Source organism: Aquarana catesbeiana, linkage group LG09, assembly GCF_042186555.1.
Source record: "Aquarana catesbeiana isolate 2022-GZ linkage group LG09, ASM4218655v1, whole genome shotgun sequence".
In the NCBI taxonomy this organism is placed as follows: Eukaryota; Metazoa; Chordata; class Amphibia; order Anura; family Ranidae; genus Aquarana; species Aquarana catesbeiana.
In genome coordinates this window covers 90,621,850-90,693,938 of record NC_133332.1, presented here as the reverse complement: position 1 = coordinate 90,693,938, position 72,089 = coordinate 90,621,850, and the positions used below count along the sequence as shown (strand labels likewise).

General features: G+C 41.8%; 1 protein-coding gene across 2 annotated transcripts; it reads right to left on the bottom strand.

Moving 5' to 3' along the window:
• Positions 1-34,141: 34,141 nt before the first annotated feature.
• On the bottom strand, positions 34,142-64,906 carry LOC141107906 (suppressor APC domain-containing protein 2-like). Of its 2 annotated transcripts, XM_073598967.1 has the most exons (7): positions 64,532-64,906; positions 63,708-64,030; positions 56,831-56,952; positions 42,284-42,418; positions 40,171-40,269; positions 37,167-37,250; positions 34,142-34,752 (listed from the first exon to the last, which is right to left on the bottom strand). In XM_073598967.1, the coding sequence occupies exons 1-7, from the start codon at positions 64,573-64,575 to the stop codon at positions 34,648-34,650; spliced, it is 912 nt and encodes a 303-aa protein (XP_073455068.1). In that variant the 5' UTR covers positions 64,576-64,906; the 3' UTR covers positions 34,142-34,647. The 2 variants fall into 2 exon arrangements, with proteins under 2 accessions (XP_073455068.1, XP_073455067.1); XM_073598966.1 differs by having other exon boundaries at positions 63,708-64,906.
• Between the last annotated feature and the right edge of the window lie 7,183 nt (positions 64,907-72,089).

Genomic DNA, 72,089 nt, shown 5'->3' with positions numbered 1-72,089 from the left:
CGGACTTTATGGCAGACTTTGTCCTGCGTACTTTTTCGACGGACTTTACGACGGACTTTCCGAATGAACGGACTTGCCTACACACAATCAACCAAAGTCCGACGGATTCGTACGTGATGACGTACGACCGGACTAAAACAAGGAAGTTCATAGCCAGTAGCCAATAGCTGCCCTAGCGTCGGTTTTTGTCCGTCGGACTAGCATACAGACGAGCGGACTTTTCGACCGGACTCGAGTCCGTCAGACAGATTTGAAACAAGTCCCTCAAACTTTTGAGAAAACAAAGTCCGCTGGAGCCCACACACGATCGAATTGTCCGACGGACTCCGGTACACCAGGACCAAGTATGCCGTAAAGTCCGATCGCGTGTACGCGGCATTAGCCTTGAGACTGAAAATACTTTTCAAGGGTGCCCTGACTGGAAAAAGCACTAGCCTTGCAGGAAATGTCATCCTTGAATGTGTGCACTGTAATCTGTTTTGTACTGACTGGAAAAAGGTTAAGAAACACTGGACTACAGAGCGATGGGGGTGTTCTGTTACCCCACACTTCCTGTCCTTTGGTGACAACACTGCTCCTATATCGATATCAGGCTCCTGCACACTCTCATTACAGTTGTCTGCTCTTAACTCCCATACAGGCAAACAGTTACTGACCTGTACTGAGAATCAATGATCTACGAGAGCGCTCACCAGCACCCTTGCAGTTTATTGAGAACTACAAACTGTCTTCCGTGGTGGAGACAGTACTTGTAGTTCATTCATTCACAGAACTCTGTGATTGAATGACACAGCTGTTTTTAAATTGTGACAGCGGGTGTGGGGTGAGGATCCTCTGCTCACTGTCACTATGAGGGATCGGGAGGGTGCTGCTGTAGTAACATGTTACACCATGAACTTGCCTCATGTCATCTTGTAACAAGCAGCATTAAAAGGCAAAGTTTACACTGGTGGCAGTAAAAATAGGCAATTAATCTGTGGTTTACTTACCCCGGATTACCCAACCACAAGTTAACATAGCTAACAGCCATATTAGCAGTGGCGGCTGGTGCTCAAAATTTTTAGGGGGACGCAAACAAGCATCAATTCCAGCCTCACTGTGCCCATCCATTGCAGCCACTGTGGCCATCAATTGTAGCGCCACTGTGCCCATCAGTTGCAGCCACTGTGCCCATCAATTGTAGCGCAACTGTGCCCATCAATTGCAGCCTCACTGTGCCCATCAATTGCAGCCACTGTGGCCATCAATTGTAGCGCCACTGTGCTCATCAATTGTAGCGCAACTGTGCCATCAATTCCAGCCTCATTGTGGCCATCAATTGCAGCCACTGTGCCCATCAATTGCAGCCACTGTGCCCATCAATTGTAGCCACTGTGCACATCAGTTGCAGCCTCACTGTGCACATCAATTGTAGCCTCACTGTGCACATCAATTGTAGCCTCACTGTGCACATCACTTGCAGCCTCACTGTGCCCATCAATCGCAGCCACTGTGCACATCAACTTTTCAGTGTGAAGCATCAAAAACTCCAGGGACAACACATACAGTAACAACAGTAACAGAGTTGATATTCCAAAAAGGCTGTTAAGTTTGCAAGGACATGTTCCCAGAATGAGAACTATGCCATCATCCATTTATTTGTGCACACAAAATTACTTTTTTTTCTAGCTAATGTCACTGAGTCCCAACCTACTGGTCTGGCCAAGATTCAAAGAGAAGGTGCTGCTCAGGCAGTGTGTTCCATACACAGAAACCGGAAGCGACACTGCGGCTCCGTGGAAAGCACCGCCCATGTCCTACAGCAGTGCCAATCACAAACCCCACAACAAGGAGAATAATTTTAGAGGGGAGTGTTCGGACGCATTGCTCTGTGCCACAAGGACTCGCTAAGGCTAGATTCACACCTATGCATTTTTTGTGCATTTTGCAGATTTGCCCTACAGTCCATTCAACATGGTTTACTATGGAACATATTCTGTTGTGCAAATCTGCAAAATGCAAAAAGCACTAAAAATGCATAGGTGTGAATCAAGCCTAAAGCAAGCAAATGAAGCGTCTCACCTGCATTCATTTGATTGCATAGACGTCACGCTGCCCATAGACAGCTGTGTAGAGCACCCATACACACAATTAAAGGACCTTTTTTTGACTAGCTTTGGGGGGGCAGCGCCTGTGCGCCCCCTATGGATGGGCCGCCACTGCATATTAGTACCCACTAATGCAAATGAGGTGCTACGAAAATGATATCTTGTGTCACTTTCAACTGGCAGTACCACTGCCAAACGTGACCTATTCACATAAATGGGGCAGCACCACAACCACAAGCCAAACACTTGGTACAATATGATTTTCCCATTCAAAATCCCTGTTCAGAGGAAGATCGCCTCCTGAATTCCTGACAGCTACTGTGTATCACAAGTCAAAGGAAAGAAAATTGCTTGATTCCCCCATCAACACAATTAGTGATGATGGAGGAATTCCTCCCGCTGTGGAGGTTTCCCTGCCGGCAGAATACAATGACCACTACTGGGGGCTATAAGCCGCCGTCAGTGATCAAATGTAAGAAACATGACAGGCTGGTTGCACTGAAGTTGATTGAAAGAGCGAGTTCAGTTCAACCAGCCTGCCCATAGATGGATCGAAATACACCCGGTTCCTGCTGAACTGGCCAAATTTCAATTCATCTACGTCCAGCTTTAGCCTTTGTTACCCAGTGGCTGCTGCGTGTTGCAGATGATTGTCACATTTGATATCTGCCTGTGAGATTCTTCCTGATAATCACCTTCTATCATTGACACCTGAGTAACTTCTACCCCAGCTCTGAGCACATGAAGATCAGCAAACAGAATAAGGATGAGTTCCGGCGTGTTCGCACAGCCCTCGTGCAGAGCCCGCCAGGAAGTCGGCATGCCGCTGCGCTAATCACAGGCAGTGAGGCATTGTCCCGATGCACGGCTGCAGAGATCGGGAAATGTCTCACTGCCTGTGATTAGCGCAGTGCCGACTTCCTGGCGGGTTCTGCACGTGGGCTGTGCGAACACGCCGGAGCTCATCCTTAAAACAGAAGTGTGAGGCCCCGCATCCTATTCGCATAGCAGGAGAATGTGACCGGCTCCCTATGGAGCCGGTTAACATAACTCCATTGCGGCTGCGGAGCGCACTGCACAGAAACGCTGTGGGTCTTTGGCTCCATTTCAGGGCCGAATTAAGGCACAGATTCAGCCCTGATTTGTTCCTAAGGCTCGATGCACATCTATGCATGTTGCTTTCGAACGTTTCTGCAGTGCTTTTTGCGGTGATTGCTGCGTTTTTGGACACACGTTTTTACAGCGATTTTGCCGCAATTTGCGTTTTTTTTTTACACTGTATATAGCTGGTTGCTAAGGAGGGGGCCGGGCATCCTTAACAACCAATGAGTCATCAGTCGTCAGCGGGCTTCCCGGTCAATGTAAAAAAAAAAAAACATTGCTAAAAAAAAAAAGAGAGAAAAAACAGCATGGGGTCCCCCCCCCAGTCCATGCCAGGCCCTTGGGTCTAGTATGGATTCAGGGGAGGGGACCCCCACACACAAAATTTTTTTTTTAAATGGCGTGGGGGTCCCCCCAAAATCCATACCAGACCCTTATCCGAGCATGCAGCCCCGCAGGTCAGGAAAGGGAGGGGACAAGCGAGCACCCCCCTCCTGAACCATACCAGGCCGCATGCCCTCAACATGGGGGGCATGGGTGCCATGTTGATGGGGACAAGGGCCTCTTCCCGACAACCCTTGCCCGGTGGTTGTCGGGGTCTGCGGGCAGGGGGCTTATCGGAATCTGGAAGCCCCCTTTAACAAGGGGCCCCCAAATCCCGGCCCCCCCTATGTGAATGAGTATGGGGTACATTGTACCCCTACCCATTCACTAAAAAAAAGTAGTGTAGTGTTAAAAATACAGTAGACAGTTTTTGACAAGTCTTTTATTAAAAATCTTCTTCTTCTCCGCTTCTTCCTCCGGTCTTCCTCCATCTTCTCCCACATCTTCATCTTCCGGTCTTCCCCTTCTCCCCCTGCTTCTTCTTCCGCTCTTCTTCTGTCTTCTTTGTCCGGTGTTCTTCTTCCTCTGCCGCCGCTCCAGCCAACAACCCTCCTCCGATTCTGTGGCCTGCTGATCTGTCGGCACTGATGTCCTGCATTTCTTAAATAACGATGGGGGCGTGGCAAATGGATTACGTCATCTGGAGGCCACGCCCCCTTGTGATGTCACGGACCCGTCATGCCCCTGGCTGTGACGTCACAAGGGGGCGTGGCCTCCGGATGACGTAAACCGATTGCAATGCCCCATCGTTATTTAGAAGATGCAGGACATCGGCGCCAACAGATCAGTAAGACGCAGTCTCTGAGGAGGGTCGGCGGCGGGAGCGGCGGAAGAGGAAGAAGAACACCGGACAAAGAAGACAGAAGAATAGCAGAAGAAGAAGCAGGGGGAGAAGGAGAAGACCGGAGGATGAAGATGTGAGAGAAGATGGAGGAAGATCGGAGGAAGAAGCGGAGAAGAAGAAGAAGATTTTTAATAAAAGACTTGTCAAAAACTGTCTTCTGTATTTTTAACACTACACTTCATTATTTTTAGTGAATGGGTAGGGGTACAATGTACCCCATACTCATTCACATAGGGGGGGCGGGATCTGGGGGCCCCCTTGTTAAAGAGGGCTTCCAGATTCCCATATGCCCCCCGCCCACTGCCCACTGGGCAAGGGTTGTCGGGAAGAGGCCCTTGTCCCCATCAACATGGGGGCAAGGTGCTTTGGGGTGGGGGGCGCAGAGCCGGCATTTTTTTTTTTTACATTGAGCAGGAAGCCAGCTGACAGCTGATGACTCAGCGGTTGTTAAGGATGCGGCAGCCGGCTTACCGGCCCCCTCCTTAGCAACCGGCTATATACAGTGTAAAAAAAAAATGCAAAATGCTGCACAATCGCCGTAAAAACGAGGTACTTGCGTTTTGGATGTAGGTCCATTAAATTCTATTACGTGCAAAACGCTGCATTTTGCGGGAAAAAAGTGCCCGACCCTTTCCAAAAACACAGAGGCACAAAAATGCATTGATGTGAACATGTTCCATAGGAACCCATGTTAAAAATTTTCCCTGCATTTCTGCAAAATGCATCAAAAAACACATTAGTGTGAATCGAGCCTGAAACGGGGAACAGGGACGCACATCGCTCCTGTGCGATCCACAGCGTGTTCCAGTGTGAACCCGGCCTGAGTGTCTATATTATAATCTGTGATTCCAAAATGGCTAATATGGGCGTATTCCAGGGACCAGAGCATTAGTAAGATAACTTGTGGACATATTTGAGACCCCAGTGTTGTGAAGCATGTATATTGGATGGTTTTGTGCAGTAGATCAATCTTTAGTTATTACTGTGTTACTCGTAGCTTCTGACTGTCCCTGATTTGGAACAAAGCCCTCCTTTTTTTTCTGCCTTGTCATATGTCAACATGCATTTCCTTTGTGTGTTAACATGTGTTATTGACACATATTGATGTGCCTTTTCAATGCATATTTTAATTTAGAATTTGGAAAGGATAGAGGTAACAGTGATTGACCAAGGCTTCTTATTATCTGTTGCCAATGCATCAAAAATGTTGTCTGCATTTTGATGTGTTGCCATTGACTAAAAAATGCTAAAATGCTGAAAAAAACAGACAGGTATTTTTTTTAAAATACATTGCACTGCGTCACTAAATTGGAACATGCTGTCATTTTATTCTGGGCAACTTGGACACATTTTAGCGTGTTGTAAAGTACATAAACCCCAACAACCTAAATAAGCCCTCAATGATTGGTCAGTGACAACAGATAACATTGACCAGTTGTATCGTCTTATGCATTGCTGTCTCCGAAAATAATATAGGAAAAGAAACATTCAATGAATACATTTATGTGTTTGAAATATAAAATGTTTTTGTCTGTGTATTTATGTGCGTTATCAGGCATATCTATGCATAAATGTTTTAGTTTTAGCCTCCAGTGGAATACTAGTTACTAAGAGGAGGAGATAGTTGTAGACTTGGAAAACGCTCATTTTCAGGTGTTTCCATTGAAGTCAATGGGGCCAAAAACATACCATTCCACTTCAAAAGTATCTGATTTACATTTTTGTTCTCCAGACATCAAGCTACAGACCCCTTAATGCTCGTATGTGAACAGACACAATTCATAAGCCTGGGATTTTGGTGCTTTGAACTTCAAGCACAAAATGCTCAGAAGTGAATCAGGGCTAAATAACTCTTTAGCCTGGGTTCACACCTATGCGAATTAGATGTGCATTTCCCCGCATCTAATTCGCATAGCAGGAGAATGTGACTGGTTCCCTATGGAGCCGGTTCACATATCTCCAGGGCGGCTACGGAGCGCACTGCACAAAAACGCTGTGCGTCTTTGGCTCCGTTTCAGGGCCGAATTCAGGCATAGAATCGGCCCTGATTCATCCCTGAAACGGGGAACAGGGGCGCACAGCGCTCCTGTGCGATCCGCAAGCGCTTTATAGTGTGAACCCGGCCTCAATAATTTATCTGCAATAAATTCAGATTGAAAACACACGTGAATCAGGGCTAACGAACTCAATAAGTGATCTAAGCTAAGCAACATATCTAATATGACTGAATAATATAGTACTGCACAATTGCTTAGCAAAACTGGGGTCCTGGATTCCATTATCACTAGGAACACTGTAGCCATTGCCCTGCATTTCAGGTAAAGTACATTTGCTTTGTCACCCCATAACTGTATATAAATGTTTAAAAAAAATAATTTTAACCATTTTGCCCCATTTGTGTAGTCAAACGATTCAGACAATTGTGGTCAATTCCACATGGAGGAAGCGGATTGGATCCTGCAGGACGAAGACAGCTTGGACCCAGAGGTGAGCTGCCACCACCTTCACCTTAATTACTCATTGACTGGTTCATTTTTCAGAAAGTTTCTCCCCATCATCTGTAAATAATGGTGTGACTTCCCTGTAGATGAATTACAGTACAGCTATTATTGGGCTATAAGGGTAAAAACAGATCAAAAGTTCTATGGGGTTTATATATGAAAAAATATCTTGTTGTCCATTGCAGCCAATCAGCTTCCAGCTGTCAAGTCTACAGGTTATGGTTTGTAAACAGGGAACAAAATTGTACTGGTTGCAATGGGCAAGCAGTGATGTGTTGTCTGCCTAAAGGTGCTCCATATCATATGTTTACTGCAACGTCCCAAGTGAAAGGCAGAGGTTTTTATACGTTCTGAATTTTAGTGTTGAGTCATCAAAAAATATAACCCAAATGAGAAGCCTCAAATGGAAGTTGCTCTACTGATGCATCAATACAGTATATGCCATGTTCTGCTGCCAGCTACAGGCATTATAACCTGCTCTTATCAGGGTCTGGTGACAGACATCTATTGGTTCCAGTTACTTTAAGGTATTGATAGAGTATGGAAGGGTTAGAACCGTTTCTTTGCTGTATGTGTCACAATTTGGTTGATTTGGGGCCAATTTTAATTTTTGGTGCAGTAATGAACCACCTTTTAAAGGACAGCTGAAGGTTTGTAGTTCTACAAAAAGGTAGAGTTTAAATAAGGTCGTCGGCGGGAGTGGCGGCAGAGGAAGAACACAGGACAAAGAAAACTGAAGAGAAGAAGCAGGGGGAGAAGGAGAAGACCGGAGGATGAAGATGTGGGAGAAGATGGAGGAAGACTGGAGGAAGAAGCGGAGAAGAAGAAGAAGATTTTTAATAAGACTTGTCAAAAACTGTCTACTGTATTTTTAAAACTACACTACTTTTTTTTTTGTGAATTGGTAGGGGTACAATGTACCCCATACTCATTTACATAGGGGGGCCGGGATCTGGGGGCCCCCTTGGTAAAGAGGGCTTCCAGATTCCAATATGCCCCCCAGCCCGCAGATCCCGACAACCACCGGGCAAGGGTTGTCGGGAAGAGGCCCTTTTCCCCATCAACATGGGGACAAGGTGCTTTGGGGTGGGGGGCGCAGAGTCTGCATTTTTTTTTTACATTGAGCGGGAAGCCTGCTGACAGCTGATGACTCAATGGTGGTTAAGGACGCGCGGACGGCTTCCCGGCCCCCTCCTTAGCAATCAGCTATATACAATGTAAAAAAAAAAAAATCGCTGTAAAAACGAGGTACTTGCGTTTTGGAAGCGGGTCCATTGAATTCTATTACATGCAAAATGCTGCATTTCGGGAAAAAAGTGTTTCCAAAAACACAGAGGCACAAAAATGCATTGATGTGAACATGTTCCATAGGAACCCATGTTAAAAATTTTCCCTGCATTTCTGCAAAATGCATAAAAAAAACACATTAGTGTGAATCGAGCCTGAAACGGGGAACAGGGACTCACAGCGCTCCTGTGCGATCCGCAGAGTGTTCCAGTGTGAACCCGGCCTGAGTGTCTATATTATAATCCGTGATTCCAAAATGGCTGATATGGGCGTATTCCAGGGACCAGAGCATTAGTAAGATAACTTGTGGACATATTTGAGACCCCAGTGTTGTGAAGCATGTATATTGGATGGTTTTGTGCAGTAGATCAATCTTTAGTCATTACTGTGTTACTTGTAGCTTCTGACTGTCCCTGATTTGGAACAAAGTCCTCCTTTCACTCTTTCCTTCTCAGTTGTCCGTCATTTTGGTCTGATCAATATACTTGTATATAAAATGTATTTTTTTCTTTCAAAAAATGTTTCCCAATGCTAAACCTTTTATCCAATTTCTAAATTGCTGCATTTGTAAATTCCAAAAGCCAATATAAAGGAATAGTAGTGGTAAAAAGGCACTTGTGGGTTTAACTAATCCATTATTTTGGTACAATTCTCATTTAAGGGGCGGCGGTGTTCTATGCCCACATACTTTTGCTAATAGGTGTCCCTCATTCCCGTCTCAGAAAGTTGGTATGTGTGGTGTTACTGGAGAGGAAGGATATGTGACTATGTTTATAGTGCCCCTTTTGGCACAGTTGCATCTTGTCCTTGCCAGGGCTCCTTATCCTGTATTGTAGGGCCCAATGTTCCTGAACAGAGCACATCTCTATAGTGTTACATACAGTTCAGAATCAGCACTGCTTCCATGAGTTGGCAATGGCAGCAGTAAATGGAATCCTCCCTTTTGACAATAACTGTGTGACCACAGGTTTACTAAGGTTGAGTTTACACTTGCGGTTGGGGGTGGTAAAAATGCAGTTGAGACATATTTTTACCTCCCCTTTCCTAAGCTGCAAAGGCAGCCATACGAGGGCATGCACAGAATACAGCCACAATGCTTTGCATAAGGCTGGTTTCACACCGGTGCAAATTGAATGTGGGTTTGCCCACATTCAGTTTTCATGCCAGGAGACTGTGACCGTCTCTCAATGGAGCCGGTTCTCACAGCTCCAGGATGGCTGTGGAGCCAGTTGCACAGGAGTCTTGTGCGTCTTTTGGTCTTTTTTGATTCAATTCAGCCAAAAATGCGGACCAAAGTCAGACCTGAAATGGTTAACATGGACACACCGAATCCATGCTGTGAGCCGCTCCACATGGCAGTGTGAACCCAGCCTCAGATGAAGCTGTGTCGTAACCTCTCCACAATCACATGGTTGTAGCATGGTGGTGTGGGATTTTAGGGATTAAAAAAAGCGATGATGAGGCAACATATCCCCTCCTAATTGCTTGTCAAACACCCTGTAAAAAGTGATTCACCATCAATCACTCTTCAGAGGGCAACACTTGTGTAAATGAGCCCTGAAAGTGCTATGAGATGGGGGATCAAATTCATGAACCTACCTACCAGATGAATCTGTCATAGAGTTTGAGGGCCCATTTAGATCTATGGTGCATTTTTTTTTTTTTGCCTTGTCATATGTCAACATGCGTTTCCTTTGTGTGTTAACATGTGTTATTGACACATATTGATGTGCCTTTTCAATGGATATTTTAATTTAGAATTTGGAAAGGATAGAGGTAACAGTGATTGACCAAGGCTTCTTATTATCTGTTGCCAATGCATTTTGATGTGTTGCCATTGACTAAAAAATGCTAAAATGCAGAAAAAACAGACATGTTGTATTTTTTTAAAAATACATTGCACTGCGTCACTAAATTGGAACATGCTGTCATTTTATTCTGGGCAACTTGGACACATTTTAGCGTGTTGTAAAGTACGGTACATAAACCCCAACAACCTAAATAAGCCCTCAATGATTGGTCAGTGACAACAGATAACATTGACCAGTTGTATCGTCTTATGCATTGCTGTCTCTGAAAATAATATAGGAAAAGAAACACTCAATGAATACATTTATGTGTTTGAAATATAAAATGTTTTTGTCTGTGTATTTATGTGCGTTATCAGGCATATCTATGCATAAATGTTTTAGTTTTAGCCTCCAGTGAAATACTAGTTACTAAGAGGAGGAGATAGTTGTAGACTTGGAAAACGCTCATTTTCAGGTGTTTCCATTGAAGTCAATGGGGCCAAAAACATACCATTCCACTTCAAAAGTATCTGATTTACATTTTTGTTCTCCAGACATCAAGCTACAGACCCCTTAATGCTCGTATGTGAACAGACACAATTCACAAGCCTGGGATTTTGGTGCTTTGAACTTCAAGCTACAAAATGCTCAGATGTAAATCAGGGTTAAAGAACTCTTTAATCATTTATCTGCAATAAATTCAGATTGAAAACACACGTGAATCAGGGCTAACAAACTCAATAAGTGATCTAAGCTAAGCAACATATCTGAATAATATAGTACTGCACACTTGCTTAGCAAAACTGGGGTTCTGGATTCCATTATCACTAGGAACACTGTAGCCATTGCCCTGCATTTCAGGTAAAGTACATTTGCTTTGTCACCCCAAAACTGTGTATAAATGTCTAAAAAAATATATTTTTAACCATTTTGCCCCATTTGTGTAGTCAAACGATTCAGACAATTGTGGTCAATTCCACATGGAGGAAGCGGATTGGATCCTGCAGGACGAAGACAGCTTGGACCCAGAGGTGAGCTGCCACCACCTTCACCTTAATTACTTATGGACTGATTCATTTTGCAGAAAGTTTCTCCCCATCATCTGTAAATAATGGTGTGACTTCCCTGTAGATGAATTACAGTACAGCTATTATTGGGCTATAAGGGTAAAAACAGATCAAAAGTTCTATGGGGCTTATATATGAAAAAATCTCTTGCTGTCCATTGCAGCCAATCAGCTTCCAGCTGTCAAGTCTACAGGTTATGGTTTGTAACCAGGGAACAAAATTGTACTGGTTGCAATGGGCAAGCAGTGATGTGTTGTCTGCCTAAAGGTGCTCCATATCATATGTTTACTGCAACGTCCCAAGTGAAAGGCAGAGGTTTTTATACGTTCTGAATTTTAGTGTTGAGTCATCAAAAAATCTAACCCAAATGAGAAGCCTCAAATGGAAGCTGCTCTACTGATGCATCAATACAGTATATGCCATGTTGTGCTGCCAGCTACAGGCATTATAACCTGCTCTTATCAGGGTCTGGTGACAGACATCTATTGGTTCCAGTTACTTTAAGGTATTGATAGAGTATGGAAGGGTTAGAACCGTTTCTTTGCTGTATGTGTCACAATTTGGTTGATTTGGGGCCAATTTTAATTTTTGGTGCAGTAATGAACCACCTTTAAAGGACAGCTGAAGGTTTGTAGTTCTACAAAAAAAAAAAAGTTTGAAGAAGGTAGAGTTTAAATAAGTTTTACATGATGGTTATGGAGTATTGTGTATAAGGTCCTTTTTAATATTTTGTAAAATATAAAATTAAAATATCCTGGATGGTCATTATTATTGCTACTACACCTATACCTTTTTATTCCAATCACTGGTCTCTTATAATGTGCTGACAGCAGTTCTTCTTCTGATTGTGCTTGCTTTAGGGAAACTTTTTGTTAAAGCAGTATTAAACCTAGAAACAAAATTTTATAGATTGTACCTTTTTATGAATCCCTATAAATGGTAAGTGCATTAGTTTTATTCTTTTAGGCGTTTTTTTTTTTTCACCTGCTGATTCAGCCAGTAACAAACCTCCCCTTTTTTTTTTTTTTTTTTTTTTTTTTTTTTTTTTTTTTTTGTGGCTCCACTATATCCACAAGCAATGGAGCCACCCTTGGACATCAGCACTGTTAATCTGTAGAAAGGAAAGTGTTCAAGGGTAACTCCACTTTTGTAGGGGGGGATTGCAAAAAAAAATAATTTAGCGTATACAACTGCAACATGTCATATTGTAATTGAATGTTATTAAAAATTAACTTTCCTTTTCAATCTGCAGCTAATGTAATTTTCTGAATATGGTTACCTGGAGGTGTTCTGTACACAGAAGGCCCCCCAGAAACATCATTTCCTGCTTGTGTGATTGGCTCACTGATTTCCCCAGAAGTCTGACCTAAGAAAATACAAGTCAGATTTCCGTCACCCCATGCAACAAAAAATGTCATTCTTGGTGAGAACTCCCAATAAGAAATCACGTCTAAAGGGATGCAGACCCTGCAGGTGCCACAGCTGATTGATAATCATGAAACCACTCCCATTAGGCTCACTTTCCCACATGGGCACAGACAAATAAAAAGTTTGTTAAAATCCCACCAATTCCCAACAAAAGTGGAGTTAGACTTTAAGCTGGCAAAGGATAGATTGAAATTTGGCCAGTTCAGCAGGGACCGGGCAAATTTCAATCCATCTATGGCTGGTCCTGCTGAAAAGACTTCTGGTCAGATTATTGTACAAATTTTTGTCAGTTTTTTTTTGTTGGATGCTAGTCTCAAATCGAAAGTGAAGAGCGTTTCTCAAATCGAAAGTGAAGAGGGTACTCCCCATCAGAAGTGACGTAATGTGTTGAATTGTTTTGTATGTGTTCTTTCATTTCTGAGCATGACTAGTCTTGCTCTTCAGATTTTTTTTTTTTTTTGTCAGAAAACCGTACTAATGAAAAGCAAATCGACGTTGTGGTCACATCAGACACAAATTTTTAAGCCTGCACATCCAGTTTTTGTCTGCCGAAAATTCGTAATTGGCTGTCAAAAGCAGCATACTAACGATCTGAAAATCGGCAGATCGTTCATCGGATGAAATTTATCTTCAGATTTTTTTGACCGTGTGTACGGGCCTTAAGTACAAAGTGAAATCTGATGAATATCTAAAATGAGGCTATACCGTCCAAGTGAGTTTAAGCCCTGGTTCACACTGAGCTGCAGGAATGAAGTCGTGTGAGTTCAGCTGAACTCGCACGATTTCACTGCCGCATGTCCGTCCCGATTTGGGCTGTAATTTCAGACATCTGTGTGGGTTTCTGCACAGATGTCAATGGAAATCGCACCCCGAAATCGGAAAAAGTAGTACAAAAACTACTTTTTGAAATTGGTGCAGCGTCGCACTGATTAGGACGGTGCAATTGCTGCCGATTTGACATGTCAAAACGCACCAACGTGAACCAGGGCTAAAGGAATGTATTTTGCAATTTTCCCAAGCAATCATCCGCTCCACATCAGACTGCAACCAATTCACATGCCCATTCCACTAGTTGGTGGGTATTCGGTCTGCGCCAATGTCTAGCTATAATGTAGGCAGAAGTGAGGAAATGACACAGAAGACCCTTTTTAGCGTGATTGTATGACCCAGGATAACGATTTGAGGGGTATTCAGGATCTTCTCCCCCACATGTTTATGATGTATGTATGCCCAGTATTTTGTCCCAAAAGGTGAGGATCAAGGGGCATGTGCCCCATGTGTGAGTCATGGTACCTGGGGCAGAAAGGCACCTCCAGCAGGCAGGAGTGTTGCTAGGGGGTGGCTATTGTGGCTATAGCCCCAGATCTGGGGCCCATAGCCCCGAGTCTCTTGCTGCAGGGTCCCTGCCTAACCAGCGGGTTGCGGCTGCTGCGGCGGGCAGGCTGGCTGCATGAGAGAGGCTGGAGGAGAAGAGAGAAGCGAGCGGACGGACGAGCAGAGATGACATCTCTCTCTGCCTGCTCCATATCAGCGCTCTTCACAGCTGGGCCTCTTCAAATTGGGAGCGAGGTGCGGCGAGCAGCAGAGAGATGACATCATCTCGTACTGCTCGTCACACATCATCGCTCTTCCACCCTCACAGCACGGTGGAGTGGAGGTTACGTGCTTCCTGTCATCGTGGAGCTCCACTTTGCAGCCAGACCCCCTTGCTTCAATGTCGGAGGTACAGCGGGGAGCAGCGAGATGACATCATCTCTCTCTGCCCGCCCTGCATCACCGCTCTCCTGCTCTCACTAAATGGACCAGTGCTGTCAGCTTGCCACCAATGCAGCGTCAATGCACATTTGGTCCTGGCATGGCAAATTACAATCCACATCAGGTGGTAAGTGACAATCTGCAAATGGTGGCAGGAGATGTGGCAATCTGCAAATTGAGCCAGGAGACATGGCAAGTGACAATCTGCAAATGGTGGCAGGAGATGTGGCAATCTGCAAATGGTGGCAGGAGATGTGGTAAGTGACACGCCCAGGGCTCCCACTGATTCTGCAGTATGGTGAGTTGAACCGCTTCATTATGTATTAGAATGTAACAATAGAAACAATGCACTTTAATCACCCTGACACCATATCAACCATGGTGCCATGATGATTGAAGCGCCAACACCAGCCATCGCCCATGAAAAATTGCTTAGGTCTGGTGACCGATGCTATGGGCTCTAGCCCCAGATCTTTTGCAGATCTAGCAACGCCCCTGCCAGCAGGTATTTGAGATAGAGGAATCTATGTCGTGGTGGGAACCTATACCTTCATGATAGAAGGTTGTAATTGAGCACTTACACTCTAATTTATATGATATGGATGCCAGAACCAGATAGTGCAGTAAGCTTAAAGGTTTATTGAACACATACATAAAAATGCATAGGCCATAGGAACTTCACTCACAAATGTGGATGGGGTGAAGCAGTGATGTATGGCTGAGTATGCTCCTGGAACATCAGTCACTGCAAGTCTGTGTGGAGCCGCCTGCATACACTGGAAGGGGGCACAAGCATAGCAGCCGGTCAGTCCACTGTGATCTGCATTCTCCTTCCCGCTCGTATGGCATACAGGAAGTGTTTCTGGGAGACTCCACCCCTTCCACAGCTTAGCTTGCTATACATTACTGTTGCACTCCCATCCACATTTATGAGTGCAGTTCCTATTGTCTATGTATTTTATTCATGTGTTCAATAAAATGTTAACTATACTGCACTATCAGGTTCTGCAACACACACAATATATCCATGAGATAGGGTCACACTGCCGTGAACAGGCTTTCAGCATGGCTCCCAACTGTCCCTGATTTCGAGGGACTGTCCCTGATTTGGAACAAAGTCCCTCTGTCCCTCATTCCTCTTCATTTGTCCCTCGTTTGATGCATATACCTGTATATAAAATGCACTATATATCTATCAAAAAGTGTATTAAAAAAAAAAAAAAAAAAGCCAATATGAAGGAATAGAAGTGATTAAAAAAAAAAAGCACTTGTGGGTTTAACTAATAATACATTTTGTATAATTCTCCTTTAAGGGGGCATGACAGGGGGTGTGTCCTATGCCTACATACTTTTGCTAATAGGTGTCCCTCATTCCCACCACATACTTCCCTCAGTTGGGAGGTATGCATTCAGTGTGATTATGTATTGTTACTTGGCTGTGGTTAGCATATTCTATGGGGCCAAAATGGCACTGGAATCGCACCAAAGTAGTACAAAATCGCTCCATGCTGAATTGCATTGGTGTTAAAGAGCACCATTGAAAACCATGTGACTTTGTGTCTGAAATTGTACTAGAGTGAACCAGGCCTAGGCTTCTTGTTATACTTTGTAACACTTCTGTGCAACACTTGTTTCCATAATAATCATTATCTCTCATTGCTACTATCATTGCCAGCAATGAAAACATGCAGATCCTCGGAGCTTAAACAGATCCCAACAACACTCCAGTTACCAAGTGCCTTTCTTTGGGCTTTTTTTTTTTTTTTTTTTCTTCTTATGACTGAGGGTTAACGTCTTTTCCCAATCTAAAGTATCATGAGGTACTGCAAGTTCTTCTTCCCTTTTAAGGAGAAGGTTTGAGGGTACGATTCCCTCAGCAAGAGTTAATACGGCACAGAGAGGGAGTGTTATGACCTGGTGGTATGTAGTAATAAAATTCCAAATATTGTTTATTAATGGAGTCTATAAAAGGTATAGACCTCAGGAAATGTTGCAATTGTGAATATTTCCCCGTTATGCCTTTAAAGGTATTGTGTTAGTGTTAATACAGCTGCACCCAGCGGGCTCCCAGCGTTGTTACCAGACGGCTAATGGAAAGCTCCCGACCGCTAATTATGGCAGTCACATGCCCCGCCCCCTTTAAGGGGTTTAGGATGGCGGGAGGCACTGACTCAAAGGGGTTAAGGGGCTAGGCTTAGGGAGCCTTTGGATGTATACAAGTTCCATTGTGGCAATTAAAGAGGAAGGGATTTCTTAGGTGCCCTGAAAGCATTTGGAGACCATGGTAGAGAGACGGGCATACTGGGGTCCTCCTCTAAAGTTATCCAGCATTTAGTTGATTTGCAATGATACCAATCCAGAATTCAAGTGGGGGGCGAAGCATGAAGGCATAGCTCCCAACTGTCTCTGATTTCCTGGGACTGTCCCTCATTTGGACCAAAGTCCTTTTGTCCCCAATTTTTGGTCTGATCTATAAAGCTGTGTATATAAAATGCACTTTTTTTTTTTCCTTGTCAAAAGAAGTTTATTGAGTATACAATGTTATAAAGATACATAAAGTAAGTTTACAAGGATCTATAAAGTAAGCTCATTGTTTTACAGTAGGGTTTATATAGGTAAATATCATGAAATTTCAAATATTAAACATTGGGTTCACGTAAACCTAAATTAAAGATATATATCATTTCCTTAGTTACTTTTGTAGGTATTTAAATGATTTATACCTACTATACATATTGTTTACAAGTAGAGTGTATATAGGTCAAATAAATTCTGATAATGAGCTTTAATCGTAAGGTGGAGAAAAGGAAAGAGAAAGAAGAAAAAGGGTTGAAAGGTAGAGGTATGGTCCACAAGGTTGTCTCGTGGCTCATCAGTTTATTATTCTTTTTAGTTCTCTTTGAAGCCTTAGAATGGGTGTCTCTGTAAGTCATTTAATCTGTTACCATGGCAACAGGACAGAGTCATTGAAGTTTGACAGGAACTGTTGTTTTATCCAAGGATGCCAAAGTTTTTCAAATTTTGGAATTTGATTTTGATCGATGGCTACCATCTTAGCATGGGACATTGTATTATTCATTCTGTGAATTGTTTCTGCTAGTACCAATGTAGGAGATTTCCATGCCTTGGCCACTGTTTGTTTTGCAGCCGTTATTAGTTGGATCATAAGTTTGAACTGAGAGAGTGTTAACCATTCCGGTTTTAGATTAAGTAAAGTTATATATGGATCTGGTTGTATTATTTTTTTAAATATTTTAGATGCAATCACGAAGACTTCCTTCCAGAAGGTTTGGATTACTGGGCACGTCCACCATATGTGTAAATATGTGCCTATTTCTGGGCATCCTCGAAAACAAAGAGCTGAGGTATTAGGTGAATATTTTGCCACTCTAGCGGGTACAAGGTACCAGCGAGTTAGGACTTTATAATTTGTCTCCAGTGCTAAGATGTTGGGTGAAGATGACTTAGATGTGAGCCATATGTTAGACCAGTCCGTGTCTTCTAAAGTTCGCCCCAGGTCCTCCTCCCACCTCTGAATGTAAGAGGGTCTATTAAGATTTGCTACTCCATATAATTGATTATAAAGTGATGAAATTGTACCTTTAGCAAATGGATCTTTTGTACAGATTGATTCAAAAATGGATAATTGGGATAATGGTGTATCCCCCTTTAGGAATGGTGTATAGAAATTTTTGATTTGGAGCTATCTAAATATCTCAGAGTTTGGTAGATCATATTTTTCTCTAAGCGATGGGAATGAAAGGAATGATTTAGATGCTATGAAGTCATTTAGTGTCTGAATGCCTGATGTTGTCCAAGCTTTAAAAGAATTTGGGTAGATCCATGCCGGATAAAAGGCCGGATTTCTGATAAAAGAAAGGAGAGGATTGTGTGGAGATTGTAACTGATATTTGGTTTTTAGTTTATCCCAGAGAGATAAGAAGTGTTTAGTTATGGGATTATGAATTTTAAAGCGGTCTTTAGGATCAAGCCATAATAAATTTGATATTAATAGAGGATCATTTTCTGAAGCCTCTATAAATACCCATAATGGGATTTCCTGTTTTGCATGGTATTTGGACAGACTGGCCAAATGTGCTGCTCTGTAGTAGTTAGTAAAATTAGGGTATCCCAGGCCTCCTTTATTTTTGGGAAGATGTAGTGTGTGTATAGGTATACGTGGTTTAGAAGAGCCCCATATAAACGAAGTTGCTCTTTTTTGTACTATTCTCAAAAAATAGGAAGGAATTGGAATAGGGAGGACTCTGAATAGATAAAGCAATTTGGGTAGAATAGTCATTTTGATTGCATTAATCTTCCCTATCCAGGATAAAGGAAGTTGTGACCATTGTTTTATTAGATTTGTGATCTGTCTTAATACAGGAGGATAATTGGTTGAGAATAAGTCAGAATGAGATGCTGTTAAATGAATTCCAAGATATGGGATTGATTTTTCTGCCCATGTGAATGGGAGTGCAGCCCTAGCCGGGATCAATTCCATGTTTGTGAGTGAAATATTAAGCACTAGGCATTTCTTAGGATTAATCATAAGGCCGGATAGGGCTGCAAATCCATCAAGAGCTGGTATTAAGTTAGGACCAGAGACCTGTGGTGATGATAGAAAAAGTAATATATCGTCTGCAAATATACATAATTTGTGTGTAATACCTCCTACTTCAATGCCAGTTATAGTTTGGTTTGTTCTGATGTATTGGCCCATGGGTTCGAGTATAAGGGCAAATAATAAGGGAGATAATGGGCAACCCTGTCGGGTACCTCTTTCGATATTAAAGGCTTCAGATTTGTATCCAGCATATTTTATATAGGCTTTGGGTTTATTATATAATGCTTTGATCCATGTTAAAAAGTGGGGTCCAAAACCCCATTTTTGTAATGAATATTGCATATATTGCCAGGATACTGTGTCAAATGCCCTCTTAATATCGAGAGATAGAAAACATAAAGGGATTTTCCGTTTTTTAGCAATATGTGCCAATAACACTGCCCTGCGTATATTATCGCCTGCCTGTCTATTTGGCATGAAGCCTACTTGATCTCTATGTATTAATTTTCCTATAATGCTATTGAGGCGTTTTGCTATTATTTTTGCTAATAATTTAATATCGAGGTTTAACAGAGAGATAGGCCGATAATTCACACAGGAAGTATCATCAGAAAGGGGTTTTGGGATCATACAAACAATTGCCATTAGTGTTTCTTGCCGAAAAGAATGTCCATCTAGAAGTTTGTTAAAAGTTTCAGTGAGAATGGGAGAGAGTATTTCTGAGAATGTTTTATAGTATAAAGCCGAGTAGCCGTCTGGGCCTGGTCTTTTGTTAAGTTTTAGGTCTTTTATGGCGTTAGCAACTTCATCTATAGTTATAGGCTCATCCAAACTGCTTTTTTGATTCTGAGATAACTCAGGTAAGGTTATTTTTGAGAAGAAGGATTCAGCCTCTGTAGGATTAAATTCATTGTTTGTCTTGTATAAAGTTGCGAGATGTGAGTGAAATTTATGGACTATTTTAACTGGATTACAAGTGTAAACATTTTTTGATAATTTCAAACGTATTGGTTTGAAAGATTTGTTAGTTGAATTTAATGCCCGAGCCAAATATGTACCTGGTTTGTTTGTATTCATGTAGAAATTGTGTTTGGAGCGTTTGAGGGATTTATCAACTGACTCAGTGAGAAATAGATCGTATTCCAATCTAGATTTTTCCAGATGAGATTTTGTACTCTGGGATGGATTATCTTGAAATGATATGCAGGCTGCATTAAAATTGAGTTCTAGTTTTTTTGCTAGATTTTTGCGTTCCCGTTTAAATAGTGCCATTTGTCTTTGTATTGTACCACGCAAGACAGGCTTATGAGCTTCCCACAGTGTTATTGGGGAGATGTCTGTTGTATTATTAATTGATATGTATTCCTTTAAAGCTTGTTCAATGGCCATCTGATGTAGTGGGTGTTTGAGCATTATGTCTGGTAAGTACCACGTTGGGTCATGCGCTTTTGGTATGGCTGAGGCTATAGTAGTGTATACTGCATTATGGTCAGACCACGGAATCGGAATTATATCTGATGCAATAATTTCTGGTATCATTCCTATTGTTAGAAAAATATGATCTATTCTGGTGAAGGTTTGATGAGGGTGCGAGAAATAAGTGAATTTCTTTTTCATTGGGTTACTTTCTCTCCATGAATCTACCAGATTGTATTTGGAAAGAAGTTGAGAAAAAGGTAATCTAGAGGTTATTTTGGATGGTGTAAAAGGTGATTTATCTAGAAATGGGAGGAGGACCTGGTTCGAATCCCCACACATTATCACTGTTCCTATTTTGTGTGTATTAATCACTTGTAATATATGTGAGAGGAATGGTGTAGGTTGTTTGTTAGGAGCGTAGTAGGAAATCACCGTGACTGCTGTATCCATTATATAACCCATGAGTATCAGGTATCTACCTTCTGGGTCTTTAATTTCTGATGATAAGGTGAATGGTGTGGATCGGTGAAATGCAATTAGAGTTCCCCTTTGCTTGGTACAGGCAGAAGCCGTGTAAATTTGTTGATAAAAAGGAGAAATATATTTTGGAGTAGAATCTTTGGTGAAGTGTGTTTCTTGGAGGCATACTATGTGAGCCTTCTTGTTATGGAAAGTACGGAAGGCTTTGGTCCTTTTTTGAGGGACATTTATTCCCTGAACATTCAGGGAAAGTATATTCAGTGGTGCTATGGCAATAGATCAAATAGTTTTGACTTACTTTTTGTTATGCAGAGCTGACTGCGCAGATCAACCTGTGTGGACTGAAGAGATGAATAGATAGAAAAGAAACCAGTGAATTCTGGAGTAAAGAGTAAACAAAAAACATATGAGATTAGATGATACATTGTATAAATTATTTTTTGCAAGTAATCACAATTTACCCGTGAAAGAGAATAAATATCTCTCTCAGGGGAATAAGTGCCTTCGTCACACTCCCACATAATATGGTTGGGAGAATGAGGAGGGCTAATGGGGGTACACGGATCTTCCGCTTACAGGAGAGAAGTGCTATGTCAAAAGACATCAAAATGATGTTTCATTAATTGGAGTGCAGAATATAGTTTTTGTTGAAATTATTTATTCCAGGGTGGTTGTATATGGTTAGTCTTGCCCTAGGCTAAATAATTCAGTTAGAAAGTTACTGTTAATAACTTTGGTATTGATGAAGATAGTTTGAATTATTTTGGGATTTTAACCCTTTTAGAGTAAACAATTAGATATTTTATTCATATGTAACTGTTTAGATATGTCAACTCATAAAATTGAGGTTGTATTGCTTCAGATTAGAATAAACAAAAACATAATTCTAGGAACTAGTTAGGTAATAATATATTTGTTTTAAGAAAAGAAAGAAAAAGCTTCCTTTACTTATGGATGATTGAACATATTTGTCCTAAAAAGTAATAAATCTATTGTTATTAACTGATAATATATAACTGAACAAGAATTTCCTTATTTCACTTATATATTCTAAGGCTATATGAATCAGAAGTAATAAGAAATATAACTGGAATGTAACATGATCCCACACAGTGTGTGACTATCAGAATGCAGTTACATTCAGTTATAAATACAGGTTTGTTATAGAGAACCATCTCTTAGTATAATAAATGAAGAGATATCAGGAATTAGGATGTCAGTCCATTGAATCTTCTTGGTCCATGGATGATGTGGCATAACGGCCTCTTTTGTGAGAATGATGATTCCCATTTTGTTCTGAAATTTTCTGGGTGCTGCCTGAAGGTGAAGATGATGCCAATCTTCTGCGTGTGGGAGTGTTGCTGCTTGTGGGTTCTGTCAGATTTAATTTTAAAAGGGTTTGTTGTAGTTCATCTGCTGATCTGCTTCTGTAAATTGTACCTTGGTAGTTAAATCTGACTGAAAAGGGGAAGCCCCATTGATACATAATGTTGTGGCGTTGCAGTTCCATTAGTTGGGATTTCATGGATCGTCTTTTAGTAATAGTAAGTTGGGATAGGTCAGCAAAAATTTGATAATTGTGTCCTTGAAAATTAAGTTCCTTTTTTTCTCTTGCAGCAATTAGTATTTGTTCTTTCGTTCTGTAATAATGAAATTTTGTGATTATATCACGTGGGGGTCCATCTTTCTTTTTGGCTGTGAGGGCTCTGTGTACTCTGTCCAGTTCTAAACGTTCAATAGGGATATCTGGCTTTAGTTCTTGTAATAGAGCAGTAATAGTAGATTGCAGGTCTGTCACAGTTTCAGGTATTCCCCTTATGCGCAAGTTTGAACGTCTGGCTCTATTTTCGTAATCTTCAAGCTTAGTTTGAAGTATTAAATTCTCTTTTTTTAATTGTTCCAATTCTGTTATATTTTCTTGGGTTGTAATTTCAATTTCATCCATTTTTATTTCTAAGGCTGCGGTGCGGTTTCCCAGCTCTCTTATTTCTTTGGTTAGGCTTTTTGTTATTTGGTCTGAGGTTTGTTTTAAAGCCTTATGAAGCATCTTTTCAAATTGTAATAATATTACTGGGGATGCTGAGGAGGCTTGTGGAGAAGTTTGTGAGAGGATTTGTTCTGTATCTGACTCAAATGGAGAGTCTTGCTGTGACATTTTCTGTCTGTGAGAGCGCCCTGATGCTGTATCTTGTGAGGTGACTGGAGCTGCTTCAGCTGCAGTGAGTGCCTGTGAGCTCTTTGTGAGGTGATTTTTATTTCTGCCACGGTTTCCTCCCAGTACCATATTTCCTGCCCAAACTTTCACAGTTTGTTCCCTGGGGCAAAAAGGTTCAAATGGATACCTTTTGAGCCTGCAGGCTCCGCTTTGTCCTTCTCTTCTCTCCTCAGCGGTGTGGAGCTCTAACAATGCATGTCTGCTCCGCTAGGCTCCGCCTCCTGCCCCTCCACTTTTTTTTTTTTTTTTTTTTATCTATCCAAAATTATTTTCCAGGGCTAAACCTTTCATCCAATATCTACAGGGAGTCTCCCACATGCCTTTTCGCAAACTCAAAACGTGCCATTTTGTTTTTTGCTGAAAGTAATGGCTTTCTTCTGGCCACTCTGCCATAAAGTCCAACTCTATGGAGCGTACGGCTTATTGTCCTCCTATGTACAGATACTCCAGTCTCTGCTGTGGAACTCTGAAGCTCCTTCAGGGTTATCTTAGGTCTCTGTGCTGCCTCTCTGATTAATGCCCTGCTTGCCTGGTCCGTGAGTTTTGGTGTGCGGCCCTCTCTTGGCAGGTTTGCTGTTGTGCCATGTTCTTTCCATTTGGTTATGATAGATTTGATGGTGCTCCTAAGGCTCATCAAAGATTTGAATATATTTATTTTATTTATGTATTTTTTTTTTTTTTTTTTATAACCTAACCCTGACTTGTACTTCTCAACAACATTGTCCCTTACTTGTTTGGAAAGTTCCTTGGTCTTCATGGCAGTGTTTGTTAGTGGTGCCTCTTGCTTAGATGTTGCAGCCTCTGGTGTGCATATGTAATGACAGATCATGTGACACTTAGATTGCACACAGGTGGACACCATTTCACTAATTATGTGACTTCTGATGGTAATTGGTTGCACTAGAGCTTTTTATGGGTTTCATAACAAAGGGGGTGAATACATATGCACATGTCAATTATATTTTTTTTATTTCTGAAAAATAGTTTTATGTATATATCTTTCCAGTTTTACTTCACCAACTTGGACTATTGTGTTTTGATCCATCACATATAATTCAGATTAAAAAAAAAACAAAAACTAAAGGCTGTAATTTAACAAAATAGGTAAAAAGCCAAGGGGGTTGAATACATTTGCAAGGCACTGTAAATTGCTACATTTGTAAATTCAAAAGCCAAAATAAAGGAATAATAGTGGTAAAAAAAAAAGCACCTGTGGGTTTAACTTTTTTTTATAATTCTCTTTTGGGGGTGTGTCCTATGCCTACGTCTTTTTTTGCTAAAGGGTGTCCCGCTCCTCCCATTTTAGAATTTTGGGAGGTATGTGAAGGCAGGGCTTCACATTTGATGGACATATGCCACCCTTGTACATTGACGTTCGATCATGTCCTATTTATTCTGTCTTTTGTGATTTCACCTATAAGCTATGATTAGGCTGAGAGGTAAATTCCTTGGGAGAGGTAACGGGGATTGTCTGAAAGACATATACCAACTTAGTCAGGATATCCATTTAAATGATGATTGATACGCCCGAACCATGAAAATGTAGGTTTGTCATAAAAACGTAGACGGGATTGGATCGTACGCAACACAGGTTTTTAATCTAGATCCACTAAATTAAAAAGATTAGTAGGAATATGTACTCTGAAATACTTTAAAGTTTTTAACCAAAGGCAATTTTTGGATATAGTGGAGAGGGATATGAACACCTGTCAGGTTTTTATTGCTCTCTGTCCCCCCGTTGAGATTCCACTTGTCAAGTTTACAAGTGAAAGTGAAAACAAAATCACAAATTTTGGGTTGTCCCTAGAACAGTAATATCTTCCAAAGGGGACACAAGTTCTGGTGACAATCGGGGATTCCCTCATTTTAGGCCCCATTCACACTAGCGCGTTTTTTGATGCATTTTGCATTTTGCAGAAATGCACGGGAATTTTTTAACATGGGTTCCTATGGAACATGTTCACATCAATGCTTTTTTGTATCTCTGCGTTTTTGGAAAGGGTCGGGGACTTTTTTTCATGCAAAAAGCAGCGTTTTGCATGTAATGGTTTTCAATGGACAAGCATCAAAAACGCAAGTGCAGCGTTTTTGCAGCGTTTTTGCAGCGTTTTTGCCTTTTTTTTTTTTTTATTTTTTTTTTTTTTTTGTAAGACTGTAAAAAAAAATGAAAAAAAAAAAAAAAAAAAAACGCGGCTCAAAAACGTGGCAAGCATGAAAAAAAAACCTCCAAAAACGCTCAAAAGCAACATGCATAGGTGTGAATCGAGCCTTAGAGTCCCTGCTTTGACTATGGGACAGGAAGTGAAGGGGAATTTCCCCAATGGGACACAGATGGCAAAAATAAACATTACAGGGGTTATTATTTGTTCAAGTCCAACTAAATCTGCTATTGCTCAAATGGTAACCTATTTCCATTTAAAGTAGAACTAAAGGCAAACATTTCTTTAAAGTGAGGGGGGGGGGGGGTTATGGGTTATAACTTATAACCCTCCCTCACTCTATCCAAACTAAAACTATGTTTGCCTTTAGTTCTACTTTAAAGGACATAGGTTACCATTTGAGCACTAGCAGATTTAGTTGGACTTGACCAATTAATTAAAGCTGAACCCCAGCTATTTTTTTTTATTTTGGGATAAAGGTTTTACATGACTAACAGCTGACCATTATAAGTATCCCTGTTATAGTGGGCTCTAACTGCCACTTTTGCTGGACCGCTGGGTCTGTTAAACAAACTTGAAAAATAACACTTAGCCTAGGTTCATATAATGCAATTTTGCATGGGATGTGACATGTCACATCCCATGCCAAATCGGCGGCTATTGCCAGATATGGCACTGTCTGAATTGGTGCGACGCCACACCAATTCCCAAAAGTAGTTTCTGCACTACTTTTTGGCGACTTTGGGGTATGGTTTCAATAGATATCTGTGCAGGGTATGAAATTGTGCGCGTTCAGCTGCACGATTTCAATTCTGCTGTTAGTGTGAACCTAGGCTTACTGGCCAGATCACCAGGTGAAGCCTTAAAAAAAAAAAAATAAATAAATAAATAATGCAGCCACCAAATCTAAGAACTGGTAAGCTGCAATATAGTAAATATTTGTTTTTGCCCAGGTTCACACTGGAATGAAGCCGTACGATTTTGGCGGCGATTTCACAGACATCTGTGCTGGTTTCTGCACAGATTCAATGGAAATCGCACCCCAAAATCTCAAAGTAGTACAGAAACTACTTTTTCAAATCGATGCGGCACCGCGAATGCAGCGTCGCACCGATTAGGACGGTGCTATTGCCACCGATTTGACATGTCAAAACACACCAATGTGATCCAGGGCTGATCTGGCTCTCGAGTCATGGGTGGGATTGCTTTATTTATGTACTCCTGTGTACTTTTCAATTGTGGTTCGGTTGGAACATAATGCAGAATTTACCACTCTCTGTAACAGGTCTCTGTTGATAAGAAGACTCACTACCGCTTAGGCCCTGATAATCTGGATGACACCCTGGAATACATACCTGAGTCATGTGACCTTGACACTGCAGCCAATGAAGAAGGCTGTGCCCCGGCTGTATCAGAATGAACCAAGACTGAAGTAAACATGGAGATAATGTATATTTCTATTATCCATTATCACTGGAAAATACTTGTTTTGGAATAAAACATTTGTTGCAGCATTGGAGATTTTTTTTTTCTTGAATATACACTGTACAAAAGTAAATGATCAGATGGCTAGAGAGAAACAAAGGGTAGAGGATTGGCTGCAATCACAACTTTTTTGGATGCATGGCTCCATTGAAGAAGGGCATATTTAGGTTATGTTAGTATATTTATTTCATGGAGATAAAGAGATATGTGTTTGTAGTTCCAAATCAGGAGACCATGCTGTCCCTCCATAGATAGATTGGAGGAATCGGTGTAGCCACCCTAGGACAGGAAACTTGTTACTGTAATACTGTCAGGATCACAAGAGGGGGGAAAAAAAAAAAAAGCTATTCTAAGGATTGGTAAATATAAATTAATTAGATTTAAAGGCCAGCTCCACCTTTTTCAACATGTTGGGATGTAACATGCTGCTAATCGTATCCCCCAAACCTAGAGCATCCCCAATGTAAAAGCATGCGGGGGTTCTGCTCCCCTACAGCCGACATCCCTTTTGAAATTGGTGCGGTTGTGTTAGGCTCTGCCCACACAGCCGCATCATTCATTCATTCATTCATTCATTCATTCATTCATAGATTTCTAAATTGATGAACAACAAATCCCATCTGCCACCATGGAAGACGGACTTGTAGTTCTTAATGGAATACAAGTGCAGTAATCACACTTCACACTACTACTGTGCATAGTAATCCGCTTCTAACTTCAGCTTGTTCAATAAAGCTTTGACAATAAGCCCTCATTCACACTGAACACAGCTTTAAAATCGTGCAAGTTCATCTAAACTCGCACAATTTTAAAACCGCATTTCAGTCCTACTTCGGGGGCGACTTGAAAGACATCTGTGTGGGTGGCTATTGAATTCGGCCCCGAAGTCGCCAAGAGTGGTGCAAGAACAGCTTTTGGAAATCGGCGCAGCAAAGTTGACGTTGCACCAATTGGGACACTCCTATTGCTGGCAATAGGCTCCTGATTTGACATGTGATTTGACCTGTCAAATCGCATTTCAAATTGTGCCGATGTGAACGAGGACTAAAACCTGGAAGCTGATTGGTTACTATGCACAGCTGCACCAGGTTTAGTAAATCTCCCCCACATTGTCTACATTCTTTTACATCTTAAAAATCCAGTTCAGGCTTGGTAATATTGTTTAATACCTATCCACCAGGCCCAAAGATCCACACTCCATGCAGCTTTCTTCCCAGGTACATTACAATCTAATTGCACAAATCTCCTTTAGCTCTACAATACAATGTATTTCCAGGGCCTGCTTGATTGGCTACAGATTAAATGGACTGTTTAGGTGGGCCCTCGCATTACATAGTTTTAGTAAATCCTGGTACACATGGGCTGAATATCAGCCAGTTCAACAGAAACTGACCAACATTGGGCCCATGTGTACATCAGCCTATCCAAAAGAAGCAGGCTGAATGGCCGGCTTCTGTTGAACGGGCATGCTGGAAAACCAGCAGCCGATTGGTATCCGACCAACACTGGCAGCCAATGACTGCAAATGCTGACCTGTATGTTTGGGCATGCTGGAAAACCAGCAGCCGATTGGTATCCGACCAACACTGGCAGCCAGTGACTGCAAATGCTGACCTGTATGTTCTGGCGGGGGGGCTACAAAACCACAGATTTCCCTCTTCTACCTAATCAAAGTATTATACTATATAAGCAGTAAAGCACGCTTGTTATACTTACTGTGGAACCTAAGGGGTTAATCCTCTGTATTGTGTAAAATGGTTTGATCCGGTCTTCTCTGATCCGCCCCCTTTTTTTTTTTTTTTGTCCACAATCCATATGTTGATAGAATAGAACAGAGACTTGGAGGCACTCTGCACATGCTCAATTTGGTGTGTATTGCTACAGAATTTTTTTTTTTTTTTTTTTTGAGGGGGGGGGGGTTATGCATGTGATCAGCTCAGGGCCAATCAGCACTGTCCAGACAAAGTCAGGGGTCATACAGCTTCATAGGACAGTCACTGGGGAATGAAAACTCCTCCTACCAGTGCTCAGCCAGACACTGATAAATGTTGCAAGGCTGTTATATACTGTTGGTAAGAAAAGGTATTTAGCAGTTTATATTTACTCAAATAATTGCATTTGCACATGTTCTGTGTATTGTGGGGAACCAGATATAGTGAATGCAGGATCGTGGCGGGTTTAGTAACACTTTATAGTCATCTATAGAACGATTTTCTTTCACTCGATTTCCCCATCAACACAGTCAATGTTGATGGGGGGGGGAGCCGTCCCCACCAGGAGAACACAGTGATTATTCACATATAAAATCTGACAGGCTTGTTGTACCCCAGTTGATTGATCAATTAACTAGGGTACAATCAGTCTGCCCATACATAGTTCGAATCTTGGCCGGTCCCTGCTCATCCATCCTGAGATTCGACCCATCTATGCCCAGCTTAAGTAATAAATCTTGTGACTTAGCAATTGCTTCACCAAATTGTGATGTATCACCACTGAGCCTCAGTTCACACTAGATGTGGTGCAAATTTGCGGCAGATTCCGCACTGTGTTAACATACACTTCACATGAATGGATTAGAATTTTAACGACACCCCATAATTGGTTTGCAAAACGCAGTGCGATTTGCAGAATCGGATCGCATGGGTATTCACACTGGATTCTGGTGTGGACCAAAAAAAGGGTCCTGCACAAGTTTGGAGCAAAATGTGGTACGATTTGAGCCATACAAATCCATTGCTGTAATCGCACCCCAGAGACTCATGTAATTCGCACAAGAATGTACTCCGATTCCTGTGCGAATTACATGCGGTGTCCCGCACCGCATCAATGTGAATCCAGGCTCAAACCTAAAATATGTAGGGAGGAATACAGAAATAATTGGATTTGTATTTAATTACTGGCACGCCCTTTCTTTATTTTGAGTGCTATAGATAAGCGCAGGGTGTGCCATTAATTGCAAGCTATTCTAATCATCATCGTCTCACCTTTAAAAACTGTGTTTTCTTAATGTGGTTTTGTTGCACAGTCATGACTCGGGACAGGTAAACCGTTTACGGTATTGGGGATGTGAACATGTCTCACCAAGAATGACAATGGCAAGAAAAGTGCCCATCCTCCAACAACCTGCAGGGATCCTTTTGCACAGAAAAGGCCAATTTTCTTCCGTAGTTGAAAACCGTTTTTGACTTTTTTTTTTTTTTTTTTTTTCCCCCTATTCTCAGATGGTCATTCATCTAACGTTCACCTGAGCTGCTCTGTAACAGGACTGCTGTGCTGTCCAACAAAAACAAATACACAAAAGAATGTTGGTCAGAGCCATACAAGAAATGTCACTTCCCCAGTTGCAGCCAATCAGGTTAATTACTTTGTAGGTAGAAGCAAAAAATTCCCTGGTGGTTTTTGAGCTAAGGTTACCACCAAGCACTGCGTCCTGGAACAATATGTGTGCACAGGTTTATTTGGTAATAGTTTCAAAAGTTCCTTGTTCATGGTCAGATCATGATCTCGCCACAATCTATGGCCTAACATTTGCGTAAAAGCTGAACTCCGGGTGAACAACTAAATACATCACTGCAATACATACTGTATATGTGAACTGTTTTACCTGCAGTTGTCAATCACATCCTGTGAGGAGGAATCAGGGGTAATATGGGGGCACTCTGAGAAGAGGAGGAGCCAGGAGTGGCAGGGGAAGAAGAGGAGGATCGAGGCTGCTCTGTGCAAAATCATTGCACAGAGCAGGTAAATATGACAGTTTGTTATTAAAAAAAATAAATTCTACCTTTTTTAAAGCGGGGGTCCACCTATCTATCGTGTGTGTGTTTTTTTTTTTTTTTTTTTTGAGTTCATTCACAAACTTTTCTTCTCAGCATTACATACTCACATATTGTGTGTAATATGTCCACCTGTGTGAGATTTCGTCGGAAAGAATAACTTATATTATTCACTGCAGGCGGTTTCCATCTTCATTGTGGACATTTGAAGCCCACAAGCATTTATTTCCTGGATGCGGTGAATGCTGTGCTCCCAGCATTCACCGCTCGTTCCCGCACATGCTCAGTGACATCCTGGGAAGCCTGAGACTAGCTCCCAGGAGTCTGGGAGAGGCTGGAAACACGCCTACTCCCACGGGAGGAGAACCAGGAAGTGCAAAGAAGAATAGAAAAATAAAAGGTAATTACGGCGATTTAAATTTTTTTAAACGGCATGTCAGCATCTAGGCAAGGAAGAGAATACATACAGATATTGTTCAAAATTTGGGTGGAACCCCACTTTAATATCACCTTAATTCTGCAAGTACCATACCTATGGGGTCCCTCTAGAAGCTGAAAATCACTGTAGTAGACGTTAGACATGTGCAAATCGTTTCGTAATGAATCGAAATTCAACTGCATTTTGCATCTTTCGGACATTCGGATGCGTCCGAATAAAAAAAAATAACGAATTTCAACTAATACAAAAAAAATTTATAGCGAATATAATGAATGAATTCGACATGATTCGGTAGTTCGATAAAGATCTAATGAAACAAAAGGTCAACTCAAAGTAAATCTTACAGTCCAATCGGCTGATTAATTTTGTGCTGGAGGATGGATTACTGGCAAAGGAGACGCCTCCTGAAGACAGATATCGAAACGTACGTCGAGGCGTGCCTGGTTACGCATTCCCAGAATCTCTGGTTACTGTGGTTGTCGGCGGCGGATGGTGGAGTGCACGCCAGTCGCCACGCGCAGAGCGGAACAACAACTAAGACCCATTACAAGCATCACAGCCTCAGTGCCGGGCGAGGGCACTTTTTATGTAAGCAGCCAATTGGCTTTTTGTTTTTAATACCTTTTAAATAAACGGGGTTACACTATTCCAGTTTTCTTTGTCCCCTTTTTATACTTTCTGACGTGATACTGGGGGAGAGGACCAGATACCTATAAGGCTTATCCACACCATGGCGGCAAGCCATATCTTGCCAAAGGCTCATATTGACCTATTTTTTAATTAAAAAGGTCAACAGCATCTGGTAAGCGGACATCCATATACTGAGCACATTGGGTGTATATTACAGCTGGTGAAGGTGTTCTATCTATCAACCCAGCAAGACATCTCACATTTATTTGATATATGGAACTTTACTTTTTACCGTGAAGAATTCACGTTTATGTTACTTGTATCGGAACTTATATATAGTAATTACTTGCACATGGACTTTTTTATGTACTTGTATGACTTTTGTTTAGAAAAATTATTTTTATAAGGTTTTTGTCACAGGACACTTCTATTTATATTTCTTTGTAGGAACAGCACGATTGGAAATCTCGCCTCTTTGGAACCTATAGAATATAGGATTTTCACATATCACCTGGTTGCTCATTTTATCATCACTATTTATGCAATTTTGCTCATTATATTAGCGCCCCTCACTATATAAACAAAATGATTTGAAAGACACCTGTGCGGGTTCATTCACTGATGTCTATTGAAATCTCCCCCAAACTCTCCATAAGTAGTGCAGTACCTACTTTTGGAAATCGATGAGGTGTCGCAAAGTCAGCATAGCACCAATTGGTGGCAAATTGCATGTAAAATTGTGCCAATGTAAACGGGGACTAAGCGAGGATCGTGAAGGACCACCCACAACCTGGGGCATTTGGGTGAAAAGGAGAGTGCTGGCTTCCAGGGACAAAACAATCGATTAAAGAAGAATTCTAGTAATGTTTGTTCTTCTTTTTTTTTTTTGTTTTTTTTATAGTACGGTAGTTACATTGGTTCAGCCTGGACCAATGTAACTATGCATATACCATACCTGTGGGATCCCTCCCCTCTAGAAGCTGGAAATCATTCTAGTAGGCATTGTTAATACAGTGATCTCCATTTGCTTCTGGGTCCCGTGTTGAGCAGCTGCCCTGCTGCATTGTGAACACAAGTGTTGCCTGCACGGCACAGGCTCCATTCAGAGATTGCTTTGCATTTTCTTAATGGATGCAAAGTTTTCTCTGATTGGAGTAGGCTGAGAGGCGAGGCAGTGACATCACACTCTCCACTTCATCCATTTAAAGAATACTTTAAAATTTCTCAGTAATGCAAAGCAATCTCTGAATGGCACCCATGCCCAGTGGCCAACCTTCTGTGTTTACAATGCAACAAACAGGGCAGCTGCTTGGCAGAGGACTTATGCCCTGTACACACGGTTGGACTTTCTGACAGAAAATGTGCGATTGGAGCTTGTTGTCGGAAATTCCGACCGTGTGTGGGCTCCATCGGAATTTCCGACACACAAAGTTTGAGAGCAGGATATAAAATTATCTGACAACAAAATCCGCATGCTCAGAATAAATTAAGAGATGAAAGCTATTGGCTACTGCCCCGTTTATAGTCCCGACGTACGTGTATCTATGTATATGTGTGTATGTGTGTGTGTGTGTGTATATATATATATATATATATATATATATAAAATATCCAGCTCTTCCAGGTAGGGGGGCGCGCTGCCGGCAATGGCTTTTTCCTATTTAGCGGGAGCCCACTGGTGGGTTTCCCGCAGACTCAATGTCTGCCGGCACCTGTGATCATCCAGCAGAAAGGCAGAACAGTGGTCTGCCTATGTAAATGAGGCAGATCAACGTTCTGACAGGAGGAAAGGCATGAGATCCTGTGTCTCTGCAAAGCAGGGACATGGATCCATGTCTTCCCCTAGTAAAAGCCCCTCCAACACTGTAGAAAAACCACAGGCTAGGCACGCAGTTAACCCTTTTGATCGCCCCTGATATTAACCCCTTCCCAGCCAGTTTCATTAGTACAGTGACAGTGTATAGTTGATCAGTGATCACTGTATTAGTGTCACTGGTCCCCAAAGAGTGTCAGTTAGTGTCTGAATGTCTGCCAGCATTACAAGCAAAAAAAAAAAAAAAAAAAAAAATCCCATAGTTTGGAGACTCTAACTTTTGCGCAAACCAATCAATATACCCAATTGGGATTTTTTTTCCCCAAAAATATGTAGCAGAATACATATTGGCCTAAATTTATGAAGACGTTTTTTTTTTGTTTTTTTTTAATTGGATAGGTTTTATAACAAACTTAAAAATATTATTTGTTTTTTTTTTTTTTTCAAAATTGTTGGTCTTTTTTTTTTTTTTTTTTTATAGTGCAAAAATATTAACGCAGAGGTGATCAAAAACCACCAAAAGAAAGCTGTATTTGTGGGATAAAAAGACATACATTTTATTTGGGCACAGCGTTGCACGACCACGCAATTGTCATTTAAATTAATTCAGTGCCGTATCACAGAAAATGGCCTGGTCACAAAGGGGGTGAAATCTTCTGGAGGTCAAGTGGTTAAATAAAAACATGACTGCGTTAATTGGTATTTTCATTAAATCTGCCTGGAGTTCAGCTTTAAAGAAGATCTGTACCCATACGGTATTTTAAATTAAATTTTTTTTAAAAATAAAAATATGCTGCTAAAGGCACCCTCCACTGCTAATGCCACATGTCTGAAGACCACACAGTTTTAAAACTGGGTAGTTTCTCTTAACAACTGCATATATCTGCGTCTTAAGATAGTCTAAGAAACTCAACAGGTCATTGGTCAAAAAAAGGCATATTCTTTAATGAGTGTCGCATTGAGGTAATATCCAGTAAGTGCCTGTACAGCAAGGAAGTATTAACTCCATACCGTTCTGTTATTGTGGTCACTAGTGAAGATAAGTCATTTGAGAGCTTAACACTGTGCAGAGCTGTGAACATCACAAGTCCATAACACAACAGACTCAGCAATGCTTTGCAGGTCTTCACCCATACAAGATGTAATCTATGTGCTTTATGTTCTAAAGGTGATGCGTAGAGGTTTCTTTGTCCAGTAGGGAGAGACCAACCACACAACATGAAAAAGTTGGAAGACGTGTCGAACCAAGGGCCACCTAGATCTCTGCTCTGCTTGTTATTCTCCAACTACATCATGTATAATGTACCCAGACTGTTCTTCCAACATGACATTTCCCATAGATTCTGGCTTTTTGCAGTATTTTTTCTGATGCCCTCTGAGAAAAAAAAATGTTTCATGCCACGAGGAGGCTATGTAAGACAAGGCATTAGATGAAAGTGGCTCTTTTTAGATGACGCTCCTCCAGTTCTCTGTATAGTGCTTCATTCTCTCTCTGCAGCTTCCACATTCTCTCATTCTGTACCGTAATCTCCTGGAAAAACACAAAGATCTGGTTTATGATGCAGTCTTGTCTATATTCCCATTGCACACGTTCCTGGATTACAGGCTCATCTGTAGAGGGTGCTGTAGCGATTACCAGCTGGACACTGGATATATCACAAATCAGTACACATATTCACCAGCACACTATGGATCTTCAATTGCAGTCCAAAACTTTTATTGCAGAGGTTACATCACAAAAGAATCAGTGCAACGTTTTGGAGCCACACAGGACCCCTTCGTCAAGCATGTGATGAAGGGGTCCTGTGCAGCTCTGAAACATTGCACTGATTCTTTTGTGATGTGATCTTTCTGCAATGAGCCTGGGTTCACAGTGTAGCGATGCGGGAACCAGTGCGATTCCAGCGCCGGTTCCCGCATCGCATCTCTCCCGCAGGCAGTTCACACTGCCTTCTGTGAACCGGTGCGGGTGTCAATACAATGTTAATGACACCCCCAGATCAGTTTACAGATCGCAGTGCGAACTGTGGATTCGGACAGGAATCGGATCGCATGGGTGAGAATAACCATGCGATCTGATTCCGGTGCTTTAAAAAAAAAAAAAGTCCCTGCACCTATTTTGTGGGAGTCCAATGCGAGTTCAGCCATACAAACTGTATGGCTAAACTCGCATTGCACAGATATCGCATGTGATCGGCACCACAGTGTGATGTCTGTGTTCGCTACAGTGTGGATCCAGGCTAAAAGTTTTGGATTGCAAAGAAGATCCATGGTGTGCTAATGAATATGTGTTCTGATCTGGTTTAGCATGCCATATCTATTCTGCCTGTCGGCCCTCTCTTCCAGCTACAAACAAAACCTGCTTGGCAAGCTGGCAATTCTGACAATTGCCAGAAGGGCTGGTCTGTGCATTAATCAATTTTCCCTGTATTTCTAAAAACAGTAACACCACCCATAGACTGTAGACATTGATGAACAACAGTGCAAAGCTGTCAGTGACACCTGGCATAAATACTCTGATGTCAGTGATTGCACATGCAATTTTATGTCCTAATATAAGGATCCATAATTTAATGCATATGCATACTTTTCGTATTCACCAATGTTAATTGAAGGACAAAGCAGTGTAGATTCATGACCTCTATATTTCCTAGAAAGTTTCAGAGACTCCTTGGTATATACACAGAGGAACCAGTAAGACACAGGAAGAAGTTTACCAGCTGACCTCATTAGCACACCTTCACCCATCAACTAAGTTTTCACAGCACCCCAGGCATTTCTCCACATGTACAATTGCCTGGCTTCCCCAGGGTCCCTTCAGATGGGTTCAGGCTATATGCTAAACTCCCTGGGGCCACATGTAGCCCGCGGGACACCCCTGATGTAGTGCAAGAGTCTGCCTGATTGGATACAGAGTGATCAGATAGATGGTGTGTCCTCCGATTATATAATTTTGCTAATACTAAAGGAGATTGTACAGTGTATGGCCACATTTATATACCTAAAATTACCTAGATGTGCTTTTAGTGTCATTAATTGTTAACGGCACACCAAACACAGAAGCAAACACACATTTTGCCACATGAAAAAACAGGTGACAAATGCAGTAAAAAACGTGCCGCTCACACCACACCAAAATGTCCCATGAGCTACTTTGCCATGGGTAGCGCAGCCCATTGAAGACAATGTGTGTCACTGGAAAAGCGAGCCGAAAAATATGCGCTTCCACTACTTTAGGCAGGGGTGGGGCCTGAAAGTGAATTTGTGTTTACACAAGAACAATGAGGCTCCATTCACATCTGTGTGTTTCATTAAGGGAACCATGAATGCCAAGAAGCTGAGGGTAAAGGTGATGGACTGGCCAAGCATGTCTCCAGACCTAAACCCTATTGAGCATCTGTGGTGCATCCTCAAATGGAAGTTGGAGGAGCGCAAGGTCTCCAACATCCACCAGTTCCGTGATGTCGTCATGGAGGAGTGGAAGAGGACTCCAGTGGGAACCTGTGAAGCTCTGGTGAACTCCATGCCCAAGAGGGTTAAGGCAGTGCTCGAAAATAATGGTGGACACACAAAATATTTACACTTTGGGCCCAATTTGGACATTTTCACTTAGGGGTGTACTCACTTTTGTTGCCAGCAGTTTAGACATTAATGGTTGTGTGTTGAGTTATTTTGAGGGGACAACAAATTTACACTGTTGTACAAGCTGTACACTCATTACTTTACATTGTAGCAAAGTGTCATTTCTTCAGTGTTGTCACATTAAAAGATATAATAAAATATTTACAAAAATGTGAGGGGTGTACTCAGTTTTGTGAGATACTGTAGCTGAATCTGACTGCCATATAGATAACGTAAAACTGAGATTGCTGACTTCAGTTGCAGAGTTTTCCCAGTATTTCCACTTCCAATGACTTCACTGACATCCTCACACATCATACTCACCCGTGTTAGCAGCTGGTTTTGATATCGTAGTGAGGCGATGGTATCCGAATGTTTATTGCTGTATGGGGACTGCCGCCGATGGCCCTTAATGGATAGAGAAGACACATCAAGAAATGGATGAGGGACATACACTATTGCCAAAACTCATATCACAAATTATAATAGATACATTGTTTGTATAACCTATGAATTTTCCTGACGTCAGACCAGTACATGATGGAATAAAAAAATACAGGCTTATTCACAACACTAAGATGCATGCGTTATTTGCTAAATTACCATTATGGACAGCAAATATTACTGATACTTTACCTTGCCAACCCCTTATAGAAAATAACACATCGATTATTATTTCTGTCTGAAATGTCACTATATGCACCTTCCTAGAAAATATATCACCTTACTGACTTACAAAGATCCACAGGCAGTTCAACTCACCAAGAAAACACAGAAGTAAACCCCAATGTAGTTTAATCCAGTTTGGCACATAAAGGGGATGAAATTCATTTTATCTTGTAGTTGTAGGTAAAAAAGACAAATCAGATTCCTTGCTTTGCATGGAAAAGAATTAGACTGCCTACCAGCATCAAGAGGAAAACTAGGGGGTACAAACTAGCCAGAAACAAGAGGGGGAGTGATAAAGTGGAACATACCAATACATAACACAACAGATAATAAAACAAGCTGCTTTGGCAACACGGTTATACATTTGTAAACTGACCCTAACATACAGTATGATAGCATGCTCTTAGAAATTGTGATATCTACAAGCAAAGCTCCACAGAACTGTATCCCCAGAGGCAAATACTCTATCATTTTTACCCTGAAGGAACAGCACACACAATAGAAGCAGAGATGGGGCAGTCTAATGCCCCGTACACACGGTCGCATTTTCCGATGGAAAATGTCCGATCGGAGCATGTTGTCGGAAATTCCGACCGTGTGTGGGCTCCATCGGACATTTTCCCTCGGATTTTCCGACACACAAAGTTGGAGAGCAGGAGATAAAATTTTTCGACAACAAAATCCGTTGTCGGAAATTCCGATCGTGTGTACACAAATCCGATGGACAAAGTGCCACGCATGCTCAGAATAAATAAAGAGATGAAAGCTATTGGCCACTGCCCCGTTTATAGTCCCGACGTACGTGTTTTACGTCACCGCGTTTAGAACAATTGGATTTTCCGACAACTTTGTGTGACTGTGTGTATGCAAGACAAGTTTGAGCCAACATCCGTCGGAAAAAATCCTAGGATTTTGTTGTTGGAATGTCCGAACAAAGTCCGACCTTGTGTACGCCCTATAAGCCTTCAGATACTTTACCATTCCCTTTAAATTAATCAAAACACAGAAATGGACTAGAGCAGCTTTTCACAAACCTTTTCAACATAGATGAACCCCTGAAATAACTTTCCAGTCTTGGGGAACCCTGATAATAATTACTATATCTACAACTCATGATGTATTAGTGTGATGGTCAGTGGGAAGAATGCTCCTTACACTTGTGGTCATTGGGAAGAATTGTCCCCTTACAGATTGCTAAAAGGATCAATGTTGTCAGTGGAAACTTATCTGAGAGACAGAAATTGCTCATTCCTCAAGAAACCTCTAACAACCTCTGGAGGATCTCCAGGGCTCCATGAAGCCCTGGTTGCGAAACTAGAGCTAAATCTAGTAAACGTGGAATATGATGGTGACTGGGTGTCTGACAGGGTCTTTTTAAAGGAGAACTTCACTTTGGCTTAAGTTGTCCTTAAATAAAAGTGCAGACAGCCTGGACTTATGCTTGCCTTCAGTCCCAATTCAGTGATTTTGCCCCCCACATGGACCTGAACGGTCTCATTCCTATGGGGACAGCCATTCTCTGAGCAATCACTGGAGGCCACTATGAGTAAGGCTACCCATAATAATGAATGGGGCAACAACACGCATGGGCAGAATATAAGAGAGCTGGCCAGGTACATATCAGTGGTATAATTGCTAAATTGCTGTAGATAAGTATAAGCTCAAGCTACTTGTACTAAGGGGATGTATAGGGCTTTATTAAAGTTCCTTTAAAGTCCTAACAACCTTTTCTCTGTGTATACTTTGTAATTATATTTTGATTTTGCAGGCAGTCATATTTTGCTCAATACACATGCAGGTCGTGCTGGTCCTGGTATCTCGCTGCAAGACTACCAGACAGAGTCTGCCTGAAAATAATTGACTTTTAGATTTCTCTAATAACATAAAACCGCAACAATATTATTGGTGGTTTTATGGAATTATGAGAACTGAGTATTTGTTCATGACTAGAAAGTACTTTTCTAGTCATTTTACCTTTCTACTGCTGACACATGGTCTGTTGAATCATGCAATCAATATGTCAATTTTATTGATAGCTCCATTTTAAACCAGTAGCACTAAATTACAGGCACAAGCACTAATTTGTTATACACAGTGATTAGTATATTTCACAAATTATTGTTATTGTTATTATTGAATTGTTATTATTGCTAAATAACTGAATAACTATTATTATATAACACCCTGTTTTATTTTAAGCCCCAATTTGAGTTCATACATCAGTTGGCTCAAACTTTTATAGTTGTCCAAATTTCTACCTACTCCAAAGAAGTATAATTGTCCAAACTGGACCAGTTTACACCATAAGCTGCTAAATAGAGGGTTCATGGATGTTGTAGTGCCCTGGTGACCATCTTGTGGCCCTCGGACCCCAGGAACAGGAGTGTGGATTTTGTAAGGGAATCTAATGGCAATGATCTCTCTCATGTAACAAGTTCCTGGTCTCTGGTCTTTTCCTACAGCATGTCTCAAACCGCATGATCCATCATTTCTAACCATTACTTCTCTAATATTCTGCAGTCCCTGACAGTCTTCTGTAGCATTTCTTATTCTGAATATTATGTGTGGTCCTTCGGGGATGTCAGGAGCTGCAATTGAGGCTCCCTCCCTATACCTTGTAGGTTGACAACCACTGATCTAGGGGTTTACAGGTCGTTACCTTATCTGGATAGGACATTAGGTCATTCAAGAATCTGTTGACTTCCTGAATCTGTACCAAAAGAGCTGATCCAAGGAGGGGAGGAGGAGGCGCCTGATCCTAAGGCAAGAGACAACAACATGAGATAACTTGTATGCAGATACAATCCTTTTTCTGGCAATGGATAAAAACCTGAACAGAAATACAGAATATAAAAATCATGTAATTCCTAATTAAACAGCAACTTGGCAGGAACAGTGACACTGACACATTACACTCAGCCTAGTGACCCAATCTCTACTGCACTTAAGCAACATGCTCAGGTCACCATGCTGCCCCCAGCTGTGACAGGGCAATAAAGGAGTAGCAGCAGAGTGATCAATTCATCTCTCTGCTCTCTCTTTCATATTAGCAATTAGGAGATCTAATTAGCCCCAAATACTACTTCTCCCTCTTCCAGTCTAATGGCACGTACACGCGATCGGACATTCCGACAACAAATGTTCGATGGGAGTTTGTTGTTGGAAGTTCGTATGTAGGCTTCATCGGACATTTCTTGACGGAACTTCCGACAACAAAAATTTGAGAGCTGGTTCATTGTACACAATTCCAACGCACAAAATTCCACGCATGCTCGGAATCAAGTAGAAGAGCCGCACTGGCTATTGAACTTCATTTTTCTCGGCTCGTCGTACATGTTGTATGTCATCGCATTCTTGATGTTCGGAATTTCCGACAGCATTTGTGTGACCGTGTGTATGCAAGACAAGTTTGAGCCAACATCCGTCAGAAATAAATCCAGGATTTTGTTGTTGGAATGTCCGATTGTGTGGACGCAGCATAAGAGTTGTGGTACAGTGGTTTACATGAGAGTGAAAAGTCAACTGCAGGTATTTACACTAGTTACATTTAAGAATGAATGGAGATATTTAAAAAGAAAATCAACATTTTTAATAAACATATGACTGCATTTATAGGTAATCTCTTCATATCTGCCTGGAGTTCAGCTTTAAAGTGGTCGTAAACCCTCGCATATACCCAGTGAAGTGAACAGCCTCTGATGATAGACAGAAATGAAACAAATCCTCCTATATATCTTTTACTTGTTTATCTGCACTCTCCTCTCTACACCCCTTCAAAAGGGTAGATCATGTTAAAAATATTTCTTCATCTGTCAGCAGCACAGGAGTGGGAGGAGAGGCTGCAGTTACAGCGTGTGATTGCTGATTAGAGAAAAGGAACATACACCCCTCCGCACAACACAGTGTGTTCTGAATAGACAAACTCTGTTCTGAGCTCTCCCCCCCCTCCAACCTCTGTGTTGGGAACACTTCTCAGAAGTGACTCATGCTGATAACAGAGACAGGAAGCACCTGACACTTAGAACTTTGGAGAGAGAAGCAAAAACTGCAGCTATATGTGCTCTGATCAGATTCCATGATTAAGGTTTACAACCACTCTAACCCCTTCCCATCTGCGCTATAGCCGAATGACAGCTACAGCGCAGACCTACTTTCCCGGAAGGCCGTCATATGAGCTCGAGCGGCCTGCGTGCCCCGCTCTGTGATCAGAGAGTCTATGAGACTCGGCTAATCACAGATTGGCGTAAGGGGTTGTTTCTGACCCGTTGCCATGTGATCAGCTGTCAGCCAATGACAGCTGGTCATGTGATGTAAATAGAGCCGGTAATTAGCTATTTTTTCTCCTCACGCTGATAGCGTGAGGAGGAAAAAAAAATAGACAATCGGTGGCTGTCAGAGGGACATCGGTCCGGATCGCGGTGAGCTGCCGCAGAGTGATCTGTGCCACCTGCCAGTGCCCACAGTGCCACCTATCAGTGCCACCTATGAATACCACCAATTGGTGCCTCATCACCAGTGCTGCCTATCAATGTTACCAATCAGTGCTACCTATCAGTGTCGCCCATCAGTGCCCTTCAGTACCGCCCATCAGTGCCCTTTGGTGACACCCATCAGGGCCACCTTTTCTGTGCCTATCAGTGCAGCCCATCAGTGTCCTGGCGGTGATTCAAACTAAGGACCCTATTGCTTCAAAGCATCAGTACTAACCACTAAGCTACTGTGCTGCCCACATCAATGTTAGTCCACAACAAAGTAGGATTGGAGTACCATACCAATGTGCACTGCAATTCCCTCTTCTGCTCTGCTTCATGTAGACGTTCCCGGTACCAGTCCCGCGCTTTGTCAACCAGTTGAACTCCATCTAATAGAGCATCTCTTTCCTGCTCCAGCTCTTTCATACGGCGAAGCTGTAGAGGGATAAACATCTGTAATGTTTACTAAAAAAAAAAAATGGTCTTTAGTGTAGATATAACCCCCAAATGGATCACATTTAGTTTACTAAAGTACCGTGTATCATAAATAATTGCATTTTCTTTAATGAAATACAGTTTTCACCTCATTTTCATCCTTTGTTACACCTGCAGCTCCTTTGCAGGCACATTCTCTCTACATGCACTCCAGCAGTGGCTGCATTGGCATTCCTCAATGTGGGTTATCTGATGGTGACAACAATGGATTATGCTTGTGTAATGTGAGTTGGGCCACTTCTAGTCACCATCAAAAGCCTGTGTGAAAGGGTGGCAATGCAGGAGCACAATTGGGATAGAGTGTTGTCATCCTATAACAGGAAGTGCCTGAACAAGAACCTTCATGGCAGGATCACCAGACAGTCTTTTAATGAAAGCTGCATTAAAATGATTGACAACAGATAATAAAATACAGGTACGGTGGTAAAGCTTTTATGAGATTTTAGTGACTGGAGTTGGGCTTACTTAAACGGAGCAGATAGACTTTCCTTTTAAGATTTGTTTTCTTTTTCTCTGCTTTTTTTGTCTTTATTTTTACCTGGTGATCCTACCAAGCACACACATTTTCCTTACCCTGGGTGGCTATGTGGGCTCGTTCACACCATGTCCGTTGAGTTGCACTGACAAACAATGGATTTTTATATCCACATGTGATAACTTTCTTTGATCTACAGTCCCTTTCATATTGTGAACAAGTACAAAACAAGGAATAAATAAACCATGTACACTGATATCTGAGCTATATTTCCCGCTATCTAGCCACCAGCGAATGGGCATTGTGTCATGCATGGTTGGGCACACGCGATTACCAGCACGGTACTGAGGAATGTCGAACCCATGTGGGAATCTTGTGATAAATATTTGTCATGCAGCCATGAACATAGCACACTGCAAAAAAATATACTAGAGTAAGTCAGGGTTACGGCACCTTCCCTCATGCCTGTTTCCGGACATTCATTATCCATATCCAACACCCAATAAGTCACTGTGGAGGTAAAACTGTCTGATAGGTCCCTCGTCTACAAATCATTCAGAGGAAACCAAGTTAGCAATAAGTAAAAATGGTGTCACCAGGTCCAGACTTTTTTTATTGAAGCTTGTAGGCACACAACCTTTGGTGCCCAAAGGGACATCCCTCTGGCAGGATCTTCTTGAGTTTACATTTTCTTGTTCTACTGGTTCTAATCTGACTTACAATGTTGCTACAATATATAAATACATTTACATAGGATGAATGTGTTTCTACAGGTAAAAAATATGTGTATGAAAAGTGAAACCACACAGGAAAAAGCTGCCTTTTTCTCTCTGCTGCCTATACACACAAACCAATGGTAAGTCAGGTTATCCAAGGTACCTGCAAATCTTTGCGCTGGGGGGGGCTATTCGTTTTGAACAGTACCCCATGTACTTAGGCAATACACCTGCACTGCAGTGCACCACAATGCTCTTTCATGCAATCCCAAACAAGGGTCATTTGTGCTTTTGGCAGCGACTAGGTGCCCTAACATACTAGTTAAAATAAATATCTTGCACAAATCTGAACCCAGCCTTATGCCTTACTAAAGCCGCATACACACGGGTGGACTTTTCGACCGGACTGGTCCGACGGGCTTTCCAAGGGACTTTCAATGGACTTTTGACGGACTTCCGACTGACTTTTTAACGAACGGACTTGCCTACACACGATCACACCAAAGTCCAACAGATTCGTACGTGATGACGTACACCGGACTAAAATCAGGAAGTTGATAGCCAGTAGCCAATAGCTGCCTTAGCGTCGGTTTTTGTCCGTCGGACTAGCATACAGACGAGCGGATTTCTGGGTCCGGCGGAGTTACAACATAAAGATTTGAAGCATGTTCCAAATCTAAAGTCCGTCAGATTTTCGACTGGAAAAGTCCGCTGAAGGTCCGATGAAGTCCACACACGATCGGATTGTCCACCGGACTCGGTCCGTCGGACCAGTCCGGTCGAAAAGTCCGACCGTGTGTACGCTGCATAACAGTCTTGAAAAAAGATGTTCAACCACCAGCCAGAACAAAAAAACTGACTTGATTCTCCCATCCACACACTCGATGTGGGAGAATCCTCCCCTGTGAACTATTGTTTTCTGACAGCAGGGAAACTTTCCAGCTCTCAGAATACACTGATCAGCACTGACCGCTATATAAATCCAACAATGCGGATGTACAGAATTCAATCAGTAGATTGACATCTGTACAATAGCCTGCTCATACATGGATCGAAATTCATCTGGTCCCTGCTGAACTGGCCAAATTTCGATCCATGTATGGCCAGCTTAAAGCTGGCTGTACACTCAGCCCAGCAGGTTAAGGGCCAGTTGCGATCTGCAGTGGGTGTCAATATTAAATTAATAACATCCCAAACACAGATTGCAATTGCAGTGCATTTGCCCACATTGGATCGCACAGAACAGAAGTACCATGTGATCCGGTTGCAGTGTGCATGCACTATTTTTGGTGCCCTGCGGTGCAATTTCAACCCATTTAAAATTAATGGGCTGAAATCACATTGCACAGAACTACATGTGAATTGCATAGAATCGCACATATCATTCCTGTACAATTCCCATTGTGAACCCGCCCTTAGCCCTGGTTCACATTGCAGTGATTTGGCATGTCAAATTGCATGCCAAATTGGCGGCTATTGCCAGCAATGACATTGTCTGAATTAGTGTGACAACGCACTGATTCCTAAAAGTAGTTTCTGTATTACTTTTGGTGACTTTGGAGTGCGATTTCAATAGACATCTGTGGAGAAACCCGCACAGATGTCTCTGAAACCTCCCTGAAGTCGAGATTGACATGCGGGAATGAAATCGTGCGAGTTCAGCTGAGCTTGCATGACTTAATTTCCGCTGTCAGTGTGAACCAGGGCTTAATGAAAAAAATGAACAAATTTCCCTATCCACACAAACAAGGTGGATAGAGGAGTGTCTCCTGCCAGGGACATTGTGCTGTGACAGCGGCACACAACGCTGTCAGAATACACGGATCAGTGGCTGCAGCTGGTTAGCTGATCAATAAAAAATTTTCAACATGTCCCTTCAACAGAAGTTGAGCAATTAATTGACTTCTGTGGAGCAGGAACTGCCACACACTAATCAAAATTTCAGCCGATCCCCGCTGAACTGCGATCAGTGTATGGTCAGCTTCAGAGGGGCTGAAATATTTACCTATCCTGGGGAAAATGCTGCTCCAGGCTCCTTCAGTTGCCAGCCATGTGACCAAATATCTAGTTTCAATCACTTGATCCTGCTGAAGGGAAGATCAGTGTTCAGGTTAACTGATTAGCACCTTTGGCAGGGATCACATGACCAAATGCCTAGACCTTTGGTAATGTGACTGAAATTGATTGGGAATAGCATTTTCTACAGAGTGATAAGAATTTCATTATGTTTATGGTTACTTTTGATTACAATTCAATATACTTTAGATTTGTTTAGCAGTTACCAATTAAATCACTGAGCTGGTAAAAAAATAGTTTGAACACTATATTTAAAACCCAGCATGAAATTAGTTTTATGACCCTCATGATTGCTTCTTTTGTGATTATTGACAGAAAAATCAGTTCAGTCTCTGAAAGAATCTCCACAGATGGGTCAGTTTTTTAGCAACAAATGAAAATATCGCTGGAAGGCAGAGGCGACCACCATGATCCTTTGCTTTGGTGCAAGTAGTCAGTATATGATAGCACCATTTGTTTATTTCCAGAGCTAGCTGCTGGCGCCCCTGCACTAATCTGTGTCCATATCAGAATTTACCTTGTCCCCTTGTGTCCCATGTGATCGTACAGAGCTTCTCCTCCATATTTCTCTGGACTCACTTGGTGATTTTCTCTGATGTCTCTCTGAAGCTTTATGGAAAATTGGTGGTCCTTAGAAATCCCCTGAAGAAGCCAATGTTGGCGAAACATGTTGGGATCTGATATCAAGCACTAATCACTTTCTATATATGGACACCAATGACCATTGATGTATTATACTCAGATTTTTATTTGAACCCATAATTTGTTTTAATTTTGTATGAATAAACTTTCGATTTTTATAAAATGTATCCTTTCTAATTGTGTCACAGCTATAATCCCAATCACCCTGTTGCTGTAATTTTCAATTCAATAGGGATGAGGTTCCGGATATCATATTGTCACCCATTCTGCTACTCAAGCTAAATGAAAGTATCAAATCACACAATGGAGTGCACGGATTGTAATGTGTGTGTGTGTGTGTGCAACAACAGAAGCTAAGGAGAAGGAAATGTTTGTTTTGCTTAGTAACCAATCACATTTCTCTTATGTATTCTAACCTGCTCTAAAAGGATGACAGCTGCAAGGAAGATGTAAGTGCAGAGATCACACATCACTTGTCATATCTCATTGTTCTGTCCATACTGTGACATTTACAGTCTAGCCTCACCTGATAACATTATGGTGAGGATTCAGGAAAAACTGGAGTCACTCTACGTGTGGCCTTTGCCAACAACAACCAAACCCATCATTTTATTTACTGCACAAACCAGAAGACAAATACAGCAGAGTCACCACTATGTGTCACATAAACATAGACCGAGTGTCACAACCCCGCCGAGGATTAACAGATTACAGCATGTGCATGTGGGGAGTCATTCCCTGGAGGACAGGACAGACAATACTGCAAACATATATATATATATATATATATATATATATACATATACATATATATATACATATACATATATATATATATACATATACATATATATATATATATATATATATATATAAGATAGATAGATAGATAGATAGATAGATAGATAGATAGATAGATAGATAGATAGATAGATAGATAGATAGATAGATAGATAGATAGATAGATAGATAGATAGATAGATAGAATATCTGTTATTCTATCTATCTATCTATCTATCTATCTATCTATCTATCTATCTATCTATCTATCTATCTATCTATCTATCTATCTATCTATCTATCTATCTATCTATCTATCTCATATCTGTTATTCTTTCTATCTATCTATCTAATATCTATCTCATATCTGGTATTCTATCTCTCTTCCTATCTATCTAATAACAGATAGGAGATAGATAGATAAAATAACAGATATGAGATAGATAGATAGATAGATAGGATACACATACAGACAGACTGATATAAAATGTGAAAGGAACACAAAGATGGAGCTATAGATAGATAAAATGGATATGGAATGATAACAAAGATAGAAATACTGATTATTCAAAGTGACAAAGTTGTCAAGTAAAATAGATAAATAGATAGATAGAACAGACATGATATAATTAGAAATATAGATATTCTGATTGTTAGATATGACAAAGTTGACAAAGCGGAAAGAAATAGATAGATAGATAGATAGATAGATAGATAGATAGATAGATAGATAGATAGATAGATAGATGTAGCTGGATGGAAAGATACATGTATAAATATATAACAGTAGTGGTAGTGAGTCAGTCAATAGTAAATGTCTATACTCAGAGAAAAAAGTTAACAAAGCAAAAACAAAACAAAAAAGAAGACCAAAACATGTATAAATAACATTAAAAAAATGGGCAGACTTGGTCTTTGTCTGCCATCAATTTTCTATGTTCTATGTTTTAGATAGATGGACAGAAAAACAGTTACGGGATAAATACACAGATAGATTGATAGATAGATAGATAGATAGATAGATAGATAGATAGATAGATAGATAGATAGATAGATAGATAGATAGATGGATAGAGTGTTAGGCCCACATACACAATCCCCCCAGTCATATGACACCATCCTATAGACTCACCCACAGGTAGAAGGTCAGGGCCTCTCGGCTGCTGTGAAGTGGAAGGATGAGGATGGTATAGGCAGCGTGCACAGCCATACATACCGTGTGTGGGGTGCAGAGTACCGTGTAACTCAGTGTTATTCAGGTGTCTGTTTACACATGTATATGTTCATTCAGTATTGTTCTCATGTAGGGGTGGAAGTATGTGCATGCATGTTTCTGGGTGAATGTACATGTGTGTGCATACGTGTATGTGAGTGGCTATGCTATGTAGATGTGGCTGTATAGCAGTGGGTGTGTACATGTAGTCCCTGTGAAGTGCTAGGCGTGTCAGTGTATGTACCTGTCTGTAGCTCCCAGGCCCCCCTCCTCCTTCCCTGCCTCTATTCTGCTCAGACTTCTTGTCACTGGCTGTCACTTCTCTCCCCCTCTCTCTGGCCCCCTTTAATCCTCTCCTCTTCCTCTGTTGCCTTCTGTCCCTCACCAGAGACCCCACTTTTCTCTCCTGCCCTCCGTCCCCCCCCGGTAATCTGCCTCTCTGGCTGTTTGGCTCCACCTGTAACTAGTTCTCGCTCTCTCCCCCTGGGTGACCCTGTCTCTGGAACCCTCTCCAATTTCTCTGCTGAGCCGCACAGACTTGTCCTCCTGTTGTTCCCAAACAGCAGCCCTGTGTGAATAGTGAAGTTATGCGGCCAGAGCTGACACTCCCTCATCGCCCGCTCTTTCCCACCCCTCCTTTATCTGTTCAGAGCTCCTGTGGCCCCTCTCACCCACCCTGTCCTCTTCTGTCTTTATTTTACTCTGCAAGGAAGGAGCAAAATAAATGAGAGGAAGAGAAAACTCAGAGAAAAAGAGAAAAGAGAAATATGGAATGAAGGTGAAGCGACATAGATGGCACAGGGACCCTGTGCATACAAACATGGTTGGGGCCTTCTTTGAAGGCCATCATAGCTATGCCCTCTTGGCATCCCTCATTGGGAGTTCACAGGGGACTTGCAGCATATTGTGCCAACATATGCGGTAATGCCTGTTGTCTCTGATCTCCATATTCACTCCATCAGGGCCCTTGCATAACCAAAACTATTACATTGGCAGCAATGAACCCAGAACCTGCCATACAAACACAGAAGAGTGATGGTAGAAAAAGACCAAGTGGTCCATCAAGGCTGCCCATTTTTGATTTTTTTTGTACCTTTTTGAAAATTAGGTTTATGTTTGTCTCAAGCATGTTTAAATTCACTGTTTACTGACAAACTAACTCTGCTGGAAGTCTGTTCCAAGCATCAGTTACTCTTTTGGTAAAATAAGAAAATTATACAGCGTGGACAGACAATTCTCCTGCTGTGCCACACCTGCTGTCAAAATACCCAAACAATGGCTGCATCTTAATGAATGCAGAATTTTTTTGGCCAACAATATTCCAGTGCTTTAAATTTTTCAGTCGAGGGATGTTAATCTGGAGATAGCCGACAGGACCACCCACAAGAGGATTTTGGCTGGTTCATTAGAAACTGGCAAAATTTTGATGTGTATGGCCAGCTTAAACATCTATATAGGGGAACCAGGACATCCTTCTTCCTGCTGGTGGTCCCTTTAGTGATAACCAAATATCTATATAGGGGAATCGGGACCTCCTTCCTCCTGCTGGTTGCCCCCCTAGTGATAACTAAATATCTATATAGGCGAATCAGGACCTCCTGCCGGTGATCCCTCTAGTGATAACTAAGTTTCTATATAGGGGAATTAGGACCTCCTTTCTCATGCCGGTGGTCCCCCTAGTGATAACTATATATAAATATATAATGGAATTAGCCCTTCTTTCCTTCTGTTGATGACATCTCTAGCGATAACTAAAAATGTATATAGAGGAATGTGGACCTCCTTTTCTCTTATTGCTGTTATCCCTCTAGGGATAACTAAAGATCTATACTATATATGGGAATCAGGACCTCCTTCCTCCTGCTGGAGATCCCTCTAGTGATAACTAAATATCTATATAGAGGAATTAGCCCTGCTTTCCTTCTGTTGGTGACATCTCTAGCGATAACTAAAAATGTATATAGAGGTATCAGGACCTCTTTCCTCTTCCTGCTGTTACCCCTCTAGTGATAACTAAAGAGCTATACTGTATATGGAAATCAGGACCCCTTCCTCCTGCTTGTGATCCCTCTAGTGATAACAGTCCCAGCCGGTGGTCGCTTCAGCACCCACTTTTACATACAGCCACTTATACAGGGACGTGTGTGTTGGGAATAGTGCATTGGAATCATTGAAACAAAGTCCCTCTGTCCCCCCTTCCTCATCATTTGTCCCTCATTTTGGTCTTATCTATATACTGTAGTTGTATATAGAATGCGTTATTCATCTATCAAAGCCAATATAAAGGAAAAGTAGTGGTAAAAAAGCATTTATGGGTTTAACCAAACATTTTTTTTATGTATAATTCTCCTTTAAGGGGTTAAGCCTACATAGTTTTGCTAATAGACTAATGTTCAAATCTCAAAAAATTCAGAGGTATGCAGTGTTACATTAAAATCCTGCAAAGCAATAAGAAACTGTTAAAAAATGTACCTGTGCATCCATTCTTGGAATGTGAAATAAATACATTTTCTGCACTCCTAAAAATTCATAAATATTATAAAAAATCCACTCTAGTGGCTGTACAAATATCACAAAAATATTCAAAAATTAACAATACCAGTATACAGCACTATAAAAAAATAAAACCTATAAAACCCAAAATACATTTGTGTATATATTGATAATATGTATCTACTAATAAACCGTGCACACAAAAAAAACACATTAATGTCCATAATAAAAATGTGTTGTGTAAAACAAATGATCAATCAGTGATAATTCATGAAAGTTCATCACTGTTATACAACACGTGTTTGTTTACCATTTTTATTTACTTGAACGTTTAGAGACTCTTGAGGAAGCCTCTGTGTTTAGCTGTAGCCTCCGTTCAATTTTAGACTTCATATTGAATTATATACTTTGCTCAGGGTGTGCAGACTTTTTCTAATTAGTACTGTATATTACTTGCTTTACTGGTTGATCAGTTTAATTGTCTGGGATAATGATTTACACTTACATTTCATGTATATTAATTGTCTATATATATATATATAGATATACATTTTTTTTTTTAAATATAGCGGTCTCTACAGCAAAGGAAAATCGCCACTCCAGGTGAGAGACTCCAGGCACAATGAATAGTATAGCACTCCTCACACGGGTGCAAGCCCTGGCTCGCCTGCCGTAGAAGACTGAATGAAGGAAGAAATTGGCTGCACACCGACGTGATTGAAGTCCATTTATTGAATATTTCATGCAAACAATGACACACACCACAGTTGCAGTAGCCGGAACAGAGGTGGACTAGTTTCACACAGGTACACTGTTGAGTAAGCACAGTGTAGTTGTGCGAAACTAGTCCACCTCTGTTCCGGCTACTGCAACTGTGGTGTGTGTCATTGTTTGCATGTAATATTCAATAAATGGACTTCAATCACGTTGGTGTGCAGCCAATTTCTTCCTTCACATGGTCTCTACAGAGGGAGTTTAGGGGACTGAGGTTCAGAAAAAGCATACCAATCAGCAGTTGCTAAAAAAAAAAAAGTGATCCCTTCTACCCCCTCTACCACCAGAAACAATAGATTGCAGTAATCAGAGCAAATGCTACATTTTTTAAAATCAGTTTCACAAATATTTTCATAAATCATTTTGAATGAATTTTAAATTTTGAACACTTTAGACATCATTATGGAGGTTCTCTGGAGTGGGGTCCAGTTAATTCACAGTGAAAGGGGTCTCTGGAGTTTCAAAATAATAATCAGAAAAGTTTGCACACCCTGAATAAAGCAAATAACTCTTTGTAAACCATATAAGACAGTGATATGCAATTAGCAGACCTCCAGCTGTTGCAAAACTACAAGTCCCATCGTGCCTCTGGCTGTCATGCTTGTGGCTGTCAGAGTCTTGCTATGCCTCATGGGACTTGTAGTTCTGCAACAGCTGGAGGTCCGCTAATTGCATGTCCCTGATATAAGAGAAGGAGGGTTAAAGCTAAATACAGGGGCTTTCTCAGCAGTCTTCAAAAAATCAAGTAAATAAAAATGATAAAGATAGTATATCGCAATACCGTTTCAATAGTTATATTTGTATATCATCAATAATGTACAACAGGATACATAAAAGCATCTGACCAAAAAAAGCAATCCCCAGATCCCAAGCTACACTAGACAAAATGTATCTAACATGGGCTGTAGGTAAATAATGCAATACATCCTATCAGCTGGGAGGCATTAGAGCCACATAAAGATTATGTCAGGGCATACAGATACCAGTAAAAAAATTAAAATAAAAAAAGAGGACACCCGGTACAGATGGGGGCAGAACACAACATTTTGGGGCATAACCTCTTTCTCTTTGTACCCTCAAACGTTGCCTTCCACCCCATCTGTACCAAGTGTCGTCCTGGCATACAGGCATATTCTTTATATGGCTCTTAAGCCTCCCAGCTGTTCTGATATATTGCATTATTTACATAGGCTACTTTCACACTGAGGCGCTTTACAGGCGCCACAGCACTAAAAATAGCGTCTGTAAAGAGCCCCGCGGTGCGCTTGCAAAAAAGTCCTTCAAGCCGCATCTCTGCAGCGCTATAGGAGCAGTGTATTCACCGCTCCTAAAGCGCCCCTTTCCATTGAAAACAATGGGGCAGCGCCACAAACCCACCGGCAAAGCGCCGCTGCAGCGGCACTTTGCGGGCAGTTTTAACCCTTTTTCGGCCGCTAGCGGGGAATAGCGCCGCTAAAACTACGGTAAAGTGGCACTAAATATAGCGCCACTTTGCCGCCGATGCCCACAACGTCCCAGTCTGAAAGTAGCCTTATAACCCATGATAGATACATTTTTTTCTAATGTAGTTTGGTATCTTGGGATGGGTTTTAGGTCGGGTGCATTTATTTATATTGCTGTACATAATTATTGACTTACAATTATAACTATTGTGAACACTATTGTGCTGTGTCTTCTTTATAATTTTTGTTTTTTGTACTAGACTCCTAGGTGTCTTCCTTTGCTTCCATGAGAGTCCCCATTCTCATTTTGTTATCTAGTTCACACACAGTGTCACTCTGGTTAAAGCAGAACTTCAGCTGCAACTTTGTTTTTCTTTGACAAAGCTAAGAAAAGGTTAGAAACTATGTTGGGTTTTTACCATTGTCTATGCCCCTGCTAGGGGATATAGAAATTTCTCAAGCCCCTGTGCACCACTACAAATGCAATGTTAAATTGGGCAGGCTGGTCATACATGGGCAGATATTTAAATGGGAATGATGGGAGGGTGGACATCTGCCCATCTTTGATTCCAAGAGGGCTACTGATGGTACTGGTTGATCAATTTAATTGAAGGACTGAAGAAGAGTCTAAGGCCGCGTACATACGGGCGGACTTTTTGACCGGACTGGTATGACGGACCTTTTGACGGACTTCCGACGGACATTTGAATGAACGGACTTGCCTACACACAATCACACCAAAGTCCGACGGATTCGTACGTGATGACGTACAACCAGACTAAAATGAGGAAGTTGATAGCCAAGTAGCCAATAGCTGCCCTAGCGTCGGTTTTTGTCCGTCGGACTAGGATACAGACGAGCACATTTTTCGACCAGACTCAAGTCCGTCGGAAAGATTTGAAGCATGTTTCAAATCTGAAGTCCGTCAGATTTTCGACTGCAAAAGTCCGCTGAAGGTCTGATGAAGCCCACACACGATCGGATTGTCCGCCGGACCAGTCCGGTCGTAAAGTCCGCTCGTGTGTACGCTGCATAAGTGGTTCCTTAGCTCATTCTTGGAGAATATTTTCTTATGATGGTGTCACACGTGTTTCTTCTTTGATTGCAATGAAATTACAATCATTTTTCATTAAAATAATTTTTTTGCTTGCATTATTAAAAAATGAATCATGTTCTTTTACCCCAAACACTACAAACAAAGAAATCAAACATTTTCCCCATCTTACTGTTTGCTCTTCAGTGTGACAAAGCAATAAAAAATTACCATAAATGTCCCACACACATTTTTCAGAAAATCTCAACAGCCAGGCTATCAAAACACTGGACCGAAACCTGTGTGGGTGCCTTTACGTCCTTCCATTACAAGTGTGGTTTACAAAGTACAACATCCATCGTCAGCCTTGACGTGTTTTGTGGCTAAATACTGGAAGAACATGAAGGTAGCTGTTGAATGAGTCATATATTTTATTAACTGCCGCTTATGAAAAGATCACAGGTGGATGAGTTACAAGTGTGCGCTGCAAGCCTAGAGGTGGGACAGCTGCTGAACTCTCTGTCCCCACAGGGAAGTGAAGCCCTATGTACTTTAATAATGAACAATGATATGAGAAACTTCCATGTAAGAGAACAATATGGCAGTTAAATGTGTGATGTCTTCTACGCCCAGGCCTGCATGTCATGACATACTCTACTAAAAACTGCTGTCTTCATACGGACACAACAAAAATTCAGATATGACTGATAAATAGATAGATAGATACGGTAGATAGATTTGGTTTATAAATACAACCAATAAATGGCAACCATGCTCTGCAATTTGACCCCATAGTAGCAAATTAGATTTAAAGTACATCTAAACTTACAACTAAAAATATTATACATTGCAGCATATCAGTCATTAGATGTGGTGGCTGCATTTGTTTTCTGGATTTTTTTTCTGTATTTTCACCAGATGATCCTGTCAGTCATGTCTTGGGATGACAACGCTCACTGAAGCCACTGTACCTATGGGGGGAGTTATGGCCATCACTAGGATACTCTTCTGATTTGGACGAGTAACCCCTCTTTCTCTCCTAATCTCCATTACACAAGGAGGCATTCTGCTGCAGTTCACAGAAGATAACTGAGAAAACTGATGACTGTTCCATATATTAGTTTTTGGGGGGGTTACAAGGACCAGAAATCGGGAAAGATTAATAGATATTTTTCTGTAGATACATATACACTGTAGATTCCACCACTCTATTTCCATAGCCTGATTCTGAGGGACTGTCCCTGATTTGGAACAAAGTCCCTCTGTCCCTCTTTCCTCCTCATTTGTCCCTCATTTTGGTCTGATCTATATAATTGTATATAAAATGCACTATTTATCTTTCAAATAGTGTTTCCCAGTGCTAAACCTTTGATCCAAATTCGAAATTGCTACATTTGTTAATTTCAAGAGCCAGTTTAAAGGAAGAATAGTAGTAAAAAAAAGCACTTGTGGGTTTAACTAATAATTTAATATAATTCTCCTTTAAGGAGATCTGTTCTATGCCTACATCATTTTGCTAATAGGTGTCCCTAGTTCCCATCTCAAAAAGCTGGGAGTTATGTCTACTTCTCTTCACAGCGATAGGTATTCAGAGCGGCCATGCTTGGGAAGGAAAGGGAAAGATTGGAGCAGAGGAACAGTGCTGGGAGTGGCTTCTATGGGCATGTTTGCACGGAATAAGGAGAGGGAGAAACTAAGAAAAACTGCAGCTGGGGTTGCTGGAGAGGCCCTGCCCACTGCCTGGAAAGGTGAATGGGGGAGCTGTGATTGGCTGTAGGCACAGACTGAGGAGGAACAGCCAGCTCCCCATCTAGAGGAGAACTATAGAAGCTGCAGGGACTGGTGGGACATGTAGTCCCCAAAAGAGGAAGTGTTGTACAGAGGAGACTGTGTGGGACTACAAGTACAAGGAGATGAGAAGCTGCAGGAGAAAAAAAAAATACTGCTAACCTGCGTGCTAGTGGGGTCTACTGCTGAGACTGGTGACACTGTTGAGTTCCAGTGCCCCCTGTGTCACCAGATCGGGACTGAACTGTTGTACCTGCCAGAAAGTCAGAGAGTATGGTGCTGCCTAGAAGGCCATTGGCACTAGGAAGAGGGGACCCAAACAACGGTGGCTGCTTCAGGGGTAGCACTACAAGTACTTGCCATGTCCCTCCTAGCCACCCCTCTCTGAGACGTCTACAACTAAGGCCATTGGGGTAAAATGTGTCAGCAGGAGTGGCCACTAGGTGGGGCTCTGGGGGATGTACTATTTTGTGCAATAAATCCATTTCTAAGAGTGATGTCATTGATGTGCCACCCATTTATTATAACAAGCTATTTTTCTATACTTGTAGAAAATGTTCTCAGCCTAAAAAAACAAAACTAATGCAGCCTCCACATTTATTCCAAGGGCTGGTAAGCTGCAATATACTACTTTTTTTGGGGGGGGTTTGGTTACACTTGAATTCCATGCAGGACAATGACCGTTGGAGAATAACACTGATAATATGATTGTTTGCTGTGGAACCATAGTGACACTTTCAGCCAAATGTGAATCACCAGATATTCAGACACATAGATGGCCAAATCTGTAACTACAACCAATATAACTAAACAACCTATGTTTGCTTGTTTCATTAAACATGCACATCGGAAAATGGAATAAGAATCACATCTACTCTCTGCAAAGTTAGTTATATTTTTAAAAAATGGGCCTTAGGTACCGTATTGTAATCAATGCCACTAGTTAATGTATGCCGGCGTATGCGCTGCTCTTGCCGTGTCAGTCGTACGGAGGAGGGGACATCATTGTGGATGCTCTGGGATCGTGTCACGCCTTTTGTACCTAAAAAGAAGAGAAGTGTGTTACATCCGACATATGATTAGTGTATAATGGACTGAATTTTTATAAAGAGGATTTTTTTAAGAGGTTTGATATGTCTCTGCATGTAATTAATGTTTCTCTCCATCTGTTCCCATCTTAGTAACCTGCATCTGTTCTGATGAAATTAGGAGTTCATATCAGGGCTTCTTATGGACGGATTTTCATTTCTAGGACTGGAGACACATGGAGCAAAGCAACTGTTTGACTAGACAACGAAATGTGTCAATTGTATCATGTCGAGTAATGTATGTTTTGTTACTGGATGCATTAAAATAAGGCCAATAAAATATTCACTATATTGTCAAAAGTATTGGGGCACATGAACTTTAATGGCATCCCAGTCTTAAGCCTGGTACACACGATCAGATTGTTGGCCAACCGAGCGTCTGATTTTTGTCAAAAGGGCGTGTGCGTGGTTCTTGTCTTGCATACTAACAGTACACAATTGTCGGCCAACAAACACAAACGTAGTGACATACTTTGAGGAATTTCAACTCTTGAGCGCCACCCTTTGGGCTCCTTCTGCAAATTTCGTGTTTGGTGAGCATTGATTCCGAGCATGCGTGTTTGTACTTTCAACTTTTGTGTGACAGACTTGTGTACTGACTATCAGAAAATCTGAAAACAGACCGTTTTCCGCCGAAAATTTACTAGCATGTCCTCCAACATTTGTTGGCAGAAAGTTGGACAACAACTGTCAAAAGGAGCATACTAACGGTCAGATTTTAGGACAACAGTCTATCAACAAACAATCCCCTGCCAACAATCTGATCGTGTGTACGAAGCTTAAGTCTGTGGGGTTCAATATTGAGTTGGCCCACCCTTTGCAGCAATAACAGTTTCAACTCTTCTGGGAAGGCTGTCCACAAGGATTAGGAGTGTGTATATGGGAATGTTTGACTATTCTCCCAGAAACGCATTTGTGAGGTTAGGCGCTGCTGTTGGATGAGCAGTGTTCATTTTGACATCAAATTTCGATTTAGTTCTTTTGACTAAAATGACATTTTATTTTTAGTCGTATTTTAGTCTTTTGACTAAAATGCCATTTTAGTTTTAGTCATATTTTTAGTCATCTGAATTGTTTTTAGTTTTAGTTGTATTTTAGTCGACTAAAATCAAATAGGTTTAGTTAAATTAAATGCATTATTTAAGCATTTCTTTAGAATGGCCAAACTCATTATATACTCCTGGAGTAAAAATCAAATAGCGTTATTATTTATGCTATTAAGGTTTGAACATGCACTACAGACACAGATTTAGCTGTGGCAATAGATAACATCTTTATAAATAAAACCAAGTTTCATAAACAAACAAAAATATTACTTTTTGACAAGCAGAAGTACAACTTGAAAATATAAAAAAAAAACAAAAACTGTAAAGCTATTGGCTGTAATGCCATTGCACATATTACCTGAATATATTACCAACATTAAATATTAAGAAAAAAAATTTAAAAAGCCTTTTTCTTCATTTTTTTTCTTTTAGCAGCTTAGTAGATGCTCCCTACATATTCTTATGTGGTAGTGCAGTGTTAATTTTTGCATCAAATTTCAATTTAGTTGTAGTCATAGTCTTTTGACTAACATGTCATTTTAGTTTTAGTTGTATTTTAGTCATCTCAATTGTTTTAGTTTTTGTCGTATTTAGTTGACTAAAATAGTATTAATTTAGTCTAAAATATTTTAGTCTACGAAATTAACACTGGGCGAGAAGGCCTACCTCGCAGTCTCTGCTCTAATTCATCCCAAAGGTGTTCTGTTGGCTTGAGGTTAGGTCTCTGTGCAGGCCAGTCAAGTTCCTCCACCCCAAACTAGCTCATTTATGTCTTTATGGACCTTACTTTATGCACTGGTGCGCAGTCATGTTGGAACAGGAAGGGGCCATCCCCAAACTGTTCCCAAAATGTTGGGAGCGTGAAATTGTCCAAAATATCTTGATTTTATTTTATTTTTATTTATTTCAGGTACTTATGTAGCGCCGTCAATTTACACAGCGCTTTACATATACATTATACATCCACATCAGTCCCTACACCCTCAAGGAGCTTACAATCTAAGGTCCCTAACTCACATTCATACATACTAGGGCCAATTTAGACAGGATCCAATTAACCTACCAGCATGTCTTTGGAGTGTGGGAGGAAACCGGAGTACCCGGAGGAAACCCACACAGGCACAGGGAGAACATGCAAACTCCAGGCAGGTAGTGTCATGGTCGGGATAGGCTGATGTCTTAAGAGTTCCCTTCACTGGAACTATGGGGCCAAGCACAACTGCTGAAAAACAACCCCACACCATAATCCCCCTCCACTAAATGATTTGGACCAGTACACAAAGCAAGGTCCATAAAGACATGGATGAGCGAGTCTGGGGTGGAGGAACTTGACTGGCCTGCACATAGTCCTGACCTGAATTAGAGCGGAGACTGCGAGCCAGGCCTTCTTGTCCAACATCAGTGCCTGACCTCACAAATGCTCTTCTGGAAGAATGGTCAAACATTCCCATAGACACACTCCTAAACCTTATGGACAACCTTCCCAGAGGAGTTGAAGCTGTTATAGCTGCAAAGGGTGGGCCAACTCAACATTGAACCCTACGGACTGTGATGCCATTAAAGTTCATGTGTGTGTAAAGGCAGTTGTCACAATACTTTTGACAATATAATGTATCTAGAGCCAAAAAATTGGATGGGTTAGTACCCTGGACAAATCTGAATTGCTGTTTCTCTGCTGGGTAGATTCACCCTCTCTATTTGTTCCTGGTGATCGCTGTCACTGGAACAAGAATTAATGAAAAATCCGAAGTGTTACCAATGTAGCGCCACCCCCATAAGAGCCGCTAGTATTCTCTCTTGTTTCAGCTCTTTAGCCAGGCACACAATATTTTCCACAACCAGGCACACACTTATGCTTGTTTCTTCAATAATCCACCTAGGGGTTTTTGGTTGTTTTTCATGTTTTTTTGAGAACTTGGATAGGGAAGGGAATGTGGTGGGATACTCGAGATTCAGCTAATTACATTGAGGACAATTTCTTTACTGAACTGTGGAACTTGATGCACTGTGCACTCTTGAGCAAGTCCTCTGTCAGGATTTTGGACTGTTGCTCTTCAGGACACTAGCCAGCATCCCCTTTCTGCTGAACCCAGTAGCTGACTTTCCTAGCACAGAGGGTTAGCCTAAAGAAGATCTTTACAGTCTGTACTCACGGGAGTCTCAAACAGATCCTCTCCGACACAGCTCCCCTTAGTCAGCTCTTCAGAACACTTGGCAGCAGGTGCTGAGGAGGGCAAAGCACCCCCTCCTCAGCTGGGCTCTTTGTCTGTCCCCCACCGCTCTTCAACAACACTACTCAGCAGGAGATAAACTGTTAATGAGATGTGAATGACAGTGCTCATCGCTGGCAGCTAGTGTGTGCTGTCATTCACCACAGTGGGGGGAGGGGGGCCTGTCTACCCAGTGCTGCTGTGTATGTGTTTATAGGGGAACATGTACACAAGATTGTCAGCACCAGTGTGCAGAGTTAAGAACATGCTGTACTTCTCTGTCTCAGCTGATCCTTGCTGAACCTGCCTTCCCATCTGGCCAGTACCACAACAGGTACCACAACAGGTACGCTCACAGTAGACTATTTCAGCACACTGGGGAGAAAAGAGAGTGGCTACGGTGCTGTGCTGTAGCTCCCCAAAAGGAATGCCCATAAATTGGGCTTCAGCCTGGGGTGGAGCTGAAATCCAGCAGAAACAGAAAAAGAGGTGTATTTTGATTGCGCAATGCGGTAACGGATCAGAATGGGACAAAGTGCCCTATGCACTAGATTCCCTGCTGAATTCCACAAAAATTTGGAAATTATAGTGGGACTTCTCGTCTTTAATAAGAGTGCTGCTTGTCACCTTAAACTAGCAGCTAGTGGGCTTCTGCAGGATTTTAACAACTTCAAGTAGTACTAAAGCTTACTTAAATCTGCTAACCGCTTTTTTAAATTGACATTTAGCACTGCCATTAAGATCTATATTTAACCTCATCAAACTGGAGCCAAATTGTGCTTTAAAGCCCAACCTACAGGAATTAAACAAACTCTACACTTGCAATGGGCCCCCACACTGCAAGGGTTAACTGCTCATTTAGTCTATGGGTGCAGGAATAAAGAGTAATGCTCACCGTATTCCTCACTCCAGTAGGATGCCTCCAGTGGTGCAACCAGTCCCTCAATGCCTCCTCTCTAAGTTGGTCCCAGCTACAGTCAAACTCCTGCCCCCGCCACACACAGTGCAGGGCTGATAGCCATGCCTTGTGCATACTCAAAGATGTGCGCAGCCTATTGAATTATTGTGTGCACCCCAAAGCTCAAACACACATGCCTTTCTCTGCAGCCCCAGTGAATGAAGGGGAAGTGCTCTGTGCTGAGCAGGCTTCCTGTTCATTCACAAACTGAAGCATAGTTCACACAGTTTATTATGCTTCAGTCATGAATGAACACAGTGAGCGAGTTTGTTCACTGTGTTTATTTAGAAAAGGAAGGGGCCAGTAATTTAATTATTTTTCAGACCCTTTCCCCGTTCTACATCCTGAAACATCAGAAGCTGGGGGAGAGAAGAGAGAGCAGCACTGCGGGGTGGGGGGAGGGGGGGGCAACATGGGGGGAAGCCCAGGCAGTAAGGAGAATCGGCACCTGACATAGTGATTAGGGTGGGCCCAGGCACACCTGGCACACCCCCCTGTGCACGCCTATGTGCATACTAAAGCTGAGGGACTGCCCACAACCTGGAAGACTGGAGGTTGGAAAGCACCAGAGCTGGCAGGCATGGGGTAAGGTAAAGGTAAGTCTTCCAGCTTTTTAATCTCTATCTAGATGTAGCAAGCATGTAACCCTTGTAGTGTGGAAGGGGGGGGGGGCACTGCAATGGTAGATTTTATCTAAATACTGGAATTGGGCTTTAAAGGCTTCAACAAAGCTGCTGAAAACTTTGCAAATGCTTTTGTGGAAGCTTACTTGCTGACTCCCCTATGTAAAAAAGACCTTGCTGTCACAAGGAAGCTCACATTTTCCAAATTTGACAATACACACATGTACTCACAGGTTCTATCAGATATCAATTGTCAAATAACACCTCTGATGCCTCCTCTGTGCAGACACAGATTGGGGACAGCAATTCTCATATCTCCAACTTTTTGGCAACTGGTTCTGGGACATTCAAGCTATGGACCCAAAAGGTCTAGGTTCAATGACGGCAGATGGAAGGGCTCATCAATCTGTCACTGCTCTCCTTTCTGACATTGCAGTGACTCTGGGTTCAAACAGAGATCAAGCTAAGCTCATAATAGTCACAGAAGTCACATTATGCAGAGGAACTACTGAAAACAGCCCCAGCTATATAATGTATGTAAAAGTCCCCACCCGTTTGTAGAACATATTTAATATTTCTGTACCTTTGCTGCACAGGCAAAAGGTGCCATTAAAATGACAAGTAGTAGTTTTACTTTACAGGAAAACATTTTTAACTTTGTGTACCAAGTTTATCTGAAATTTGTCCTGTTCTGATAACCATTCACATATTTTTAACCCTCACCATTTTAAACATTATGCATTCAATGTTTAGTAGTGGTCCTTTAATGATGTTAAGAAGACAAAGTACATGGGCAATGTAAATGTCAATTAACTGATTACCATTTTATAGCTTGCACAAATTATTCTTCTGGAATGCTGGTTAGTTTGACATCATTCTGGTATACATTTCCAAATGGTGTTCTTTATTTATTGGAACTGACTGGTTGCGTGAAAAATCATTTTTATTGCATAAAGTAATAATCCCCTTGTGCTCTGTGCATTATCTCTTAATGTACAGATTACACCCAGACAGATGGTGCAGATTAAAGAGGGTTATGATACACAAGTGTCCGACCAGAGACACTGGGGAGGGAGGGATGAAGCTGAGGGACAGAGAGCGTGCCATGAAGCAGGGAGGTGATGACGTGGAAAGGATGAATGGAACATTTACATAGAATATGCAATTCTTCAGAAAACCGGATATTTCAACTAAAAGTATCTATCGACCTAATAGGAATATTTTAGTTATAGTTGGAGTATTGTGGGCTCAGTCACTTGCTGGTTTATTATATTTTCTCCTACAAGTAAAGGTGAGATCCCCTTTCCAGCTCCCAACTACTACTTAACTCATGATCCCATTCATCCTCTAACATTTTCTTAGGATAGTTTAAGAAAATCCACCAAGAACAGTGTCATTCTTTTGCAGAAGGTGTAGAAACATGAAAAATGTAGATTCAGAGATCTCATAAAGGTAAAAAAAAATTACACAATTTACCTCTCCAGCATTAACCAAATATCAGGTCTTAGCAGTCTAACCCTAAAAAAGTCACCCAGATTCAAATACCCCCCTCATTCCTCATATCTTATTCAAAAACCTTTAGCTGTCCCACCAGCTTTTGAGTCTATAATTTTGAATGAGATTGAATAAAATTGCATCATCGCAATGAAAAAAGTGGTACAAAAGTGAAATACTGCTTTATTTTGTATAATGGTAGCACACAGCTTGTAGGTGAGGGGGAGGAGCTTTCATAGGTGGGCCCCATGAATGCAAGGACCTGTTTGCATTTGCACCCTCTCCACCCACTGTTATGCCCAACTAACAAGAACAAGACAGGACATAGACAGCATTAGAAGGGAATATCAAAAGACTTACCAAGTGTCTGAAACTCACCTCTTTTTTTGGGAGTCCCTGCTTCCTGAGGATCTGCTGCCCGCAGTGCTTGTGTGAGCCCCCTCACCATCCTTGGAAAGCTCAGGTATCCTCCACTGGAAGCTGTAGCATCTCTAAGTGCCTGAGGGACCCCAGCCAGAATGCTTGGTCCTCCCCAAAGACCCTCGATATCCTGTACATGAACTTGGCCGCCCCCTTCTTCCTCCAAGATATTGTAGAGCACCCGAAGGCTGCGGAGAAAACCTCGAGAAGGGCAAGGGAGGCCAGAGGAGACAGGGGTCGGGGCAACTGAGGGAGGGGAGCCCAGGGTGGCAGAGGAGGATCTGGGGGCACAAAGAGGAGAGGTAGGGCAAGAAACTAATACTTTATTCATAGTGACCTCTGAACATCTTATTTTTTTGCTTTAAAATATATGTCTGCAATTACCACCTATAGTTAGTGCACAGAGTGCAAGAATGAATTTTGTAGGCAATGCAAAAACATTTCAGTATTGTCAAACAATAATTTGACTAGCAATCTAATAAGTCATCTGCGTTGCCTCTTCTGTGACTCTTCTCTCTCATTCTTTGTCCCATGTGCTGTCTTCTTTCACAACCCTCGCCTTTAGTCATTCGCTTTCTGTGTTACAGCTGGTGGTGGTCTTTGTCTACTCTTTGTTTGACAGCAGTGTGCCTCTCCTGTGTGACAAGTAGCAATCCCTGCTTAGTTTATGGAGCTCTGGTACTTGCAATCCCTCTAACACACTGTTTTCCCTGAGGTCAATACACAGCACAGTCCCAGTTTCCTATTTTGTACAGCTATGTGTTGTCTCTGCTCTTACTCACACTCTCCCCTCTGCTAGGCTTGGCATCTCATCCAGGGTCTCCATCTGTCAGAAGAGCTGTCTCTGTCTTTAGGATTAGTTATGGGTGCTGTTTCGCTCTCCCACTTTCTCCTTACTGCTATCCCCCGACCTCTTGGTCTGTGTTTGGGCCAGTTAGCTGTCCCTCCTCCCTCCCTGGATAATCTCTCTGTGATTCTTGCTAAGTCTCTATCTATCTTTCTCCTGTGTGATGCTTCCTGTATCTTTTGCAGGCTGTCACATGTGCAGTGTCTCACAGGGGACCCTGGACCAGACGGGACCAGAGAACATTTTGCATTCCCTCCCATCCCCCCAGTACCATGTCCCCTCCGTCCTTTGTGTCTTTCGCCTTTGTCCCTTTCTCCCTATTCTGCCCCTCCTTCCACCAATTTCACCTATCATTTTTTTTCTTTTCTGCTCCCACATCTAAAATCTTCAACATAGAAATAAATATTTTAGTTGATGCAGCCAAAGAAAGCAGCGCATTGCATGAGTCACTCAAAGGCAACTGGAGGATACAGTATACAGTTTACAGCTGACTTATACTCAATAAATCTGTGTTACAGAAATTCTGCTTCATTAAATGGAAACTGAAACTTCTACCTTTTTGGGGAAAATGGGTCCCTGGGTCAGTGTTGCCAACCTACCATTTACTGGCACGACACCCAAAATTTACTGGCACAGCCAAGTTTTTACTGGCATTTCCGAAAGTTACAAAATTACAGTTTTAAGTGCAAATTTCAGTAATTAGGCTACAAACATGCAATTATCAATGTATTTTAAGGCAAAAACATATTTCTTATTTTATTTATTTTATAGTAAGTAAGTAGTTCAGGGACAGGACTCAGTAGGGCAAGAAATTAGAATGGGCAGGCACACACACATTAAATTGACTCTCACAGTGACACTGACAGCAGTGTGCAGCAGCACAAATGATGATGACACCTCACCGATACGACCCCTCCTGAGTTACAGTGGCAGTCTCTGTCCATGCCAGGTGGTCCATTCAGTCCAAACAGCACTGACAGTCCCACCCCCGGCTTGACTTACTTCCGTCCCGCAGACCTGCACACTCAGCCCTGCCCGCGCCACTCAGCTCCCTTGCACCATGACATCACACGACACACCCAGGCACCGCCACCGCTAGACCTGCCCTCCACCAGCGCCACCCAAACACACTGTAACAGGCACTTGGATGGTCATGAGCGTCACAGCCATATTTTTTAATGGCAACATTTTTCTGTCACTGGCATTTACTGGCAGGAGAAAAGTGCCAGTTTTTTACTGGCTGCCAGTAAAAACACTGATGGTTGGCAAAACTGCTCTGGGTTTCAGCAGCTGACTGGTTACACAACCAATGCTAAGGCACAGAACACATGGTCTGGCCAAAGTGACTTGAAGAAAGGACAATCTGGCAGAACTAGCCAGCTGAGTTGCCTGGGCCGTTTAGCTAAGACCACGTGACCAAAACATTGTCACTGGTCCCAGGCCATCAGATATAGCCAGGGGTCATGTTTTTTCTAAAAAAGGAAGCTGTTCACCCCCTGGAGTAGAACAGCAGCCATGTTAACGACACTGAAATATTTACATATTTTTACCAAGAAGTAAATGAGATTCAAAACAAGCCCCCACTGACCCCCCGCAGCTGAAGGCACTGTGAAATAATTCTCAAAGTATACAGCAGAAATGCTTTTAAATTCATTTTAATACGGCTCATTCTATTCCTTTTCCCCAGGCACTATGAGAGACTTGGCAGCCTCCAAGCCTTCTAATCTCTACTGTAATACAGAGCAGGTGCAAAGTAGAAAGAGAGGGAGTTCTTAGACCTGACTTGAAGGATTTTGGTGCTTCTGCTGTGAACTTTTCAGGATTCATTTCTCCGCTGTGCCTGCTGCTATAGAGGTTAAAGTGACACTATCAGCTGTGACATGGCTTTGCTGTGTTGTGGTGTATGGGGAATTTGGTCTCACCCATGCAGGTTGCATACTGGATAAGGAGAAATTTGGACTTGACGTTTTCACCAAGATTAGTAAATCCTAGAATGGTTCTGGTTCTGGGGCCTGGATTCTTTGTAGAGTATTATTGGATGGGATGAAGCTTCCAACCACAGCTGCACATTTTGATGGTGACAAGGGGTAAGGTCAAGTGTGTTGAAATGCAAGTACATCAATGTACATCTTTGCCAGCATACCACAGATCACCCAGTACTGTATGAAAGTTTTATTGAAGAATAATCACATCACAATGGACAAAGTGCAACGTTTCAGAGCCGCACAGGACCCCTTTATCCGGCATGTTAGCAAACACAAGTCCTGTCTAAGTTATCCTGCCAAGAATCTGTTACTGTGGACAGCCAATTATGAGCAGCTGAAGCAGTATGTAAATACCCAATACAGGCAATCTGTATGGGCAGGGGGCACTGATATAAGGGGTAGGTATCTCTCTGATATCTGCAGGTCTCTAAGAAAGGGGGGGGCACTGAGGACTGTGTGCTAATAGGGGTTTCTAAGAGGGGGTACTGACTGCTGATCTCATGGTTAGTAATCAACCATTAGATCAGAAGCACCCCCCTTAGAGACACCCATTAGCTTACAGTCCCCTTATATCAGTGCCCCCCCTCCTTATCAGTAATACCTGTCAGTGCCGCCTATCAGTGCCCATCCTTGCCACATATCAGTGGCCATCAGTGTGGCCTATCAGTGCCCATCAGTGCGGCTTATCATTGCCCATCATTGCTGCATATCAGTGCCCCCTTTGAGTTCCCATTATTGCTGCATATCAGTGCCACCTACCAGTGCCCATCATTGCCGCAGATCAGTGCCGCCTATCAATGGCCATCATCACCGCCTATCAGTGCCCATCAGTGTCACCTAGAAGTGCACATCAGTGCTGCATATCAGTGCCCATTATTTCCGCATATCAGTGCTGCCTATCAGTCCCCATCATTGCCGCCTAACAGTGCCCATCATTACCATATACCAGTGCCGCCTATCAGTGCCCATCCTTGCTGCATATCAGTGCCCATCAGTGCGGCTTATCAGTGCCCATCAGTGCTGCATATCAGTGCCACCTACCAGTTCCCATCATTGCCGCAGATCATTGACACATATCAGTGCCCATGAGTGTGTCGCCTATCAGTGCTGCATATCAGTGCCGCCTATCAGTCCCCATCATTGCTGCATATCAGTGCCTATCATTGCTGCCTAACAGTGCCCATCATTACGGCATACCAGTGCCGCCTATCAGTGCCCATAATTGCCGCATATCAGTGCTGCCCATTAGTGCTCATCATTGCCTCATACCAGTTCCACCTATCAGTGCCAATCATTGCCGCATATCAATGCCCATCATTGCCGCGTATCAGTGCCCATCATTGCCACATATCACCGCCGCCTATCAGTGCCCATCATGGACGATCAGAGCTCATCATTGCCACCTGTCAGTGCCCATCATTGCTGCATATTAGTGCCGCCTATCAATGCCCATCATTGCCGCCTATCAGGGCTCATCATTGCCACCTATCAGTGCCCATCATTGTCACATATCATCAGTGCTCATTATTTACACCTATCAGTGCCCACCATTGCCACCTATCAGTGCCTATCATTGCTGCATATCAGCGTCACTTATCAGTACCCATCATTGCCACCTATCAGTGCCTATCATTGCCACATATAAGTGCCAGCTAGCAGTACCCATTATTACTACATATCAGTGCTGCCTATCAGTACCCATCATTGCTGCATATCAGTGCTGCCTATCAGTGCCCATCATTGCCACCTATCAGTTCCGCCTATCAGTGCCCATCATTGCCGCATATCAGTGCCGCCTATAAGTAACCATCATTGCCACATATCAGTGCCACCTATCAGTGCTCATAATTGCCACCTATTAGTGCCACCTATCAGTGCTCATAATTGCCACCTATCAGTGCCCATCATTGCCGCATATCAGTGCAGCCTATTAGTGCCCATCAGTGCAGCCTATCAGTGCCCATCAGTGCCGCCTATCAGTGCCGCCTATCAGTGCCCATCATTGCCGCATATCAGTGCCGCCTATAAGTAACCATCATTGCCACATATCAGTGCCCATTATTGCAACCTATCAGTGCCCATCATTACTGCATATCAGTGCCGCCTATCAATGCCCATCATTGCCACCTATCAGTGCCCATCATTACCGCATATCAGTGCACATCATTGCCGCATATCAGTGCCGCCTATAAGTAACCATCATTGCCACATATCAGTGCCCATTATTGCAACCTATCAGTGCCCATCATTACTGCATATCAGTGCAGCCTATCAGTGCCCATCATTGCCACCTATCAGTGCCCATCATTGCTGCATATCAGTTACGCATATCAGTGCAGCCTATCAGTGCCCATCAGTGCAGCCTCATCAGTGAAGGAGAAGAATTACCTATTTACAAAATTTTATAACAGAAACTAAGAAAAAAGTTTTTTTTTTTCAAAAATCTCTGGTCTTTTTTTGTTTGTTTAGCAAAAAAATTAAAAAAACCCAGTGGTGATTAAATACCACCAAAAGAAAGCTCTATTTGTGTGAAAAAAAAAAACTAAAAATGTCATATGGGTACAGCGTAATTGTCAAAGTGTGACAGCGATGAAAGCTGAAAATTGGCCTGGACAGGAAGGGGGTGAAAGTGCCTGGTAGGCAAGTGGCTATATTAGCACCCCACCCTAGAGATCCCCTCCCCCATTAGATCAGAGTCCCCTTATATCAGCAACCCCCTTTACAGACTAATTGGTCTCTGGGGGGGGGGGGGTCTCTTATATAAGGGGCCTTTGATCTAAAACAATTAAAAATTTATAACTCAGTAAATAAATTGCTGCTTGCACTGAAATATGTTCCCACACCTCAAAAAAATAAAAATTAAAAAAATGTATAAAGTCCTTTTGAGTTGGATATTAGCACAAGACCTTTTGGAATTGATTGGAGGTTTCCACCACAAAGTCCCTCTGTCCCTCTTCTCTCCTCATTTCTCCCTCATTTTGGTCTGATCTATATAGTTGTGTATAAAATGCACTTTCTATCTTTCAAAAAGTGTTTCCAAGTGCTAAACCTTTCATCCAATTTCTACATTGCTGCATTTGTAAATTTCAAAAGCACTTGTGGGTTTAACTAATCTTTTTTTGTATAATTCTCCTTTAAGGGGGTGTGGCAGGGGGTGTGTCCTATGCCTACATAATTTTGCTAATAGGTGTCCCTCGTTCCCATCCCCAAAAAATTGAAAGGTATGCCATTGGGGGTTTCCACCATCATTCACAATTATTTTTTCACATATGAAATAATATAATTATAGGGGGAGAGAGTGCTACATTTTTAAAATTTTTAGTTTTTTGGGTCTCTAAGGGGAGCACTGTTATAACGGTAATCTGATCTAATGGGGTTATATAAGGGGGAGCACTGATATGGGGGGGTCTCTAAGGAAGGATGGTCACTGATTTAAGGGGACTCTATGGGGGGGGGGTGGCCTGTATTATGAAGGGGATGACACTGATCCCTGTATAATGGAGGGGGGGGGTGACATTGATCTCTGTATACAGACAGTCTTCCAACGCCCAAATAGTGTCTTTCTGCAGCAAATTTGGAAAGTTGTGATTAACTCCATATGATTAGAAATGTTATTTAATCACAAAATATATGCATAGTGTATACCACAAAAAAAGAAAAAAAAATTGCCGTGCACAGCTAAGGCCTGGTTCACATCTATGCATTTTTTAGTGCTTTTTCAGTTTTGCAGAAACACACTACAGTCCATTAAACATGGTTTCCTTTGGATGTAGTTCACATCTGTGCATTTTATGGAAAGGGCCAGGGACTTTTTTATGGTTTTTGGTTCCATAGATTTCAATGGATCAAAAGCGTGTATTGAAAAACACAAAATGCACCTGCAATATGCAAACTGCAACCTGCATAGGTGTGAATTAGGCCTTAAGTGTTCGGGTTTGGCTGGAAGAAAAGGTGGCAACCCTAGAGCTCATCTGGAATGGTGACCAGCACTGGGTATTTGTGCAGGTGCTTCTAAAACAGAGGTTCTCAACTCCTGTCCTCAGGACCCACTAACAGGCCAGGTTTGCAAGATAAGTGAAATGCATAACAGGTGATATCATTTGCTGCTCAGTGATTACAGTATTCTAGTCTGTATCTCCCCAAGGTAATACTTAAAATCTTAACAGAAAATAAAAAACAGAGGAAGCCCCAACCTTGCGCATTACCTTTGTTACACTAAAATGTATTTGTAAGTAAAATCATATACTCAAAAACAAATGGTAAAATCAAGCCAAAAGTGCAAAGTCCATCAAGTGCCTCATCCAGCAGTATCTGCTGGCCAGTATACTGAGGCAAGATAAAAGTACAAAGGAACTGACGCGTTTCGAGAGGGGTATCTCCTCTTCTTCAGACCTAAGTTTGGTATACAAGTAGACAGTTCTTATAGAGTGACTGGGACCAAGTGAGATGGATCATGTGCTCCGAACTCCTCCCTCATGTGGGAGGGCAAATATAATAGGTAAAGTAAACAAACACATAAAGCAAAATTTTTTATTCCCCATTATTATTATTATTATTATTATTATTGAACAGGATTTATATAGCGCCAACAGTTTACGCAGCGCTTTACAACATTAGGGACATAGGCCACCAGCCATCATATATGCACCTGCTTTGAATTTTTCCTTATACCTGTATGAAACCTATTACATACATCTGTATAAGGAAAGAGATCACAATACAAAATAAAACATAAAATATAAACTCCAACAATAAATATTCAAACTCTTTGTTCATCTGGATCTCTTTAAGCACCAGACATTCCATACCAATATGTCAATACTTACTCTCACTTGTTTCTTTTTATTTGTGCAGGAGTTAATGGGTTTTATGATATGAAAAATGAGTAGAGTTCAGGGCTCCACCAGCTGACAACACAACCACGATGGCAGCGCCCAGCAGTAGTCTAAGGCTCAGTTCACACATAAACCGGCCGCGGATCGTACAGCAACGCTGTCTGTCCCTGTTCTCCGTTTCAGGGACGAATCAAGGCAGAGTCTTTGCCTGAATTCGGCCCTGAAACTGAGGCAAAGACACACAGTGCATTGCGCTCCACAGCCGCCCCAGAGACATGTGAACCGACTCCATAGAGAGCTGGTCACATTCTCCTGATATGCGAATTAGATCCATTTCGCATAGGTGTTAAACTAGCCTTAGGGTTTTTGGATGTCTACACAAGGGAGGCTTGCATAAGTAAATTGCATGCATTAAATACATTAACTGCACATATATTCTTCTGGGAAGATTCTTGTAAAGAAAATGGCCTCGCTACAGGGTATGCTGACTGTTCAACTCCCCTCTAATTACACAAATAAAAAATAAAAAGACTGTCAGTGTTTAAAGCTGAACTCAAGGCAGATCTAAAATCAAATTATTGTATTGATTAATACATCGTTAAATATATTTATGTTTACAGAGTTTCAATTTTGTAAAACTAAAAGTTAATGTATTACATGTATGCATTTTGAC

What these genes read in the sequence shown, in the direction of transcription:
- LOC141107906 (XM_073598966.1), bottom strand. Translation starts at nt 64,080, where the DNA reads ATGAATAAAGTATTAGTTTCTTGCCCTACCTCTCCTCTTTGTGCCCCC. An exon ending in GTGGCATTGATTACAATACG is followed by an intron (nt 42,419 to 56,830) that starts GTACCTAAGGCC and finishes ATCCCTCTACAG; the next exon opens with CTTCGCCGTATGAAAGAGCT. An exon ending in TAATGTCCTATCCAGATAAG is followed by an intron (nt 37,251 to 40,170) that starts GTAACGACCTGT and finishes CTATCCATTAAG; the next exon opens with GGCCATCGGCGGCAGTCCCC.